Source organism: Cnephaeus nilssonii (genome assembly GCF_951640355.1).
Source record: "Cnephaeus nilssonii genome assembly, chromosome: 7".
In the NCBI taxonomy this organism is placed as follows: domain Eukaryota; kingdom Metazoa; phylum Chordata; class Mammalia; order Chiroptera; family Vespertilionidae; genus Cnephaeus; species Cnephaeus nilssonii.
Window position 1 is genome coordinate 86,969,514 of NC_137078.1, and position 57,414 is coordinate 87,026,927.

A 57,414-nucleotide genomic window follows, 5' to 3' on the forward strand; every position below is an offset into this window, starting at 1 on the left:
AGGATTCCTTCTCCCATGACTCCTGGCCATGGTGCGGCTGGTCAGGACTAATGGGGGGAGAAATAGGCTAGGGACCTCCCAGCTTTCCCAAACACCTCCTCCCCCGCTGGCTCTAAAGACCTCTCCAGCCCTGAGAAGCCTGGGCCCCAGTTTTCTCCAGAGCTGCTGTCAGAGAAAAGGAGCCTCCTGGAGACGGCCATTTGCAGGCTTGGAGCACCTGAGCCAAGACCTGTTGCTTTAGCCTCATCTTTAGGAAACCACCTTGGTCCCAGGTGGCAGTGGGAGAGGGTGTTCATCAATGTTTGTTGCATTATCAGTGTAAGGAATCTGTGAGAAGCCAAGTGACTCCTGGTGATCATCACCAAGGGCAGCCTCTTTCCAGGAAAGTCTTTCCTGATGGGACTGGCCCAACCAGAAGGCTTCCTTTGAGCCTATTCTCTAAGTGACCTCCCCTAACCCCTCTTCTGCCAACCAGGAGGCTGGCTGGGGGCGGGGACACTGCTCCAGGCTACGCCCAGGTGCCCAGGGAAGCAGCCCCACACTGCCCTCTGGTGGCGCCACCCAGAGACCTGGGAGAGGGCTTCACTTGGCTAGGGCCAGTCAAGAGAGGGAAGGGGCTTATCCAGGGGAGGGACAGGTCCCAGACTAGAACTCTGAACTGGTTCCCCAGCCTCAGGCATTAACCTGGAGAAAGGCTCCGGTTCCCTCATTTCCCTTTGTTGAGATCGCAGATTCACTAGTAGCCATCAATGTCCTCAGTGCACAGCTCCAGTCCCCAGGGCTGGAGGCCATCAAGAAAGTGTTCAGGAAGTCATGGGGGTGGGGGCAGGGAAGGGGGTCAATTTCCTGACCAGGGGCTATAGTTATTTATGAAGGCCCAAAAGTAGCCCTCCAAACAACACAAATTGCCCAGCCCCCAGAGGTTCCCCTGGGATGGTGACTGTCAGCGAAGGCTGCCTAGAGGAGGACTGGGAGACACAGAATCTTAAAAGCGGAGACCCTCGGATTAAGTGCTGCTTCTTGAGCCCCTGGACTGAGTAGATGTCAATGTTTGTTGGTTGAGAAAAAAAATGGAGCTTCCTAGAGGCCCTGGGCTGAGGGGTGGTGGGCAGAGCACTAAACCAAGAGCTGGGGTTCAAGCCACTGAGCACCATGTGACGCAGCCAAGGTCCTTGGTGGTTGGCAGTGGGACATCTGGAAGTGGAGGGAGGAGACAGAGCTGCCTGTGACTCCAGCACCATCACTATTTCCTACCATCTCTAATTCCCTCCCCCACCTCCACCTCCGAATCAGGACAAAGCTGATTACTAATAAATCCCAGGGAAAGGCAAAATTGGGATGGCAGAGAGCACTTTACACCATTAGCTAAAAGCTTCTCTGGACCAAGTGCTCTTCTGCGCAACCCACAAAACAAACAGTTCTGGCCACACACACACACACACACACACCCCGGTGCTGTGACCAAAGCTCCTCACTGTGCCACACCCAGAAAGTCCTTGTCCTTTCTTCACCTCCAGACCCCAAACACCAGAGTAGCTTCAGAAGCTTCTCCTCTCTGGGGAGGCCAGAGGATGTCAGGGCCACGTACTGTACCTCCTGGTCCCCAAGCTCTCCTCAGTCTCTGGGACCTCCTCCTGGACTTTCCTTCCCCAGCTAAAAATGGGTTCAGGAAGGCCTGGCTATTAGCTAAGAAACCAGCCCAAAAGTTTGGCACCTGGGGAAAGAAAAGGCTGATGGGGGTGGGGGGTCAGGTGAGAGCCCCTGGGGCTCTGCCTGTCAGAGCAATACACTGGTACCCTCAGGACTCTAGGATTCAACCAGATTCCCTTGACTCGGACATTCTCATCCTACCCCCATCCACCCATTCCCAAGTCCTGACATGAGGAGGGACAGCTGTATCCAGACAGAGACTGAGGAAACCGGGCCAAAGCGGGGGCAGGGTTGTCCCAGGTCACACAGCAGACAAGCTGGACATCAGTTCTCTCTAGCCCCTGCCCCGGGGCAGGGAGCAACACTAAGAGAAAGCCGGGATCTAGTTCTGTCCCTTTGCGGGCATGTGACCTTGCCACTCTGCAAAATGAGGACTTTAAATTAACTCCTGACTCCACCAGCAAAAGCCCTGCCGGCTTCTAGGTGTGACTGCAGAGAATAAACCATTCTTCCATGACTTATGGGGGAGAAGCCAGACCTCGGCCCTGTGGGAACCTCACTACAGCCCTTCCTGGAGGTGAAGGCTGCAGTCAACTCAGCTGGTGAGCAGCAAAGCAGCAGCGAGGCCATTCACAGCTGAGTGGGGGCTGGGCAAGGGGAGCCTGAAGGGCGTGTGGACAGGAAGAGAAGCAGAGCTCATTTCAGGTCTGGCCCTTTAAGGACCCTCTTTCTAGAAGTCAATGACATACCTGCCCCCTTGGGCCTGTTAAAAGATGTTACCTGAGCCCTAACCGGTTTGGCTCAGTGGATAGAGCGTCCGCCTGCGGACTCAAGGGTCCCAGGTTCGATTCTGGTGAAGGGCATGTACCTTGGTTGCGGGCACATCCCAAGTAGGGGGTGTGCAGGAGGCAGCTGATCGATGTTTCTCTCTCATCTTTCTAGCTCTCTATCCCTCTCCCTTCCTCTCTATAAAAAAAAATAATAATAATAATAATAATAATAAAAAGATGTTACCTGACTCCATCCCTGGCAGAGCCATTTTAGAGCCAGGTTGGGGGGAGGGGTCTCTGGGAGAACAGGTGAGGCTTTAGACAGTTTCCAAACACTGGTTATCTAAGGCTGTACTCAGAGCTAAGCTGCATGAGGGCGTGAGAAAAAAACCTCTCCTAGAAGGGGAAGGGCTGAAGCATTATGGGACAAAACCCCTCAGTCGGGATTCCATCTCACAATGGAAAACAGGGGCCTAGGCGAGAACTCAGTGGAACACTGCTGTACCAGCCCCCACCCCATCTTGGGACTTCATTATTCTGTCCGCCCAGAGGTATGGAGCTAGGAGGTGTCAGAACACAGCAGCCTCAAGGGCAAGACTCTTCTTACAGCCCCAAGGGACGCCGGAAAGTCAACGCAGGTGCAGGGGAGGGGGAGGGAGTGCTGCGTCAGCGCACCAGGCCCCCATTGGTAAGTTTGCGGGCACACCTTCCTGGGGTCTGAGCACCCTCCGTTTGCCCATCTCTATAATGGGGACTTAGTGCTACCGCCTCACTTCCCAGGCCTGGGAGAGGCCGCAACCGAAAGGGGACAACTTTATTAGGGACCCAGCGGGCTCCAGAAGCCCCAAGGAAGGGCGATCCGGTTCCCCGCACCACCCACCCCCGCCCCCTGGAAGCACCGGCCGCTAGGACCGCACCTCAGCCTCTTACTGGTCCCCCGGCCGCCCGACTGTCTCTTCCTGTGACCGACCAGTCCATCCATCCGCGTCAGTGACGCGTCCGCAGTCCTCCGTCCGCGCCTCGGCAACGGCCTGTCGGGTGGCCAGGGGTCGCGGCGCCGAGGTCAGCGCTGGGGGGAGGCGGGGCCGCGGGGCGGGCTTCGGCGGAAGGGCGAGTCCGGCTCCGGGCCGCGGCCCCGCCGCAGGCGCCCGGTGCCCCAGGGCACGCAGCTGCCCAGACCCAGCGCCGAGGCGAGCAGCGCGGGCGGGCGGCCCCGGCGGCCGCGGCGCGGGCCCTTCTTGAGACGCGACCCGTGCGCCGCCAGGTAGAGCTCGGACTGCGCCACGCCACCGCCCAGGCGGCTCAGGCTCTCGGCCCGGTGCGCCAGGCGCAGCTCGGCCGCCAGGAAGACGCGGTGCAGCTGAAGCACGCGGCTCTCCAGCTCCGACACCAGGCGCCGGCGGCCCTCCACCTCCAGCAGTCGCCGCCGCGCTTCGGCCAGCTCCAGGGCGCGCCCCCCGGACCCCGCCGCCCCCGGGCCGCCGCCCGCGCCCCCTGCCGGCCCGGTGGCCCCCGCACCCCCGTTAGCGCCCTGTCGCCAGCGCTGCAGCTCCTGCCCCTCGGCCGAGCCCACCGACGCCGGGGTCGCCTCTGGCTGCGACGAGGCCTGAGTCGGTGTCGAGGTCAAGGTCGGAGTTGGGGGCGGGGGCTGAGGGGATGGCAGGGGCTCCCGGGGCGGCGGCGGCGGCGACCCCGGTTCCGCTGCCCCTTCCTGGGCCCCCGGGCCGCAGGCGCTAATGCGGCAGCCCGGCATCCCCCGCCCCCCGGCGGTCTGCAGCAGTCGGTCCTCGGGTTTGGCCGGCTGCCCCCGCGCGAGGAAGGATGGACGTCAAGAACGCAAGCGATGTGGCCGCAGCCCCCGCGCCAGCACCTCGCCAGCCGCCAGCGCCTCTTATAGAATTCGGGCGGAGCGATAGGCAGCACAGCCAATCCGGGGCTGGCATGCTCTGACCCCGTCTCTGCCCCGCCCATCCACGACATTGCCCACACCCTTTAGGTCCTCTGTCCCTCTCGGCTTTGCTAGGGCATCCGCTCTCCATCCACCTCTCCCAAATTTTCTCCCATCTTCTCTGTTTTGGCCCCGAGTCATATGCTCTGGTAGCTAGTGCTTAGGAATCATGGACTCATCTCCACCGGGGGGAGGGTTTTGCCTGTGACAGTGAGAACTCAGGAGGCTTAACTCTGCACAGTGCTCCTTCCCGAACCGCACCCCTTGGTCCAATCGGTTCTGCCTGGTCTTCTGCGCCACAAGGCCCACCAGGACCCCCTTCTCCGATCTCCCTGGGGCAGTGGAGAGGTTAGCACAGAGGGGGGACTGGAGTCCTGGGAGAGGTCCGATGGGGTTTGTTCCCCACCAGGCAGGCCCTTCGCGCCAGCAAAACAACGCTGCGTCCGCCTCGGCTTTGTAAACCTTGATGGACCCCACAGTGTGCAAAATTCTCCCCATGCACCTGCTCCTGTTTGCTCCTCCCAGGAGATGTCTCACGCCTTTACGCAGAGGGGAAACAGACCCAGAAAGTGCATGGTGCCTTCCCCAAGATCACATTGCAGGTCTGTCGCTGAATCTGGACCGCTGGATGGGAGCAGCTCAGCCATTTATGCCCTCTGGGGGCTAGGATACCTGGGTTCCTCCTGCCGTTGGGGAGGAACATTGTCATCCTGGCAAAATATAAAACGGAGCCCTGCCCATTTCCCCACAACAGAAATGACCCTGCCTTACCCTCTCTAACCACTGGCCCAGACGCCAGGGCCCTGCCTCCGTTTCCATCTCTTTAAAGGTGCCATCAGAGATGGGAGGTCCCTGTAATGGGTGGGGCGGAGGCTGGAGGGCTAGAAAGTAGTTCATACGGATTGGGAACTGCAGCTAACCCTGGGCTCCAGGGGACCCGCCAAAAGGGTGATTACTGCCCAGGCTGAAGAGGAGGCAGATGGGGGAGCTGCACCGGCTTGATGTGGAAGAGGAGATCAGGGAGCCTCCGCCTCCATGCTTTCAGGCGCCTTAAATTGAGTGATTAGGACTAGTGGGCGTGACAGCTGGGCTCCTGAGAGGCAGCTCAGAGAGGAGAGAGAGATCCATGAGGGGACCAGGCTCTGTGAAGGAAGAAAGACTTAGGAGGAGGAGCGAGGGAGACTCAGTGGAGGGCAAGTAGAGGGAACCAGTGAGGGCAAGAAGAGGGGTTCAGTGACTGATGGCTCGGGGAGGGGGAGGAGTTTAGTGGGTGCATTGGTTCTAGAGGAGGCTCACAAAGGGGGAAGGAGATAGGGCCTCAGGGGTTCAATGGGGATAATGGAGGCTCAGAAGTTACCAGGTTGTCCCCAGTAAGAAGGAATGTCCTTAATGGTGTCATCCCTTTGAATGGTCTCCTTTGTGTCATCAAACCTTGTGTCCTTCTCTGTGCAGCACACACACATCATCATCATCATCATCATCACTCTGGGGAGATTGACAGGTGTTTTGTCTGAAGCAGGCAGATCACTGCTCCCAACTTCTTCGAGATGAATAAGGGGAACAAAACTAGGAATTACCCCCACTGAAGCATAGTAATTCCTCCTTTAGAAAACTGCTGTTTGAAACTGCTGTTTGAACTACTCTGTTATTCTCAGACAGTCTCTTATTCTGTAGGTCCACTCTGTTATTTTTAGATAGTCCCTTATTCTGTAAAAAAAAAAAAACTGTTTTAGTTTGAATTATAGAAAAAGATAAAAACTATCTGACCTCGCAAGCTAGCCGTCTAACATAATAGGCAAATACTGATAATAATTCCCATATACTCATGCCAAGTGTTTGTTCATTATGTATCCAAGGTTACAAACTGTCTGCAAAAATAACTTACATAGAGCCTTTGTAAAATCTGCAGACAAAGGGCTCAAAAAGGTATAAACAGAGAACTTCCTCTATGTGTTAGTTCAGAATTTGACAGAGGTAGTCTGCTCTGAACCCGCACGCAATAAACGACTCCTAATTAATTGGCTTGTTAAGGCGTCTTGTCTAGCTCGATGATTTACGATATACCACCACCAGCAGCCAGATCCAGAGAACCAGCCAGTTAAAATCCCACACAGGGCCCATCTGGGTGACCTTGGGAAAGTCCTTTCCCTAAGTAGGAAGAAATACTCAACCTATTTTTATTTAATGGATGAATGTTCTCTATCTCCCCATAGCATACATAAGAAAGGAGCATAGACCGGCTGGCATGGCTCAGTGGTTGAGTGTTGACCTATGAATCAAGAGGTCACAGTTTGATTCCAGTCAGGGCACATGCCCAGGTTGCAGGCTCAATCCCCAGTGTGCGCCTTCAGGAGGCAGCTGATCAATGATTCTCTCTCATCATTGATGTTTCTGTATCTCTCTCCCTCTTCCTTTCTCTCTCAAATCAATATAAATATATTTTTGTAAAAAGAAAGAAAGGAGCATGAGCAACCTTTTCTTTCTGATGAGAAGCCAAAGCCCAGTGAAGTAAAGAGACTTGCTCAGGGTCACACAGCAGGTAAGTGGTCAAGCAAGAATTCAAACACAGATCTGACCCAACCCGAAGTCACAGCTCATCTCCCTGCTATTCTCTGATATGTCCTCTCTTCCTATCCTCTATGGCACTTTCCACAAGTTATATATGTATTTGTTTATTATTTACTTATTTAATAGTCTCTCACCCTATTTGCTTATCATTAGACTCTGTTGAAGTTAAGTAGGATGTTTGGCCCCAGAAAGCATCCAATAAACATTTGTTTGAATTGAAAAACAATACAAGGGTAGTTAAAGCTTGTTGAGAATAGAAAAGTCCCCTTCGTCATGCATTCATTTATTCATTCATTTGACAAATTTGATCATTACCTTCTCTGTTTGACTGGCTGCTGGAGTTTACAGCAATGATCAGATGGGGCCCTGCCCTCAGGGAGCAAACAGTCTAGGGGGCATACAGACATGTGATGGCAGTTCAGTGAGGTATCTACTAGGATGGGAAAACACAGAGGTTCTGGGAACACAGAGCAGACATTAGGTCCAGTTGGGTGGGGAGGGAATCAGGGAGAGTTCTCTGCAGGTGATATTTAAACTCAGACCTGAAGGATGAATCAAAGCCAGTGATGCAAAGACAGTTGGGAGTGGAGGGGGTGGGGGGGTGGAAAAGGAGACGGATTCACGAGGAGAATACTGCTTGCACGGGACAAGAGATGAGAGCTTTGGCATTTGCTCGCTTTGTTCCTGGCTTCCTTAATTGCCCTGGGCTCTGCGCTCTCAGAAGTGGACAGAGGCCACAGCCAACCACCTCGTAGTGCACAGCCAGCCTGGCAAACACAAACTGGGAATTAGGAAGTACATTTTTAGACCGTACTAATCATTGTTTTATTCTGATCCTTTTAAAATGTTTTCATTGCTTTTAGAGAGAGGGAAAGGGAAATGGAGAGAGAGAAAAACATCGATGAGAGAGAGTAACATTGATTGGCTGCCTTCGGTATCTCTCCCCTCCCCCGCCCCCCCCCCCCGCCCCCCTCGCCCCCAGCCGCATTGAGGATCAAGCCCAAAATCCAGGCATGTGCCCTGACTGAGAATCCAACCAGTGACCCTTTGGTGCATGGGATGATGCTCAACCAACTGAGGCAGACTGGTCAGGGCTGTTTTCATTTTGTTTTATCTTTATAAGTTACACAGTCCTCTTGTAGAAAAGATGGGAAATAGAAAAATATTAAAAATTTAAAAATAGAGAAGAAAGGAATCTGGAATTAGAGAGACTTAAGTTTGAACTGAAGTTCAGTCCTAGCTGTGCAATCCTGAGAAAGGCATGTTTTCTCTGTAATCTTCAGGGTCTGAGGAATGGAACTGCTAACACCTATGGTCTAGACAAAAGCATTGATAGATGCAAGAATTTGTCCAAAATGTCAGAAGCTAGACATATCTGTCCTTGGTCTGAGCAAGAGACCATGAGAGAGAAGGGGCAGCACTAGCTAGTTTGGCTCAGTAGATAGAGCATCAGCCTGCGGACCAAAGGGTCCCGGGTTCGATTCCAGTCAAGGGCATGTACCTTGGTTGCAGGCTCCTCCCTGGCCCAGATCCTGGTCAGGGCTTCTGCAAGAGGCAACCAATCGATGTGTTTCTCTCACAAGGATGTTTCTCTCTGTCTCTCCCTCTCTCTTCCATTCTCTCTAAAAGTCAATGGAAAAATATCCTCGGGTGAGAATTAACAAAAACAAAATAAATAAACAAATAAATAAATAAATAAATAAATAAATAAATATGATTAAGTGTTTAAAGAGAGAGAGAGAGAGACAGAGAGAGAAGGGGCAGCTGAGGAGGACTTGAATCCAGAGTCCTGTCCATTATAGCCACACCTCTCCCAGGGCAGCAGCCAGCAGAGACAGAGCCTTATGGTGGGAGAGTGTGGCTGTGGCCCAAATCAGGGTCCCCTCCATCAGCTGAGCGTGGGGTGGGGCAGGAGGTCAAGGCCTAAGAAGTCTACTTCCATCCCAGCCCAGAAGATTCAAGGCCTCTGCTAAGAGATCCAACCTCTCCCTTTCAGTCTCTTCCCTGCAACCTGACCTGGCACCCTCCAGGATGTGATATCAGTTTAATAATTTAGCAGATGCAGATAAAGATAGCAACTCTGAAAATAAACCAGCTGGGCTCAGCCGCCATCTCCTCTTTCCCCAGCAGACTTCCTGCCCTCCCCCCAAGGTTTCTGGTTGCCCCCATACCTGTCAGTGCCCCTGCCCACTAATGGACACCTGACTTGACACCTCCTCCTTTGCCTCCTCCTCGCCTCTCCTTTCTCTCAGTTCTCATATTAAGAGCTTTTATTTTAATTAGAGCTTAAAAGAATCTGGTGCTGGAAGTCAGAAGCTTAGATTTAATTCATTATGTGCACTGAGCAGGTATGCCCCTTCTCTCTGAGTCTCTGTTCCCACATTTGTAAAATGAGGCCTCTGGATTCCCAAGTGTAGCAGGAACAAAACGTTTGGGCCGTGGCAATTACCTGGACAGGGGACTAGATGTCGTTCCCATGAAGACACAGCTGCAACGTCAGTGCCATCTCAGCCCGCAGCACTACAATTCATCTGCTGCTCCATCCAGAGAGCTCACAGGTTCTCTTTGTTTTTAACTTCTCTTGTGATGAAAATTTTGCCCTGGTTATTATTCCAAAAATAAAAGGCTGTACGTGACTGGTGTTCACAATGGATGTAGCAGGTCTCATGTGTTTTTGGTGCTTCATCATGTTTCCCTCTGGGAAGTTGGGAAGAGCAATATGCCTTCCCCCTTGATGGGACTTTGCTCAAATCACCCCACCTTTTCAGGTCTCAGCTTTCCCATCTCTAAAGTGGCCAAGTGTTCTGCCAAGTAAGCAGAACGAGGTAAGTAGGACTCCACCATCTTTAGATTGTGAGCTCCAAAAGGGATGAGATCACTTCTGTTTTCATGAATTCATTCAACAAGATAATTAGCACTTACTCTGAACCAGCCACTATGGAAGGTGCTAGGGGCACAGAAAATAAACAAAGCCTAGTCCCGCTCTAACAAGTTAGGCTCAGTGGATAGAGTGTTGGCCTGAATGATCCCGGGTTCAATTCTGGTCAAGGGCACATGCCTAGGTTTTGGGCTTGATCCCCAGTAGGGGGCGTGCAGGAGGCAGCCAATCAGTAGTTTTCTCTTATCATTGATGTTTCTATCTCTCTCTTCTCTCCCTTCCTCTCTGAAATCAATAAAAATATATTTTAAAAAACAGAGTCCTTGTTCCCTCAAAGCTTACATTTCAAAAATCAAAATAATTAAATCCCAAGGCATGTGCCATGAAGAAATAATAAAATGCCTGCTAATATTTACTTAGTGCCAGGTTCTGATCCCATAAGGTGCTATTATTAACATACTCCACTTTATATATTAGGAAACTGAAGGACAGAGTGATCAGGTAAATGTGGCCAAAGTCACATGGTCAAGGAGTGGCCAAGCCCCATAGGATTCAACATGCAGGCAGTCTGTCTCCAGAGCCTGTTTCAACCACATAGCCATAGGGCTTTGGTAGAAATTATGAACAAGGAATACACTGGTGACACAATGGAAAGTGCAGTTACATGGTGATATTAAGCTGAGACCTGAAAGATGAGTAGGAGACAGTTCTGTGGAATAGGGGAAAGAGCTTTCCCAGCAGAAAAAAACAGTATGTGCAAAGGTCCTCAGACCGAGAGATTGGTGTGTTCAGTGTCTGGTAAGCTAACAGGAAAATGGCAAGAGCTGAGGTCAGAGGAGCAGGCTGGAGGCCAGGGTGAAGGTTTTGGAATTTACTATAAGAGCAGGGGAAGCCTTTGAAAGGTTTAAGTGGGGTTCAACATGATCTGATTTTTTAAAAGATTGTGCTGTTGAAAAAACACACACAACTTTATGCTGTTTGCTGTGTTGATAATGAACTTAAAGGGAATAATGGAGACCAGTTAGGAGATTACAGCAGTAATCCAGCAGACATAGGACAGTGCCAGGCCAGGAGTAATTTATTCTCCTGCTGATTCTCAGAGGCAGTGGTCTTGCCTCAGAGAGTCCTACCCCGAATGGCTGGGGAAGCTGGGATGGGGCAGGAAGAAGAGGTCAAAATAAAATAGCTATCTAATTAGCACTTACCATGAGCCGGCCCCTGTTGTAATCACCACATGAAACTTACTACATTCACTTTATAGACCAGGTACATACAAGTTCTGTAACTTGGCCAAAGTCACCCAGCTAGTAAGTGGCAAGTTTGGGGCGCATATTTAGTCTTTCTGACTGCAGAGTTCACACTCTGAACCACTCACTGTACATCCTACTTCACATTAAGGGGTATGATGAGAAATGCTGAGGTTCAGAGAGGTTAACCTCACACTGCCGCTGAACAGGGAGGGGTGTATCTAGGACTTCAACTCTGTCTGATCTTGTGACCCTGAAGTTCTGGCATTTATGCTGCTGGGTGCTGCCCTCTAGTGTCCCCTATGGGAGAAGCGCACCAAAGGCAAGCAGCAGATACCCACGGCTCCTGCCGCCCAAAGCTGTAGGTCTCACAGATACTAAATGTCATTCTAAATGTCTCCATATATACAGTCATGCTATTTCTTGACTATCTTACAAATCCTGCAATTCATCAGATCTAATACCATCTTCGTACTTTTTCACCTCAAATTTGCCCTCCTCAGTCATTTCTTCTTTATTTATTTTTAGATTTTCTTTGGGCTTATGAAATAGCTCTGTATCTTTTCTTTTTAATTTGATTTCAGAGAGAGGGAGAGAGAAATAGAAACATCAATGATGAGAAAGAATCACTGATAGGCTGCCTCCTGCATGCCTCCTACTGAGGATCTAGCAACCTGGGCATGTGCCCTTGACTGGAATTGAACCTGGGACCCTTCAGTCTGCAGGCCGATGCTCTAGCCACTGAGCCAAACTGGCTAGGGCTGTATCTTTTAAAAATATATTTTTATTGATTTCAGAAAGGAAGGGAGAGGGAGAGAGAGAGAGAGAAAGATCAATGATAAGAGAGAATCATCAATAGGCTGCCTCCTGCACTCCCCACACTGGGGATCGAGCCTGCAACCCTGGCATATGCCTTGACAGGGAATTGAACTGTGACTCCTGGTTCATAGGTTGATACTCAACCACTGAGCCATGCCAGCCAGGCCTCCTCAGTCATTTCCATTCATCCAGTAGCACAAGCCAGAACCCTAGCCATCCTTGACACCTCCATCTCCCCACCATCGTCTGTCACCAGCTCAGGAGTCTGCATGGTAGAAGACCAGAAAAGTAAACAATGAACACAGCAGAGTAACAGTGGTGGAAGCAGAGGATCAAGACAATGTCCCCCAATCATGGCACGAGGCAAAATTGAGCTTGGGTGGCTCCAGTTAGAAAGGCAGGTCTTTCTGCTTAGAAAGAAGCCCAAATGCAGCTTTATGGCTGGGAGGAGGGTTCTGTGCTGGGAGCCAGAAGGGCTGGGTTCCCACCCAGCTCCACTACTCAGTCATAGTAGGGCCTTCGGACTTGATGAGCCTTCGTTTCCACATCTGTAAAATGAATATGACAATGCCAATCTAGGGCTATTGAAAAGATCAAATTAAAAAGTGTCTGCTTTGCTCTGGCCCTGTGGCTCAATTGATTGGAGTGTCATCCCATACGTCAAAATGTTGTGGCTTAGATTCCCATTCATGGCACGTACTTAGGTTGCAGGTTCGACCCCTGGTGGGGGCGCATATGGAAGGCAAAGAAGGCAACTGATTGATGTTTCTCTCTGACATCAATACTTCTTTGTCTCTCTCTCTTTCTCTCTCTCTCCCCCCCCCCTCCACCTCCCTCTTTTCCATTCTCTCTTAAAAATCAATGGGAAAAATATCCTCCATTGAGGATTAACAAAACGAAAGAAGTCCTTGAATCTACCATCCAACCCAAGAACCAGAACATCACTAAAAATTAAATCTGCTAATGGGCTCTTTGCCATCTCTGACCCCTCCCCCAACTGACCCCAGGTAATCACTACTCTGAATTTTGTATTCCTCGTTCTCTTGCTTTTTAAAAAATATATGTATTTTTTTATTTCAGAGAGAAGGGGAGAAGGAGAGAGAGATAGAAATATCAATCATGAGAGTGAATCATTGATGGGCTGCCTCCTGCAGACCCCATACTGGAGATCAAGGCTGCAACCAGGCATGTGCCCTGACTGGGACCTCTTGGTTCATAGGTTGATGTTCAACCACTGAGCCACGCCAGCAAGGCTCATTCTCTTGCTTAAAAAAAAAAAAAAAAATGTTTTTATTGATTTTTAAATTTTTATTTTGTTCTTTTTTGTTTTCTTTTTTAAAAAATTGATTTTTTTTATAGAGAGCAGAAGGGAGGGAGGCAGGGAGGAAGAGAAAAAGGAAGAGGGAGAGGGAGAGAGAGAAACATTGATGTGAGAGAAACATCAATTGGCTGCAGAAAGAGAGAGAGAGAGAAACATCAATGTGAGAGAAACATCAATTGGCTGCCTCCCATACACAGCCTGACCAGGGATCAAACCCAAAACCTGGGCATGTGCCCTGACTGGGAATCAAACTGGCAACCTTTCGGTGCATGAGACAACACTCAACCAACTGAGCCACTCTGGTGGCCAGGGCTCTCTTGTTTTTCTTTAATAGTTATTTTTTCATACATAAGTTATGCTTAACCTTATGAATTTGCCATTTTTTTAGGTCAAAACATGTCAAAAACAGTAATTTCATACGATTCAACCCACAATTATATCCAAACATAACAGTTCTAGTTGTATTTGAACTTTATAAAAAGGATACCATTCTGTATGCACTCTTTTGGGATTTGCATTTTTTCACTCAATATTATATCACCATGATCCAGCCAGCCATATTGCTGTTTTTCATTTTTAAATCTTTTTTTAAAATATATTTTTTTATTGATTTCAGAGAGGTAGAGAGAGAAACGTCAATGAGAGAGAATCATTGACTGGCTGTCTCCTGCACGTCCCCCACTGGGGGTCAAGCCTGCAACTCAGGAATGTGCCCTGACCAGGAATCAACCCTGATCTCCTGGCTCATAGGTCCACCCTCAACCACTGAGCCACGCGGGGCTGGGCTGAGCGCCGGGCTGGGCTGAGCTTGTAAGGCCCGGCAAGCGCTGCTGGGGCTCAGAGATGCTAGGACCGCCTCCCACAGCAGAGGAGAACGGGCCCCAGCGTCTGTCCACTCTGCCCCTAGGCCTCACTTACCGGACTGGGCGGAGCACAGCTCTCAGAGTCCGCCGGCTCAGCGCCCAAGCCGGGCCTTGGTGCCAGCCTAGCGCCCAGGGCGGGGCCTTGGCCCAGGTGAGCGGCGGCGGCAGCGGCGGCGCTTCGCGGAGGCAGGAAGTGTGTCCCCAGCGGCGGCCCGTGCAGCGCTCCCGCGAGACGCTTACCTGCACCCCAGGTGAGCGGCGGGTGGGGGGGTGGAAGGGGGCGGGGGAAGGGGCCGAGCCGGAGGCGCTCACCTGGCGGGACAGGTAAGCCCCGCGCGGGCCCGAGGGGGCGCGAACCGGGGAGGCACCACTGTGTAGGGACCTCGGAGGCTGCGCGCGGGCGGGGGAGGGTCCCGGGCCGGGTTCTCGGGGACCACCCTCCCACTTCCGGGGTGCGCGGGCCGGGCCGGGGAGCGGCCTGAGCAGAACCCTGGGCCGGGACGGCTGAGTGGGGTCCGGGGGGCCGTACTCGCCCTCAGGGCTGCGCCGGCTTGGGGCGGGGGCGTGCACACCCTGAGGAAGTGTCAGGGCGGAGGGAGGCTGGGTTCACCGGGGCGGAGGCCTCTGCAGCTGGAGGGGTGGTGCTCGCCCCCAGGGCGCTGCTGATGTAGGGGCTGCGATAGTTCGAGGGGCAGCCTCGGGGTCTGGTTCTCTCTCGCCCGGGACCAGGTGCCCGCGGATGCGGGAGTCGCAGGCTGAGCCTTTGGAGCGGGAGACCGAAGGTGCAGGGACGCCGGGCGCGAGAACCGACGGCTGTTTCCTGAGTAGGATTGGGTGTCCCTCCCGGCCCGGAGTGCAAGACTTAGCTGCGCATGGGTGGGGGCAGAGGCCGGTGCAGCCGGGCCTGTCCTGGGACCTTGGGAGGAGAGAGGAGGGAGGAGGGAGGGAATCAGACCCCGGAGTGTGTATGTTCCCAGGGACTACGGAGGTGGGGAAGCGCATCAGTAAGTCTGGGGAGGATGGGTCTGGGAGCCTCTGGCCCTGAGGAAATCTCTGCAGTGCCCTGGGGCTCCCAGTGACCCAGTCCCTCCCAGCTGCTAAAGCCCCTGCACGCAGTATCTCATTTAAACCTCACCTGGTGCTTGAAGATACTCATCTCGCCCGGTAAAGATGAGGAAACTGCTGGCCAGGGTAGCTCGGTTGGTTAGAGTGTCCTCCGGATATGCCAAGGTTGCTGGGTTCCATCCCCGTCAACCAATAAATGCACAAATTAAGTGCAACAACATCGATATTTCTCAAATCGATTTTCCACTCTACCCCTTCCTCTCTCTAAAATCAATCAATAAAAAATAATAAAAAGATGAGGAAACAGCCTAGAGTCTTGGGCTAGACCTCAATAGAAGCAGGGGCTCTCCCCTCACAAAACCAAATGACCAAGTGTTGTTAGGATTTTGGAGGTGGGGGCAGCAGCATTGAGGGGAAGATAGAGCCTAGATGAAATGGGCTGAATTTGACTTCAGGAGGGTTCAGGGCCTAGAGGGGAGGGGAAACTGAGGCTAGGCATTTTCCTTACCTCAGATTTTGCTCCCCTTCCCTCCATCCCACTCCCATTCGAGATGTGTGGCACAGAGCAAAGTACATGGGCTCTGGAGTCTGGCGGACCACAGTACAAATCCAGCTCTATCTCTTTCCAGCTAGGTGTCTCTGGACAAGTCACCTCAGCTCTCGGCTTCAGACTCCTCTTCTGTAAAGTGAGATATAATATTTACAGGGCAATTGTGAGTGTTAAATAAGGCTCATTTGTGATGCAATCCTCTCGGGCTGGAGCCTGTTTCTGGCCCATTCCATGCTGTTTCTCCAGCATTTAGCACAGCACTGGGCACATAGTAAGTGCTCAGTAAAAATTTGTTGGATGAATTTAACGATTAGTGGCAAATCCTAAAGCCTCAGAGGTGGAAGAGATAGTGATCCAGACTGTCATCAGTAACCCCTTATTCTTATAAGCCCCAGGTACCCCAGAGTTCAATGTGGTTGAAACAGTGTTCATACATTCACCCTTCTCCTCATCCAAGGTCTGAGCCTGAGTCAGGCTCCCTCTGCGGACCCTCCTCAGGCACAGGCTTGTCTATGGAGCTGGCAGCTGGCCACTTTGCCCCCTTTCTCCCAAGTAATAGACGGGATGCGGTGGTGGATAAGAGTATGGATCAGGCAGGTTGGGTACAAATAAATGTGTGGCTTTGAACAACTTATTTAGCCTCTCTGTGCCTCAGTATAGTAATAACAACAACAATAATAATATCTAAAAGTAGGGTTATGATAATTAATTGGTTTAATATATTTAAACACTTAGAACAATGTAAGCCATCAATAATAAATCACTAGAATGCAAACTCCTGAGGTAGGAAATTTTATCTGTTTTATCACTGTGTCCATAGAATTTAAAACAGTGTCTGACACACAGTAGGACCTTAGTTAAGATTTGTTAATTGAGTGAATAGATAAATCTATTCCCACCCCCACATTGTTCAAGCCAAGGCAAAGGGTGTGTTTTTTTTTTGGGGGGGAGTTCAAATATTTTTATTTTATTTTATTTTTTAATATATTTTATTGATTTTTTACAGAGAGGAAGGGAGAGGGATAGAGAGCTAGAAACATCAATGAGAGAGAAACCGATCAGCTGCCTCTTGCACACACCCTACTGGGTATGTGCCCGCAACCAAGGTGCATGCCCTTGACCAGAATCAAACCTGGGACCTTTCAATCCACAGGCTGACTCTCTATCCACTGAACCAAACCGGTTTCGGCAAGGCAAAGGTTTTAACCATTTGCCTTGCTTCTCTGGGCTGTGAGGGACTATTACAATTTCAGTTTGTACATTTTGGAGAGGGGATTTCACACACACACCCATCCAGACACTGCCACCTCCACTCTGATCAGTCTAGAGCCCAAGTCCTTCTGATTTCCACCCAGTGATCCTTGTTCTACCCTGAGGTCACACAGAATGCACTTACTGTACCCAAACCTGTTTCAAACATTGAGGCAGAAAGGAATTAGACATGGTCCCTGTCCCTCAGGGTCTTATAGGCTTATCTTCAAACAATGGGTTCAAGGCCAACTCAGCTGACAGCCCAGCAGAAGGCTGTGGGGAGAGAGACTTGGGTTCTGGAGAGTTCTTGGAGAAGGAGTGCTGAGTGGGGACAGCAGAGTAGTTTGAAGAGATGTAGGAATAGTTAAAGAATTCCTGTATCCTCATCCCCAGTCACCATGGCTAACAATCCCTCCCTTCCTTTCTTTCTCCGTTTTTAGGGGAAACCTTTTGAGATGATCCAGACATCATGCTCCTTTATCCCTAAATTCTTCAGTATATATTTCCTAAGAATAAGAACATTATCTTATATAACTATAGATTATATAGATTCAGGGAATTTATTTAACACTGACATATCTTTTAACATTGACACAATACTATTAAATAATATACAGCCAACATTTAAATTTCACCAGTTATCCACATTATCCAATTTCCAATTTTTCCTCTTGATCCAGGATCCAGTCCAGGATCACACATTGCGCTTAATTGTCATGTCCTTCAACTTGGGCTTGTCTGATGTTTCCTCATGATTATTTTTAGGTTATGCATTTTGGGCAGGAATACTTCAAAACTGATTCTGTATCCTTAGTGTGTAGTATCAAGAAGCACATGATGTCAGTACATCCCATTATTGGTGATATTAACTTTGATCATTTGATTAAAGTGATGTTTGCCAAGTTTCTCCAGATTTGTGGGTTTTTAAGTTCTCACTGGCTACAGTAAGTAGAAAGGAATGGAGGTGGCCAGGATGGGGGTCTTGAAAGTATATGGGTGAGAGATGATGGTAGTTTTGTTTAGGGAGATGGTATTGATTTGCCCGAAGCACATTGTCTATTAGAGCCAGAACTAGGACTAGAATACAGGTATCCAGATACCTAGTTATTCTCCCACATCACCAGTTATAGAATCCCCAGTGCCATTAAATCAAGGTTAAAAAGATAAGGGATCAATATTTTAGAAAATCCAGGCTAAGGGAAATTACTGTCCTGCAAATCCCTACATGTGATCAAGGACCCTCCCAAATATATCAGTATATAATGTTTCCCCAACTCCCTACAGCATAGTTATTTACTCCCATAATGCCTCATCTAAACTACATATCCCCCCCCCCCCCCCCCCCGCCGAAACCGGTTTGGCTCAGTGGATAGAGCGTCAGCCTGCGGACTCAAGGGTCCCAGGTTCGATTCCGGTCAAGGGCATGTACCTTGGTTGCGGGCACATCCCCAGTAGGGGGTGTGCAAGAGGCAGCTGATCCATGTTTCTCTCTCATCGATGTTTCTAACTTTCTATCCCTCTCTCTTCCTCTCTGTAAAAAATCAATTAAAAAAAAAAAAGAAAAATAAATAAATAAATAAATAAACTACATATCCCCCCCCCCCCAAAAAAACACAACAACACAGCCACACAATAATAAACTACATGTTACAAAACCATGTGTAAATTACAAGAACAGGGTCTAAAGTTCATTCATCTTTGGTTCTACAGTGCCTAAAAGGGCCAGGCTCAGTATTTATGAAATGAGTGAATCAGCTCTGAGCTTGCTAGCAACCAAGTCATAAAGGGAAAGACGTATTTTGTGGCTCGGCTTCCTTGTCTAATCAAAGGAAGCAAAACTGCTTGGTGTTAAATGTTTCTAGAAAAACAAATCTGAGCCAGACTAAAATATTGATGGGGTACTTGTTATATTCCCATCTCTGATTTGAAGGAAGAGAGTAAGAGAGAGAAGATGGTAATGATCAGGTTCTGTAGCAAATGAAGAGGCATTTGTTGAGCAGCCTCAGAGGCTGTGCTTGGTGGGCTTACCAACAGTGGGAATAAACTGGGGAGACCATTCCCCAGACAGCAAGATTCCCAGGAGATTTTTCTTTTTATCTGGTAAAATACCCATAACATAAAATTTATCATTTTTAAAAATTTGTGTGTGTGTGTTTTGTTTATTTGTTTTCTTTTTTGTTTGTTTATTCTTTTCTCTCTTTTTTTGTTCTGCATTTTAACATTAAAAAAAATCTTTATCGCCGAAACCGGTTTGGCTCAGTGGATAGAGCGTCGGCCTGCGGACTCAAGGGTCCCGGGTTCGATTCCGGTCAAGGGCATGTACCTTGGTTGCGGGCACATCCCTAGTAGGGGGTGTGCAAGAGGCAGCTGATCGATGTTTCTCTCTCATCGATGTTTCTAGCTCTCTATCCCTCTCTCTTCCTCTCTGTAAAAAAACTTTATCATATACTAGAAGCCCAGTGCACGAAATTGGTGCACTGCAGGTGGAGGGTTCCTCAGCCTGGCCTGTGCCCTCTTGTAGTCCAGGAGCCCTCGGGGGATGTCTGACTGCCGGCTTAGGCCTGCTTCCCAGGGGGAGCAGGCCCAAGCCGGCAGTCGGACATCCCTCTCGCAGTCTGGGACCCCTCGCTCCTTACTGCCCACCTGCTCGCTGCTCCTTAGCACTGCCGTGGAGGTGGGAGAGGCTCCCACCACCGTCGCTGCGCTCACCAGCCAGGAGCCCGGCTTCTGGCTGAGTGGCGCTCCCCCTGTGGGAGTGCACTGACCATAAGGGGGCAGCTCCTGCATTGAGTGTCTGCACCCTGGTGGTCAGTGCACATCATAGTGACCAGTCGTTCTGGTCGTTCTGCCGTAACGGTTGCTTAGGCTTTTATTATATAGATTCCTGTGGCATTAAACACAGTCATAATGTTGTGTATCCATCACCACCATCCATCTCCAGAACTTTTTCATCTTCCCAAACTGAAACTCTACCCATTAAACACTAACTCCCCATTTCCCATGCCTCCAGTCCCTGGCAGCCATCATTCTCCTTTCTGCCTCTATGAATGTTACTATTCTAGATATTTTATATTTGTTCTGTTATGTCAGGTTTATTTCACTTAGCACAATGTCTCGAGGTTCATCTGTATTGTAGCATGTATCAAAATTTCATTCCTTTTCAGAGCTGAACAATATTTCATTGTGTGTGTACATCACGTTTTATTTCATTCATTCATCCATCAAGGGACCTTTGGGTTGTTTCCATCTTTTGCTTGTGAACAATGCTGCTGTGAACATTTGTGTATGCATATATGTTTAAGTCCCTGTTTTCAGTCCTTTTGTATATACCCAGAAGTGGAATTGCTGGATCATATCATAATTCTATGTTTACATTTTTTGGAGAACAACAGACTGTTTTCCACAGCAGCTGCGCCATTCTGCATTCCCACCAGCAATGCACAATATTTATTAACTAGAGACCCGGTGCACAAAATTTGTGCAGGGTGTGTGTGGGGGGCGTGTCCCTCAGCCCAGCCTGAACCCTCTCCAATCTGGGACCCCTTGAGGGATGTCCGACTGCCCGTTTAAATGGGCAGTCGGACATCCCTCTCACAATCCAGGACTGCTGGCTCCCAAGTGCTCACCTGCCTGCCTTCCTGATTGCCCCTAACCGCTTCTGCCTGCCAGCCTGGTCAACCCCTAACCACTCCCCTGCCAGCCTGTTTGCCCCAACTGCCCTCCCCTGCAGGCCTGGTACCCCCCCCCCCAACTGCTCTCCCCTGCAGGCCTGGGTCCCCCCCAACTGCCCTTCCCTGCAGGCCCGGTCACCCCCAACTTCACTCCTCTGCCGGCCTGGTCACCCCTAACTGCCCTCCCATGCAGGCCTGATCGCCCACAACTGCCCTCCATTGCAGACCTGGTCCCTCCCAACTGCCTTCCCCTGCTGGCCATCTTGTGATGGCTATCTTGTGTCCACATGGGGGCAGCCATCTTGTGTGTTGGAGTGATGGTCAATTTGCATATTATTCTTTTATTAGATAGGATAGAGGCCTGTTGCACAGGTGGGGGCCAGCTGGTTTGCCCTGAAGAGTGTCCCAGATCAGGGTGGGGGTTCCCTTGGGGCGTGGGGTGGCCTGGGCGAGGGGCCTGTGGTGGTTTGCAGGCCGACCACACCTCCTGGTGACCCAAGGGGAGGCCCTGGTATCTGGATTTATTTATCTTCTATAATTGAAACTTTGTAGCCTTAAGCGGAGACCAGGGCTGCAGGAGCTTGGCTTCCTTCATTGCGGGGGGAAACCCAAGCCTCCTGCTTGCTCCATGGCTGCAACCATCTTGGTTGAGTTAATTTGCATACTTGCTCCTGATTGGTTGGTGGGCGTGGCTTTGTGGGTGTAGTGGAGGTACGGTCAATTTGCATATTACTCTTTTCTTATATAGGATTGAGTGAATGAATTAATCCAATTTCTCTACATTCTCTCCAATGCTTGTCACTTTCTGTTTTGTTGTTTTGGTGTGTGTGTGTGTGTGTGTGTTTTCCCCCCAGTAATAGTCATTCTAATGGATGTGAAGTCCTAGAGATTTGGACATGTAGGTTAGACCATAGAGAGAACTTCCTCCTTGGGCCAACCTGGGTCTGTCCACATCACAGGCCTCTCAGAAACCAGAAATCTAAAACTCCTTATCTCTGATCCTGACTCCTTCCTGGTCTCTCCCCACAGGTGTCTGGCTACAGTAAACCATGTAATGAGCCATGCCCCGCCCTGGACACCCCCGCCCATCATCTGGGCCCCCACGCTTGGGACCCTGGGAGCGGCCAACAGAACTAAGTTTGGAGACCTATGATGAGCCATCTCAGCCCCCACCAAGCCGCCGCACTCGGAGGCCAGACCCCAAGGATCCTGGTCACCATGGGCCTGAGAGCCTTACCTTCATCTCCGGCTCTGCTGAGCCTGCTGCTGAGCCCCCAGCCTGCTGCCCGCTCTGGCGACCTTGGGTGTGGGACTGGTGCCTGGCTGCCTTCTGCTTCCGCCGCTGCCGGGATTGCCTCCAGCGCTGTGGAGCCTGTGTGCGGGGCTGCAGCCCCTGTTTGTCCCCCGGGGACTCCCCTGATGGGGCTGCCGAAGCCAACTGGGCCAAGGAGCACAATGGAGTGCCCCCCAGTCCCGACCGTGCACCACCCAGCCGGCGGGATGGCCAGCGGCTCAAGTCAACCATGGGTAGCAGCTTCAGTTACCCTGACGTCAAGCTCAAAGGCATCCCTGTATACCCCTATCGCAGTAACACTGCCCCAGCCCCTGATGCGGACTCCTGCTGCAAGGAGCCACTGACTGAGCCCCCACCCATGCGGCACAGCCTGCCGAGCACCTTTGCCAGCAGCCCCCGAGGCTCTGAGGAGTACTACTCCTTCCACGAGTCAGACCTGGACCTACCTGAGATAGGCAGTGGCTCCCTGTCGAGCCGAGAGATCGATGTGCTTATCTTCAAGAAGCTGACAGAGTTGTTCAGCGTACACCAGATTGACGAGCTGGCCAAGTGCACGTCAGACACTGTGTTCCTGGAGAAGACCAGTAAGATCTCAGACCTTATCAACAGCATCACCCAGGATTACCACCTGGATGAGCAGGATGCTGAGGGTCGCCTGGTACGCGGCATCATTCGCATCAGTACCCGAAAGAGCCGTACCCGCCCGCAGACCACAGAGGGGCGCTCAACCCGGGCTGCTGCCCCTGCTGCCATGGCCCCTGACAGTGGCCATGAGACCATGGTGGGCTCTGGGCTCAGCCAGGATGGTATGTGGGACCCCACAGGGCTGAAGGGCAGAATGGAGGAGACTCTGGCCAAGGGAGGGCAGCGCTGGGGCCTTTGGCCGCTATGGGTCCACCCCTCAACCAATCCCTGCTCCTCCTCCTCCTCCTCTTCTTTTTCTCAACTTGTCTGCATCCCCTAACAGGCTCCTTCTATCTCTTGCTACCAACTGTCAGAGTAGCTTCCAGGTCTGGCCTGGTTAACAGGACTCAGGAACCCATATGAATTTGGACCTCTGACCTGTCCTGGCCTAACCAATATACCCACTACCCACCACTGTGTGTACCCATGAGCACATGCAGACACACACATTCTCTGTCTTTGTTTTAAACATTGTTTCTTTAGCCTGGCTAGAGTAGCTCAGTGGTTGAGTGTCAACTTATGAACCAGGAGGACATGGTTCGATTCCCGGTCAAGGCACATGCCCAGGTTACGGGCTCAATACCCATTGTGGGGCGTGCAGGAGGCAGCCGATCAATGATTCTCTCTCATCATTGATGTTTCTATCATCATTGATGTTGTGATGTTGTGATAAAGATGTCTACCTTGTATCTCCTCTCCCTTCCTCTCTGAAATCAACTTTTTAAAATTATACATACAAACAGGGTGAATGGGCCCATTGTGCTGGGTGCAAAAGTGGGAACTGGAGTTGAAAAGTTGTGGTAATGACCACTGCCCCCCTCATGTTCCCTTTCTAGAACTCACAGTGCAGATCTCCCAGGAGACGACTGCAGATGCCATCGCCAGGAAGCTGAGGCCTTTTGGAGCCCCAGGTTTGGTCCTGACCTGATGAGTGTTGAGGAGAGGGGAGTGACCTAGGAGCCCCCATGCCCCTCTTCCAGCTTCCTCCTGGGGTGGGTGAGGATGGGATCAGAAAGGGACGAGAAGCTTCAGAAGGCACAGATGCCATCCCAATCCTACAAGCTAGCTTAAAGGGTTCAGTTGGGAGAGATTCAGGGGCCTGCCCCTGAAGCAACAGGAGGATGGTTCCCAGAACAGGCAAGCTGGAAGTGATGGGACCCCAGCCTCTAAGCTCCAGGCACTGGGGAAGAAAGTGGGGAGCAGGAGGCCATGCAGCCTGGTGCTGAAGTCGGTGTGATTTCTACTGCTGTCTTCTTGGCCTTCACAAGCTCTTGGGAGCGGGGTGGTTACCCTGTTGCAGAGAGGAAGGCTGGGGCTCAAAGTTTAAGGAACTGAGTGGGTCGCCCAGACAGGATCAGACTAACCCAGGCTTAAGTCCCATTCTGCCCCTTTTCAGGGGGTTTCTCCCTGCCCCTGGGATCTGGATGAGCTTCTTCCCCTCTCAGCCCGTTTCCTCCTCTCTTCACCCTCAGGATACCCAGCCAGCCACGACTCATCCTTCCAGGGCACCGACACAGACTCCTCAGGGGCACCCCTGCTCCAGGTGTACTGCTAACCCCTGCTGGGCCCAGTGGCCACAACCCCTTCTGAGAGAAGCACAGCCTGCAGAATGAAGAGGGGGACCAGGACTCCCTGTGGGAGAGGCAGAGCCCACTCTGGCTCCTCCAACCTTGGCTGACTGGTTCTTGGACCACATGCATTTCACTGGGCCATAGTGCCCACATTCCCCTGGACCCCCAGCTGGCCTGACCTGTCCCTTTCTTCAGGCAGCCTGGGCCATGGAAAGCAGACTTAGGAGTTACCTTCTGGGATTGAATCCCTGCTCTACCCCTGAAACCTGCCATCCTAACCAATCATGCAGACTTCCCCCTCCCTGTGTGGGGCGAGAGGATGACAGCTAAAAGCAGTTTATCTTAATGGATTGGGTTAGGGGGCAAGAGGGCCTCTGTTGAATTCTGTGGGCAGTGCCTACTCCATGTTTCATTCTGTTGAGCAGTTTGTTTCTTCGTTGATGTTCTACATACTAGTATGACCATAGTTACAAGTACAAAGGAAATAAAGATGTCTACCTTATTATCTTGGCTGTGATACTGTCCTTTCAGTCCCATTTGCCTGACTGCTTGCCCACAGCAGGAAACAAAATAGAGCATCTAGCCTGGCTTAGTGTTGTGGGGTCAAAGCCAGAAGGCTGAAATGGGAGTGAGAACACCTACCTCTCAGATTCACCGAGTTCCAGGAGATAGAGCCAGCCGTGTCTGTACCTTGAGGAAAGTCTCACATGGTTTGTCAATGTGAGGTTCTAGGCTGCCTGTCTGGACTACCCCTGCTGCCTAGGCTCACTGCCTGCAGACTGGCCTGCTTCTGGCCATCCCGTTTCCCCAAGTCCCCAACCAGCCACAGACCTGCTGCTCCCTCCACCTCTCCTTGGTGTTAAGAGAGCACTGTGGTTCAGCTACCTTCTTGACCTTCCCAACAATACTGGAGTGGGATCCTTTCAGAGAGGTCAAGAAATTTAATGGGTCACAGAGCTAGTAACTGGCTCTGGACCTGGATTTCTGCCCTTAAACTGGCAAACTGACCTGCTTGGGGCAGAAGCAGGGTCCTGGACACCAGCTGGGTACAGAAGGGTCCTACTTAGCTACTCGCACAGAATCTTTCAAGTGAGGCCAGAGCAGGTCCACCAGGCCAGTTGACTGATAAACTGTGTGTCCAGGACCTCTGCCCCCACCTCACCTAGTCCCCATAGCCCTTTTTACTGCCCTCATGGGCATCCACTGGAAAGTGACAACTAGACAAACTGTACTTGTCTATCCAATTTCCTATGGGACAGAATGGTCCCTTGGGGTTATCATCACTGGGCCCAGTACGTGATAAAACTGGCCTCTTAAGTTGTTTCATCCAGATCAAGGCTTCTCCAAGATTGAAAATGACCACAGGGCACTGGAGCCCAGGGATATCACAGGACATAGGATTCAACACTCCTTCCACCCTACCCTTCACTCTAGAGCACAATTTTCCAAACACAGCCTTGGGAACCACTACTGGCATTCTCAAAAAAAGAAGCTGGGGTGGGGGGCCTAGCTGGTTTGGCTCAGTGGATAGAGCGTTGGCCTATGGACTGAAGGGTACCAGGTTCGATTCCGGTCAAGGGCACATGCATAGGTTGCAAGCTCAATCCCCAGTAGGGGGTGTGCAGGAGGCAGCTGATCAATGATTCTCTCATCATTGATGTTTCTCTCCCCATTCCTCTCTGAAATCAATTTTTAAAAAGGAGGAGGGGATTGTCACGTTTGGGAAACAAAACTAGGTACTGCACAGCCTCTTGAAGTCTTCAACAAGCTATTCTGAAATGTCAAAAGGATATAGTTGTTCCAGAAATTCAGGGGTCCCCTTCACACACAGAGCAAAGCACTCTGGGCGAGTCAACCTAGACATTCCTGCTGTAACCATAACCTCTGTGGCTACTACCCTCAGTGACCTCCATTCTCTGGCCAAGGTGGGGTAGGGTGAACTCCGGGGACTGAATTTAGGCAGAGGCGAGCACCTCTCCAGTCCTGGCACTGCCTTGGCAGGTGACTGAGGAGTCCCGAAACCTGTAGAGGTCTGGGTCAGAGGAACAAACAGGGCCCCACTGGACTTTGCTCTGCCCTCCAGGTCAGGTGTCTATACCACACTTAGAGCAGACTTGAGCCCAGGGCTGTCCCCCAGCCTTTGTGGCTCTCGGCCCCTGGGAGACAACAGTGTGTAGCTTCAGAAACTATTGATCCAGGGCTGGAGAACCCACTGCAGCTGGAAGTTGTCTTAAGGATGAAAATGAAATCAAGTCCCTGGTCTTAAACTCTGCTGAGTCATGGGCCCCTATGAAAATCAGACATATGTTCTGGTCCTGTAGCCAGAAAAACTCACCTTTGCTCAGAATTATACACACACTAAAAGTCTTGTTTTATTCTTCCAAGTAATGAGAAACTGAGCCCCAGAGAGGGGCAAGGACTTGCCCTAGGTCACATGGCAGAATCAGCTAGAAGACAAGCCCCCAGCTCCCTGCAGCAGCCATAGGGGGCCTGACCCCCAGTAAAGACTGCAGCAAGCATGTCCAACTCAAAGGCTAACAAGGACCAAATAAACGAGGCATGTGGCCCCAGGGGCCAAGAGTTTGACATGCTTGGACTAGAGGGAAGAGAACACGGGTGGAATTGGGTAAACAGTTTTAATGTGTAACAGTGTGTCAATTAGTGAAGACGAGACCCCCAAAGGCCCCAGCCCTTCTCCCATGGTGCCCTGGGACCTCTGTGCCTGGACCAGTCCCATGCCTGTCCCAGCTCTGAGGCCCTCAAGTCCCAGGAAAGGGTGGAAAAGAAAGGTTGATGGCTGAAGGCTCAGCTCCAAGAGTTCAGGGAGGCAAACAAGCTAGTTGAATTTGGCCTTAGAAAAATCCATCTCTGGATGTTGATCCATGAACCTGGGAAGGGAAATAGGAAGATAGTGAAACAGACTGTCCCTCTCCCCTAAAGTTAGTCCCTTACTCCTAGCCTCCCACTTGAGGTCTAATCTCTTTAGAACCCTTAGCAACCTGGAGCCAGGCCAGGCAGGGTCTCTGAGGCTCATCTGAGCCCGAGGCTGGAAGCTGAGGTGCCAATATTGGCACTTTTCACCTGTAGATGGCAATGACCACCTATTACCTTCCTTCTTTCCTATCTTCAGGTGGCCTTGGCCTCAAAATTACCTCAGCAAGTGATTAGGATTGGCAAGCCAAGGCTATAAAGCCATAAACTTGGCAGCTCATTCTGGAAGGGGCAGGGCAGCTCCTGTGTCCTACTCAGTGACCCACTTGCAGTTGTCACCCAGATCCAAGCCCCCCAAACTCCCATTTTTAAAGTGCTCACTTTTTCAGAATTTCCTGTTTCTTCTGCTCATCTGAGGTGGGCAGCCCCATGGACTTCTGTCTCTGGTCATACATCATCTTTTCCACCATGCTGCGCGTCTCACTGTCCAGGTCTGACAGCTGGGGGCAGGCAGCAGCAGGGACAGGTGAAGCTCTTGGGCCACCTGGGCCTCTCACCTCCCAGTTGAAGCTCCCCCAACCAACCAGGGCTCACCTTGGAGTTCTCAGGGTTGATCTTTTTGGTATTGATCTCAGGATCACTGGACACCAATCGGCTCCACCACTCCATCTTGTTAATCTGTGAGGAGAACCACCGGTCACTCATTCTATAGCCTAGGAACCACCCACCCACCAACTCTCTCCCACCCACATCCTACACTTAGGACCCAAAGCAAGGCTATGCTGGGACCTGAGGTATAGAGGAGCAAGACCGCTCCCTTCCACAGCGGCTGGCGTGGTTGGGAAGACTGACCCGAATACAGTCACCAATCAGAACAAGCAAAATAAAGCACAGAGGAAGATACCATCCAGGGTGAAGGGAGAGAAGCTACAGAGAGACACCTAGCAGGGACAAGCAGTTTACCAGACTAAAAATTCAGGGAAGGGACATTCCAGTTGAGAGGAAAAGCAAGTGCAAGGGCATGGAGGGGTGACTGAGAGGCAGCCACGGCCAGTCAGGTAGGCTGGGACAGGCCTTATGGGGAGTTCTCCTCGATGTTTGGCACTTTACAGAGACCATCTTTATTTACTGGTGTGTCTGTGTCCCATCTCTCTTTTTGAGGGAAGGGGAGAACATAGGTGTCCTGAGGGCATTTTCTGTTTTGTTCATTGTTTTCTCTCCAGTACATAGAACAGTGCCTGGCACATAGTAGGTGTTCAAATGTTTGTTAAATTGAATATATTCATGACCCTAATGAAAGGTGAGGATTTGGTTAACAAAGACTATTTTGATCCTGACTCCACCCTTTCCTAGATGTAAGAGCCTGGGCAAATATATGAGCTATCCTTTTCCTGACTACAATGGGATAGATCTGCCTGCCGGCATGGCTTAGTGGTTGAGTGTCGACCTATAAACCAGGAGGTCGTGGTTCGATTCCCAGTTAGAGCACATGCCCAGGTTGTGGGCTCACTCCCCAGTATGGAGCATGCAGGAGGCAGCCGAACAATGATTCTCTCTCATCATTCATGTTTCTATCTCTCTCTCCCTTCCTCTCCGAAATCAATAAAAAAGTATATTTTTAAAAATGGGACAGCCCTATTTGGCTCAGTGGATAGAGCGTGGGTCTTCGGACTAAAGGGTCCTGGGTTCCATTCCGGTCAAGGACAAGTACCTTGGTTGCAACTCCTCCCCGGCCCAGGCTAGTGCAAGAGGCAACCAATCAATGTGTTTCTCTCACATCGATGTTTCTCTCTATCTTTCCTCTCTCTTCTACTCTCCCTAAAAATCAATGGAAAAATATCCTCAGGTGAGGATTAACAAAAAAAATATATTAAACATTTTTTTTTCTAAAAAAGGAACAGACATACTGTAAGTATGATGGGATTAAATAAGAAATGTCTTATCCAAAGAGGACATACAGATGGCCAATAGACATATGGAAAAAAGAAAGAAAGAAAAGAAAGAAATGTCCACCAGGTCCCTAGCATGGACCCGACTGAATGAGCAGAAACCCTTCCCTTTCTTCATTAAGATGCAGGCCAGAAGGCTGGGCCTCTTCGCACCTTCTCCAGATGCACCGTCACCACCTTGCCGTCCTCAATGAGCCAGGAACTCTCCTCCACCTTCACCTCGTTGTAGAGCTCCCCGTCAATGATTGCAGGCTGCCCCTTGAGCCCCACCCGGAGATGCTTCCGCTGGATGTCCACCACTACATCCTTCCCTTTCAGCCGGAAGTTCACGCGGAAGGGCACTGCCAGCTGCATGGGACAGAGACAGTCAGGAGGGGCCCCAGGCTGGCTCCCTCACCTCTGCCCTGGCCCTGCCACTCACGTCCAGCTCCGACAGGGTCTGGGTCCAGCGATAATTGGACAGGTCTGCCCCATTGCCGAGATTGGGCTTCAGTTTCCCTTTGTCCTTCTCGTCCTCCTCCTCGTCTTCCTCAGCCTCCTGCTCATAGTCGGAGTGCTCAGCTACTTACTTGACAGACACAGACTGAAACTCTCTGGGCCAGGCCCAGGACTGGCACTGGACATACAACCACAAAATGAAACAGACCTGTCCCTGCCTACTCCATGGCGCACTGGGAGCATAGGTGAAACGTAGTTCTGATCTCTGAGAGGAGCTCAGACTGTTATAAGCATGTAATAAAGGACACAGCTGGGGGGCCGTGACAGTCAGAGATAAACCTATAGGACCCAGCTGGGGTGTCAAGCCAAAGGACTTAGAAAAACAAAAGGTCACGAAGTGACCATGAGCAGGGTTGTCCTAAAATAAAACCAGACACCCCCAGCTGGTGTGGCTCAGTGGTTGTGCGTTGACCTATGAACCAGGAGGTCACAGTTCCATGCCTGGTGAGGGCACATGCCTGGGTTGCAGGCTCCATCCCCAGTGGGGGCATGGCGTGCAGGAGGCAGCCGATCAATGATTCTTATCATTGATGTTTCTATCTCTCTCCCTTCCTCTCTGAAATCAATAAAAACATCCTTAAAACATTTTTTTTTTAAAAAATAAAACCAGGATGCCTAATGATCAACATCCTTTTTCTGTGTCTGTAGGGTTAAGACCCCTAGTCTCACATCAGAACCTCTGAAAAGCCAAATGAATGCCCCAAAAATCGTTTGTGAATCTGGACTTGAGTAAGTGGGAGAAGCTCTGAGGGGCTTGTTCCACAGATGTGTCAGAGTGACCCACCACAAAGGCCCAGGCTGGACCCCCAGACCCCAGGCCACCTGATGGCACCTGCACAGGCACTGACTGCCCTCTCTTGCTTTGGGGCTTTCTTGCCAAGGCTTAAGGCCAATGGATTTTTGGTGTTTTTAATACAAACCCTTTGGTCCAATATCTCTGAGTGAGATCTTGAAGTATGGGGAGGAACACAAAGCTGAGGGAAGGAGGGCAGGGGAGGGCATCCTGGAGACAGGGTAAGGCTGTGGAGTCCCTGGAAGTTCCCTACCCCTGGCTAGTCCCAAGCACCCCCAGTCCATCTCACCTGCTTCTCTGGTGAGCCAAGGCTGCCATTCTTGAGCTGGGCCTCATGATTCTCTGCATCCTTTTTCTATGGCAAAGGGAAAGCAGTTGGCAAGAGGGTCCCCTCTTCTAGTGCCAATAGTTGAGGGGACAGGGGAGGGAAGCCCACTCTTACCTGGTCAATCTCCAGCTGCAGCCTCTCTGCCTCCTCATCAGTCAGCTCCTTGATCTGAGGCCCAGAGCTCTCTGACTTGGCCTCCTTGGCCAGCCTGGCTGCCCGCTCCGCCTTCTCCCGCCGCTCCGTCTCCTGCCGAGCTCTCTTTTCCCGCCGGGCCTTCTGTGCCAGCTGGTTGTGGTGGTTGAAGGTCTGTGTGATGAGCTGGGGACGGAAGTGAAAGCAATGAGCCATCAAGATAGGGGTAGTATCCCAAAAGCACAGTCCCGTCTCTATCTGCTGGGTGCCTAAGCAAGGCACTGCACTTAGAACCCCAGTTTCCTCATCTAGAAAATGGGAAAATACACACATATCTGATCGAGTTGTAACAACAATATCTGCAAATACCTGGCTCGGTAGACAGTGGCTACTTTAAAAAACCAAAACAGTTTTGGCCTGGCTGGTGTGGCTCAATTGGCTGGGCATTGTCCTGTGCACCAAAAGATCACAGGTTCGATTCCTGATCAGGGCACATACCCAGGTTGTGGGTTCAATCACTGGTAGGGGTGCATATGGAAGGCAACCGATTGATGTTTCTCTCTCTCTCCCTCTCTCCCCGCAAAGTCAATAAAAAATGTATTTTTAAAAAACAACATTCGCCGAAACCGGTTTGCTCAGTGGATAGAGCGTCGGTCTGTGGACTCAAGGGTTCCAGGTTCGATTCCGGTCAAGGGCATGTACCTTGGTTGCGGGCACATCCCCAGTAGGGGGTGTGCAAGAGGCAGCTGATCGATGTTTCTCTCTCATCGATGTTTCTAACTCTCTATCCCTCTCTCTTCCTCTCTGTAAAAAAATCAATAAAAAATATTTTAAAAAAAACAACATTCTAACAACTAAGAGTATGGACATTAAAGTTGAACAACCTGGGTTCTAATCCTGGCTTTGTCACACAGTAGCTATTGTATTTTTAGCAAATTACTTAACCTCTAAAAGCTTCAAAACCTTCATCGGTAAGGATGAATCCCACCTCACAGGGTTGTTGTGCAGACAAAATGATCAGTGCTCTGAAAGTCCTTCAATAGATAGTGAAGCTATAAGAAGTCCAGACTCAACTCCTCTAAGAAGCCTTTCCTGAGCTCAGGCCCACTGACCCACTTGCTCTGACTGATCTCTCTTCCTCCTGCGTATGTCTCCAGGACTGCAGCCCCAGCTGTGCAGCACTCAGCACCACACCCAGGACTGCCACATTAGCAGAAGGCAGAGAGAGCTTTCTTTCTTTTCTTTCTTTCATTTATATTTTTATTGACTTGAGAGAGAAAGGGAGAGGGAGAAACATCAGTGATGAGAATCATTAGCTGCCTCTTGCATGACCCCTACTGGGCATCAAGCCGCAACCTGGCATGTGCCCCTGATGGGAATTGAACCTGGGACCCTTCAGTCTGAAGGCCAGTGCTCTATCCACTGAGCCAAACCAGCTAAGGCGAGAGAGCTTTCTTGAGGGAAAAGGAGCCTCTTCCTCTCCTCAGCCTGCAAGCTATCCATTTCAAATCCTTTCTCTCCCACTTTCCTTCCTAGGATGTTTCCAACCCATAGCCTGCTAGCTGGCCTCCCTGCTGCCCAAGAGCTACCCCAATACTACTGCCACCTGTCACTGCCTGTCAGTGTGGCCTTGGACAAGCGAACAACTTTGACATTTTCTAAGCCTGTTTCCTCACCTGTCATGAGGATCAAATATGACCAACATTCATCTAGAGCCTGGCACAGTCCTTGCCACATCACACAGCTTGCCTGGAGGAGGCTAACCCAATGTCAGCTTTGGGGGCCTGGGAGAAGTACTTTCTCTGCAATAAAAATACAATGGGAGCGATGGCTCCACCTCCGTTATACTAGTAGCCCTCAAAGTATGGTTTCCTCAACCTGCAGCATCAGTATCATCCAGAATTTGTTAGAAAAACTAAATCTTAGCGCGCCCCCCACCCTAAAAAAAAAAAATAATAATAATAATAATAAATCTTTGTCCCCACTCCAGACTTACTGAATCAGAAATATTAGAGGTTGGCCCAGCAGCCTATATTTTTAATCAGCCTTCCTGGCTAATTCTCATAAACACTGGAGAGTCACATCTAGATTTGAGTTCCTGGTCTACTACTTTTACCTGTGTGACCCTGTGGAGCAGCTTTCTCTGTGCTTCTATTTTAGTCTAAAATTGTTTTTTTAAGCTCTGGCCAGGTAGCTCAGCTGGTCACAGCATCGTCCCAATATGCCAAGGTTGTGGGTGATATCTCTGGTCAGCACACATGTAAGAATCAACCAACAAATACATAAATAAGTGGAACAACATACTCTCTCTCTCCCTTCCTCCCTCTCTAAAAATCAATAAATAAAAATTAAAAATAAATTAAATAAAAGTCATCTTGCACAGCTGTTCTTTGCCTAGAATGTCCTTGTTCCTACTCCCAGGTCACCTGGCAAACTCCTACTCATCCTCCAGGACCAGGTTAAGTGTCTCCTGAGTTTCACCTCTTTATCTTCGGCAGGCCCAGAAGAGTGTGGCAGTTCCTATAGCAGAATAGAACTACTATATGATCCAGCAGTCTCACTTCTGGGAATATACCCAGAACTCTATGTTGACCCACACACCTGGAGGCCTCACAGGCCACCCACTACATGATCAGTGGTCAATAAACCATCTTTCAAGAATTCCTGGGCCCGAGATGGAAGGATGAAGGAAGCTGAGAGGGCCTTGAGGTACTCCAGGTCACCAAAGTTACCCACAGGCTCCTGACCGAAGGTTCTGCCAAATGCCCTGTGACTTCTCATTCATTTAATGCCAATTCCTCCAGCTACCCCCAAATTCCCAACCCCATGCCATACTATAGTAGCTCTGTACTCTACAAAGTTAAAAGGGCACTGGACCCCCCCAAACCAACTGGGTTAATAAAATGGGATGTGCGAGAGAGAGAAATGAGCCACCTGAAGGCCATTTAATATAATCAGTCATGAGACAATTACACCAGCAGAGGCTGTTCCACCACAGGGCCTTGGTCCCAAGTCCCTAATCAGGGAGACCTTGAACTCAAGCCATTTGCTAACCAGTAGCCAAGGGTAGGCGGGAACAGGGTCCTCCCCTCTCCCAGCCCCAGTGAATCATGTTACATCCCATCCGTCCTATTCCTTCCTAGCTGTGAGGTTAGGTGAGGGCAGAGCTGAACCACAGGGCAGAGTTAAGACCAATCACAGCAGCCTCTGAAGCTACCACCCGGTCTCCTCCCACCATCTTTACCCAGCCCCAGCCCCAAGCAGAGACCCTAGGGGTATGTAGCCTACAGAGGTGCCAACTGACAGGCTGTCACAGTCAAGCTCTTTCACTGGAAGCATCCTTGGGACCCACAGCCCAGGAAAGTGGAGAAGGGGTGAGAAAAGCTGAGCTAGCTCTAGAAGACAGGCCCAGACTGCTCAGTGGAATATCGAACACAGGTTTTTCCTGGCCTAGGCTGGTAAAGAGTGGTTCCCACCAGTCTAACCAGAGAAGACACAGAATCCAATGGCTGAGATTCTGAACCTGTGTGTGGGAGAGGAGGGAGGTGGGGGACACGTCTGAAGATGACACACTTCTATTCTAGAACTTCATATAAATGGAATCTTACAATATGTGTTTCTTTTGTATGCTCATCTTCCTTTAAAAGGCTGAATAATATTCCATTATACGCATATATGATGTTTTGTTTATCCATTCATCTATCAATGGACAATTGGGTTGCTTCCACCTGGTGGCTATTATGAACAGTTCTGCTATCAACAAAACTTTCTCCAAAACCTTGCTTTCAATTCTTCTGGGTATATTCCCAGAAGTGAGACTGCTGGATCATATAGTAGTTCTATTCTAATTTTTCGAGGAACTGCCACACAGTTTTCCACAGCCGCACCATTTTACACTCCCACCTATAGCGCACAGGCTTCCATTTCTCCACATCCTCACCAACACTTGTTGGTTTGTGTTTTTTTTGACGGAAGACATCCAAATGGGTATGAGGTGGTATCTTTTGGTTTGATTTGCATTTCTCTGATAATAAGGAAAGTTGAGCATCTTTTATAAAAGTTTTTATAAAGAGCTACAACAATTCACTTTTACCAGCAATGTCCAAAGAGCAGCCTTTCCCCACATCCTTACAAGCAATTATTTAGAAAAATTTTGATAGGAAGAAAAGAGCATCTGTTTCTTTAACTTACATTTCCTTGACTACTTGTGAATTTGAGCATCTGTTCAAATGCTCTTTAGATTTGCTCTTCTTGTAATTGCCCATTTTTTGTTTATTCTTTTCTTGGCAATTTACAAGAGTTCCTGCACATTAAATCAGCTATTAAATTTTACCTGTCCTCTGCATTGCATTTTCCCAAATCTATTGTTTTTCAGTTGACTTTATATGTCAACATCTCTTTTGCCATACAAAAGTTTTCAATCTTTGAAGAGACAAACGGATACCTTTTCTTTCATAGCTTCTAGGTTTCTATTTGTAAGGCTTCCCCACACAAGATTATACATAGTTTCCCAGATTTCCTTACAAGACTCTGCTTGATCTGCACTTTATTATTACATAGGAGTTAAACAGATGGAAAATTTTGGTTTTTTACAAATAGCCACTTGTAGCGGCATGACTCATTAAATCATCCTTTGCCTACAGAAATGAATTGCCATATTAGATACATATTAAACCCTTATATATGCTAGACTTTTTCTAGGTTCTCTTTTCTGCTTCACTGGTGTAGACCTCTTTCTGTGCCCATACCATAATGATTTGATCATTATGGCTCTACTCAAATCTACAATCTCTTCTCCATAATTCCTCGCCCCCAAAGCTACAAAAACTAAAAGTGTTTCTGTACTTTTTCTAAGTTTGTGGCATGAAAGTATTTATAGTCTCTTATCTCCCACTTGGTATGAATATTGATAGACATTTCTCTGCAGAAATGTAAATGTGCCCTGGCTGGTATGGCTCAGTTGGTTGAGTGTCATCCCATGCACCAAGAGGTCACAGGTTCAATTCCTGGTCAGGGCACATTCCCTGGTTTCAGGCTCAATTCCCAGAAGGGGGCATATAGGAGGCAGCTAACTGATGTTACTCTCTCCCTCTCCCTTCCTCTCTCTCTAAAATCAATAAAAACTTAAAAAAAATTTTTTTTTAATGTGCTTGATTATAGGATGCTGCTCCTGACCTCTGGATTGGGGTATTGTATGAAATATAGAGTATATATTATTGCCTCGTAAAGTCAAAGAATTCTAAATCCCCAAAGCATCTGGCCCCAGGAGGTTCAGAAAAGAGGCTCTGAACTGGTATTTTCATATGCCAGGCACTTCATCAACATTACCTTCTTTTAAAAAACAAAACATGTTTTTATTAATTTTTAGAGAGAGAGGGAGAAGAAACATCGATGAGAGATAAACATTGATTGGTTGCCTCCTGCACACCCCCCACTGGGGATCAAGCCAGCAACCCGAGCATGTGCCCTGACCAGGTACTGCACCTTTGCCCTCTCAGTGCATGGAACAACACCATACTGGCCAGGGCTACATTTCCTTTTTATCCTCATGACAGCCCCATAAGAAGATTATCCCTGCTTGTAAGAAATTGAGGCTCAGAGAGATAGTAATTCAGATGCCACACAGTTGTCAAGTGGGAAGTGAAAAGACCAGGATTCAAACTCACATCTGCTTGACTCCAGAGCCTTTGCTCTTTCACCACTATACCTGGAGATGTACCTGGCAGATCTACGCCATAGTGTGGTCAACACAAAGGAGTTACTGTGTTGCAACTGGAGACCAGGTGGAAAGGCTGGACAGGTTTATGCCTGCCTAAGAGTCGGACCAACCTCCTGGGAAAGAGCTGAACCTACAGTAATTAAGAGCCAAGGAGCATAACAAGATGTAAGAAGTGACCTGCAGACAGCCGGTAGCTATCATCACCAAAATACTCTGAGGCTTCTTAATATTAATCTCCTTCCCTTCTACCAGGTACATCTTACTCATCCTTCATGCCTCGCACATTACTTCCTCATTAAGTCTTCATAAGCCAGTGGTCGGCAAACTCATTAGTCAACAGAGCCAAATATCAACAGTACGATTGAATTTTCTTTTGAGAGCCAAATTTTTTAAACTTAAATTATATAGGTAGGTATTGTTATTAACTTAATTAGGGTACTCCTAAGCTGGCCTTTGCTAAAAACTCAAGGGGCCAAAGAGCCGCATGTGGCTCAAAAGCCGCAGTTTGCCGACCGCTGTCCTAAGCCCACAGCCTAGGTTAATACTCATTTTAAGCTCCCAGGGCTTCTGCCCTAACACCTACTTCTTCATTTTCCTTTCCTATTTTTATTTTTGTGGGGGGTGCTATACTGTGAGATCCATGAAAACAAAGGCCATGTCTGTATTTGCCTCTGTAATCCTGAAGGATTTGGCATAGTATCTAACACAGGCAAAGTATTAAATGTTCAATAAATATTCATTGAAAAAAAATTTAATAAATATTTATTGAACAAATGAATAACTGCTGGTATTATAAGGTAGTTTGGCCCACAGAAAAAATGGGAGGTGCTAGTGCTAATACACAAGAATATTTGAGATAGTCCTGACTGGTTTGGCTCAGTGGATGGAGCGTCGGCCTATGGACTGAAGGGTCCCAGGTTTGATTCTGGTCAGGGGCATTACCTTGGTTGCGGGCACATCCCCGGTGGGGTGTGTACAAGAGGCAGCTGATCGATGTTTCTAACTCTCTATCCCTCGCCCTTCCTCTCTGTAAACAATCAATAAAATATATTTTTTTAAAAATTTAAAAAAAGAATATTTGAGATAGAACAGGTCCTATAGATCAGAGTCCACCTTTCTTCCATTTTAGAGATATGAAAAACTGACAAGACCAGAAAAATGGTGAGAAATCAACCAAGCCACACAAGTAGGCCAAGAACCTGGGACTCCTAGCCCAGGTCTGCAAGATACATTATAGTGCATTCTAGATCCTGAGAGCCCTGACGCTACAGAAAAGGGTTTGCAAAATGTCTCCTTCTTGTTACTACGTCTCCTAAGTTTAAGTGAAAACAAGTACTATGGTTATAAAAATCATAGTTAAGTTAGGTGGCACCATGATTTACCAATCTTCAAAAATGTAATTCCAGTGTGGGCTCTTTCTGGAGCATGTCCACCTGCCCCCCTCTGCATCCCCCAGGCATGTTCCTCTACCTTTCTTTTTTTTTAAAAATCCAACTGGAAAAAAAAAATCCTCACCTGAGAATATGTCTCTATTGACTTTCTAGAGAGGAAGGGAAAGGGAGAGAGAAACATCAATTGGTTGCCTCCTGCACATGCAGCAACTGGGGTTCAAACCTGCAACTAGGTATGTGCCTTGATCAAGAATCAAAACTAGCCGAAAGTGGTTTGGCTCAGTGGATAGAGCGTCGGCCTGCGGACTGAAGGGTCCCGGGTTCGATTCCGGTCAAGGGCATGTACATTGGTTGCAGGCACATCCCCGGTGGGGGGTGTGCAGGAGGCAGCTGGTCGATGTTTCTCTCTCATCGATGTTTCTAGCTCTCTATCCCTCTCCCTTCCTCTCTGTGAAAAATCAATAAAATATATTTAAAAAAAGAAAAGAATCAAAACTAGCCCTAGCTGGTATGGCTCAGTGGATAGAGCGTCGGCCTGCGAACTGAAAGGTCCCAGGTTCGATTCTGGTCAAGGGCACGTGCCCAGGTTATGGGCTCGATCCCCAGTGGGGGACTTGCAGGAAGCAGCCAATCCATGATTCTCTCTCATCATTGATGTTTCTATCTCTCTCTCCCTCTTCCTTCATCTCTGCAATCAATAAAAATATATTTAAAAAAAGAAAAGAACCTGCAACATTCCGGTGCATGGGACGATGCTCCAATCTACTGAGCCATACCAGCCAGAGCTGCCTTTCTTTTTCCTAAACTCCAAGGGCCCTTCTTTTGCCTCTGTAACTATTTCCTGAGCCCACGTAGCCTGGTTGGCTCACTTCTTCCACAGCTCACTTCCTCTACCTCTGTGACTTTCTAAATGAACTTTGGCTTGTAAAAAATAAATAAATGTAACTACAACCTAAGGAATCAGAAGTTCAAGGTCTTCGAACCTGTACCACAAAATACAATTACCAAATCCTTGAACTTTGGGTCACAATCCCTAGGAAGACTGGAATTGGTTGGCTTTGAGTTTTCCTATATTTCTGTCTTCTAAGCTCAGTTTCTAACATTTGCCCACTCTCACCGCCCAGCAAGGTAATTAGATAAAACCTACACAGTGGAAAAGGAATCAGGAAGCATGGTGTCAGGGGCAGAAGGCAGTTTACAACTGCCTTGGCTCTCCTGCAACTGCACTCAAGACTTTGGATAAAGTGCCAAATACCCCAGAGCCAATTTCCTCATTTGTCAAGTGAGGATAGTAACACCTACCCCTTTGGAACTGCTAAAGGATCATGAGAAATAGGGGAGATTAAGCATCTGGCAGGAAGAAGGGCTTCAATAAATGAAGCTTGCTTAGCTTCCCTGACTCTTCGCTCTTGGCATTTTACTTCTGCTGAAGTTATTATGCTGAAGAAAGGCCAGGTGAGCTTTTCTTCTGAATAAACAGAACTACCAAAGGAACAGCAGCTCCCAATACTCACCTTCTCTGCCATCCCCTCTTCTCCTCCAACGAAAAAGTCTGTTTTGCGTCGAAGAAAGCTGAAGAAGGTGTTCACAAGCTGAAAAGACAGAAGAAGACTGGAGCTATGGAGATGTCCTACTGGGAGCCCAGCAACTGCACAGAAGTCAACTTCCTTAGTCTACGAGGGAACTTAGAGCTTGACTATTTCATCCCTGAGCCTCTCAACTGAGAAATCCTCTCAAACAGGCCTAACATTAGTCACTTCTGCCAGAAAGCCTAATTTAACCTTACCTATATCACCTGAAAGGCAGATTTCTCATTTCTCCTGTATATGTGTGCGCATGTTTCACATTCCTTGTTGCCCTAGAGGCAGCCTAAGGATAGGGAAGACTCCTCCTGCATACAGGGCTTAGAAAGCTTGGAGACTTGACTATGGGTGGTGAACACACAATACAATATACAGATGATGTATGATAGAACTGTACACTTGAAACCTATATAATTTTATTAACCGGTCACCCTGATAATTTCAATAAGATGTAAAAATAAAAAATATAATTAAAAAAAAAAAGAAAAAATATCAAGAAGACAGACAATAAACAGGAATCAGACAAGGAAGCAAGATAATTTCAGATGGGTATAAGTTTTAAGCAAGAAATAAAGTGGTCTTGCCCTAGCCAGTTTGGCACAGTGGATAGAGTGTCAACCTGTGGACTGAAAGGTCTTGGGTTTGATTCTGGTCAAGGGCACATGCCCAGGTTGCAGGCTTGATCCCCAGTGTGGGGCGTGCAGAAGGCAGCCAATCAATGATTCTCTCTCATTGATTTTCCTCTCTCTCCCTCTCTGATATCAATTTAAAAAAAAATTTTTTTTTTAAAGAAAGAAACTGGTCTTGTTATAGAGCAGTAATCCTTAAGATGTGGTCCAGAGATCTCAGGATCCAGAGAGACATTAATTTGTCTTTTTCATCTCATTTCCTCACAAGTGTATATACAGTGGAGTTTTCCAGAGGCTACATGCCATGTGATACTGCAAGACTGAATGAAGAAGCAGACAGGAGAATCCAGCAAAATCTGTTTTCGATTAAACCAAACATTAAAGAGATTTAGCCCCCAAAAAGTAAAATAATGCTTCTCACTAAATTTGTTTTAGAAAGTTATTTTCCATAAAGAATGTTATTAATATTAGCATGCAATGAGTTTATTGGTGTTGTTTTTTTCCAATGAATTCATAAACAAGTTTTAAAAAAAAAGCCTGGGGCTAGCTTTCCTCTCCCAAGAGTAAAAAGCCCAAGTACAGTGGCAACAGCTGAGTTATTAGGGCAGAGCCAGAAGGAGGGGAGCAAATGAAGCCACTTCAAAGAAGGTTAAGACCAACTAACTCTGGCTGGGGCACCAGTGTAGCAAGTGAGTAAGAGCATGGGTTTGAGTAGCAGATTGGCATATATTAGGTCTGTGACCTTGGGGAAGTTTCTTAACTCTGTGAAACAGAAATAGCAGCAGGACCTATTTCTAGGTACCTTGCAAGGATCAAATGAGATGTTGGAGGTGAGGGCCTTACAGTGCCTGGCCTGGAGCAAGAGCCCTGTTGCTTCAATAACTCACAAACAGGCACCACAAACCATGGCTTATTCTGTCTACATCCCCAATGCCTGGCACCAAATCTGGCTCAGAGTACATGCTTAGTAAAACGTTTGCTGAGTGAAAAATCTAGTGGTGACCTAGGGTAAGCACATATAAGCCCTTTTATTTGCCCAAATGAATGATTCCAAATCTGATGCTACAACTTATTTTAATGGTTTCAACTCCTGCTTCTAGACACTTTAAATTCATTCAAAACTGAATTCATACCCAAATTCAGTTTTGTGTCAACAACTTAGGGGGGGAGGAGGGAGAGAACCTTTTCATACTTGCAAATTGGTAACTCTCTTCCCACCTCAGAGGGCTTAGGAGTCTTTGGTCACCATAGGCACCTGGGTAAAAGATGGGAATGGAAAGCTCAGTGAAAACTTGCCCCAGTGAGGGAGAATTAGCAAAGAACTGTAGAAAGCACACAGGCCTAAGGAGTCTGGTCCCTTTAGGTCAGGAACCTGTTGGATAATCTTGAGCAAGTTCTCTTGGTCTCTTTACAGAACGAGAGTTTTGGACTGATTTTAATGGGCTTTTCTATCGCTAACTTTCCATGTTTCTGGTCCAAAATATCCAACTCCAGAAGCAATACTAGTTGGTCCATAGTGTTCATACACTAAACAAAATAACTATGTGTTATTTCGTGTGGTCACTAGGTATGAATTATGCTTTTGAAAAGCTCTTGTAAGCTCCATCAGGCCAAGGAGAGGTTTTTGCTCGGGTCTGAATCCCCGGGTCCCAATCCAATGAGTGTCTGACACACATCAATCATTCAACAAATTTCACTTCAAGACACTACTCTCCTACAAAGATTCAGAAAATAGGGATTCACAACTCTTTTACGAACACAAAGAAACTAAGGCTTGGAGACATGTAAGGGTCCCAAGTGGGAGTGGTGGAAATCAATTGTGAATCCAGGCCTTTAATTCCCCATTCAAGGCCTAAAAAAAATACGTGTAAACATCACCCCGCCCCCCTAACCCTACCCCACACACACTCCTCGGCTCGCTCCAAGTCAGTAGCTGCAAATCTCAATGTCTGGGATGGTTGCTGGGATGTTCTTTGCAGGCAGCCAGCCATCAGAGAGGAAACGTGGCCCTAAGAATGTGTGAGACTTAGGGGAGGGGAATCTCACGGCTCTGGGGGTTTTCCAGGGACGCCGGAGTTGCTAAGATAGGAACTACTGAGCAGTGCCCGGGCCCCGAACTGATAGGAAGGGGACAACACATTAGGCGGGGAGACCAGACCGGAAGCCGGGGCGCGGGGAGGCTGTGGGGAGGGGGAGCCCTGAAGCCCGGAAGGCCCAAGCGTGGATCTCGGCCCCTGAAGGAGAAGGGCTGAGGGAGCCTGACTAGGGCCGCCGGGGTGGGCGGGCTCCGATAAAGCAGGCCCGGCCGATGCCGCGCGGGCCGTTACCTCCTGCACGCCGCCCTCATGCTGCTGCGCCATGGCCAGCAACATGCCGTCGAACCGCTCTTCCTCCTGCTCTCCGCCCATCGTGTCGGCCGCTAGCCACGCTCCGAGATACGAGCTCCGCACTGGCGTCCCGCGTCCTCCCAGCTCCTACGTTTCGCGTCCGGCCCAACGACTCCAGTCCTCCGCCTTCCGCAGCGGAGCCGGAAACACGCACGCGTCCCGCCGCTCCGGCCCGCCGGCTCGCCCTCTCTTCCCGCCTTCCTCTCGGCTAGCGACCATTGAGCGCGCGGCCAACAGCCCGCTTCGCCGACCATTGGCCAACTTACTGAGCCAATCAACGAGAGCGTCCAGGAAGCGGTGGGCGGGACCGAGGGCCCGGGAGTTTGGAGTGAGTTGCTATGGTCACCAGACGCTTTGGAGCCTTCCAGAAATCGATGCGCTAAAAGGGGGTGAGGGGAGTGTTGGGAGTTAAAAAAGGACAAACTTTGCTCGCTCGCCTTGAGAGTGACCTCCCAGTTTGTAGAAGGGTTGAGCTGAAAGTGTCAGTCATCTCTTCCAGTCCTCCCAGAAAGGAGAAGGGACCTGCCCGAACAGCCTACCTGCCTCCGTCATTACAAACTCCACCATAGACGTACACGAGGTTCAGAAGCACTGGCCCCGAGCTTAAAAGGACTCTGTGCTTGGTTTGATGCTCTTCTGTCGCAGTCCTGAAATTCTTAATACTTTTTAAACAAGAAACCTCACATTTTCATTTTGCACTAGGCCTTGCAAATTGTGTAATGAGTGTTGTATTCAACCTTCACTCCTGTTAATGTGGGAAACAGGTCCCAAACATCTAAGCCCAATTTTTCCACTTTGCAGTGAATTTCATCATCCTAGTCTTTTAGGGACTTTACCCTTATTATTATCCTTTCTTTAACTTCTGTCTCACAAATTTGTTTCTTCTGGATCATTCCCTTTAACTTTCAAACATGCTTTAATGTCACTTACTTTTTTACTATTACGTGACCCACTTTCTCTTTCTACCACCTCAATTCACAGAAAAACTTGGAAAAATTGCTATACTTGTTTCTCTACTTCCTTACTTTCCATCTCACCTTAGTTTAATAAGTCTTTTCTTAAAAGCCACTGAACAATGTTATAATGATCTCCATCCATGCCAAGTCAATGGACCATTATTATCTTTCTCAGCTTCTCAGCTGCATTTGACACAGTTGACCCCTTCCTTCTTGCTTAAGAAAACACCCAAGGATATTTTTCCATTGATTTTTAGGGAGAGTGGAAGAGAAAGGGAAAGACAGAGAGAAACATCGATGTGAGAGAGAAACACATCAATAGGTTGCCTCTTGCACGTGATGCGGAGCCTGCAACCAAGGTATGTGCCCTTGACCAGAATCGAACCCGGGACCCTTTGGTCCGCAGGCCGACCTCTATCCACTAAACCAACCTGATTAGGGCTCATGTTTTTTATTATATATGTATAGGTATAGAACTAAATAGAAATGTGTGTGTGCATGCACATTCACCTACGTTCCTTAGCCCTGGGAGGGCCTGGGAGCAGTGACATGTAATAGCAATGAGCAGATCTTGGTTTCTAAATATGACTCTAGTGCCCAGATCATGGTTTTTAAATACTATTCTCCACTGAAAGATTAAACTAGAGCTTCTTGGCATAGTGGTTGACTTCAGTGGGCTGGAAAAATGACATCTTGTTATACCAGAAAATAAAGGGTGTTCAGAGAATGACGGGGAATGTCAAAAAGATATAGACTCCAGCTTGAATGGGACTCCCATTGGCCAAACCTGTGACAACCTGGCATCAAAATAAATAAGGATAATAACAGTTTACAAGCCACTGAATGAAATAGGAGACCATGAGTTCATACTTAAATACATACACACACATGCATACATACATTCAAAGTATGAGGAGGAATAGCTGCATTATTTCAAAATGCCTCCTCACAAAACACTGATTCATGACAAAGAGGAAAGAGAAACTATAGTGAAGTTTGGCAGACATCCTTCAATCAGTGACCAAAGTGGCACAAATGGAAATGTGTGCTCCCTGATAGGATGTATCAAGAACACAGGCCCTAGCTGGTTTGGCTCAGTGGATAGAGCGTTGGCCCTCAAACTGAAGGGTCCCGGGTTCTTTTCCAGTCAAGGGGATGTACCTGGGTTTCAAACTTGATCCCCAGCCTGGTCAGGGTGTGTGCAGGAGGCAACTAATCTATGTGTCTCTCTCACATCAATGTTTCTCTCTGTGTGTCTCTCCCACTCCCTTCCACTCTCTGTAAAAACCAATGGAAAAATATATTTGGGTGAGAATTAGCAACAACAACAAAAAGAACACAGCATTGCTTCTGTGATATTCCTACTAAAGACACATCACTTGAATCTAATCATAAGGAAGCCTCGAACAAACCCAAATTGAGAGCCTTGCTACCAAATAACTACAACTCTTTCAAAGCATCAAGGTCTGAAAGGCAAGGGAAGACTGAGGGAAAGTTTCCTGACTGACAGACTAGGAGACATGATAAAAAATGCACTGTGAGCCCTAGCCGGTTTGGCTCAGTGGATATAGCGTCAGCCTGTGGACTGAAGAGTCCCAGGTTCGATTCCGGTCAAGGGTACATGCCCGGGTTATGGGCACAATCGCCAGTAGGGGGTGTGCAAGAGGCAGCCAATTAATTATTCTTATCATTGATATTTCTACCTCTCCCTTCCTCTCTGAAATCAATAAAAATATATTTTAAAAAGAAAGAAAAGAAAAGGAAGGAAGGAAGGAAGGAAGGAAGGAAGGAAGGAAGGAAGGAAGGAAGGAAGGAAGGAGGAAGGAAGGAAGGAAGGAAGGAAGGAAGGAAGGAAGGAAGAAAGAAAGAAAGAAAGAAAGAAAGAAAGAAAGAAAGAAAGAAAGAAAGAAAGAAAGGAAGGCACTGTGAAATTCTGGACTGAGCCCTTTCACTGTAACTTATTTCATGGGAACATTTGATGAAACTGAAGTAGGGTCTGATATTAGATGTTCAATTACACACTCAAGTATTTGAAAGTTCTGAGGCATCAGGTTTAGTAATTTACTCTCAAATGGTTCAAGGTTTTTTAAAAAAGTTCCCTGTACTGTACTTGCAACCTTTCTGTGTTTGTAATAGTCTCAAAATAAATAGTATTGACATGTGAAGAAGTGAGCAAAAAGCATACAGCTAAAACACATTGGCAAATATTGTCAGGCAACTGGTCAGTAGAAGTATTTTGTTATTCTCCTAGGTTTGAGATGTTTCTGTTTTCAGTCAGTTTATTTTACTTTGTAATTGGTAGTAACTTATTTTCTCATTTTAAATATCCACTTTTATACCTGCTTTTCTATTATTAAAGAGGGTGCTCCAAATTGCATAGGCTTCAGGTCCCATAAAAGCAATACCCACTATAGGGGTATTGCCTTTCTTGCCACCCTTTTAAGGATGAGGAAACTGAAGCACAGAAATCTCAAATGACTTGCCCAAGGCCACTCAGCTAAGTGATGGAGCAGGATTTAGACCCAGCCAGTCTGACTCCAGAGTCTCCTTTGAGGGATGCTGAGAGGATTCAGTGAGAGAAAAAAAAAGACATGACAGGAACTTTATAAATGTAAGGATTAAGATTATTAACAATCAAATGAAAAATGCATGCCTGTTTATCTGCTGAGGCCTGGTTCCTTAGGCAGAGGCAATGGGGAGCAAAGTCCTAATGTATGCCAGAAGCTGCTTGGAATATGACATCCTGGACCTCACTTTGTCCACGCAGCAGCCCTGCAGGCAGGCGTTCCTGTTCCAGATGAAGCTCCGGAGGCCCACAGAGACTTGGGGATCAGCTCAAGATAACACAACTGGGATCCAGGAACAGAAGTCAGGGACGGTGATAGCTGCCCAGGCTGGGCTTGGCAAGGTCCACAGACATGACACAGCCAAGGACCTTCCCGCCATTCTCACACTCCATGTCCCACCATCTGAGACAGTTGCCAGGGACAGTCGCCATGTGGCTAGTGGCAGAACAACATTTCTGCCTAGATCATAGGTGGGCAACATTTCCAGACAAGGCAGTATCAAGTGGGGGCCCAGGTAGCCACCAACTCTGAGAAACTGGGGCCACACAGCTCTGGCTGCACAATTGGGCCAATGGGTCCAGAAGAACAAACAAGGACTTTGAAATCAGACAGATCTGGGCTCTCCCTCTTCTTAGTGGCATGACCTTGGGCAATTCACTTCACCTCTTTGAGTCTCAAAAAAGTAAAAATCTTACTCATAGGGAAGACCTGAATATTTGAGTAGAAAGTTCCTGGCACATAGTAGGTATTCAATAAACAGCAGCCATATTTTATTACCCTTCTGCAAGGGCTTCTCAGCAAATACAGCCTCTCAGGAGCTCTAGAAATCCAGGCTGGGGAAAGAGAGTTCTTAAGGATCTTATTTCTGCAGGGCCTCCAGAACTGGAGTCAGAGGAAGGGGCCTCCTCAACTGCACAGCGGACAAAGTCCTCGCAGCCCCCCAGGGTCCTGGCTCCCTTCCCTATAGCCTGTTCCTTACCGAAAACAGGAGCTGAGCCCCAAGGTTAGGCAAACAAGCTAGTGATAAGGCACTTCCAGGTTGGGCCTGTGTTCAAGGCTTGTCTAGCTCTGGAGCTGACATCTCAGCTTAGCAAGGGTCCTGCAGGCACCAGTAGGGACACCTGCCATGGCCACCTGCTGAATGTGCACCTGAGGCCTTGGTGCCCTGGTACAGCTTGGGTTAATGACCCTGTTTATCCACTTGAGTCATCCGATAAGGGACAGCCGGGGCAGCGAACGGGCGGCCCCATGCCCTGCACCATCCACTTCATTGACTAAAGTGATATCAGGGCCACGTGAAGCTTCCAAGTCCCCTCCCCCAGCACTTCCCCACCAGTCCTGCCAGGGTCAGTGTGTGGTTGTTTCTTTCTTTTTTTTTTTTTTTCAATGAACATGACTTTCTAGAGTCAAGGTTGTTGAACCATTCCCCCCTCCTACCATTGGGGATATAAATAGCACCCACAGCGCAGATCAGAGGGCTCAGAGGGCGGGAGAGCTGGAAGGAAGGAGGAACAGATTCTCAACCATGAACTCCAGTCAGCCGGGGACCTGTCCATGCCAGCATGCTGCAGGGCGCCCAGCCATTCTGTATGCACTTTTGAGCCCCAGCCTCAGGGCCAGGCCTTCTGTGCCCCCAGCCCGTAGGCATTGCCTCTGCAAGCAGCACCGGCCTGTCCAGCTGTGTGCTCCTCATCGCACCTGCCGGGAGGCCTTGGACGTTCTGGCCAAGACAGTGGTCTTCCTCAGGAACCTGCCATCCTTCTGCCAGCTGCCCTTCCAGGATCAGCAGCAGCTGTTGCGGGACTGCTGGAGCTCTCTCTTCCTGATCGGGTTGGCCCAAGACACTGTGACCTTCGAGGTGGCAGAGGCCCCTGTTCCCAGCATACTCAAGAAGATCTTGCTGGAGGAGCCCAGCAGCAGTGCAGGCAGTGGCCAGCAGCCGGATCTGCCTCGGCCCTCACTGGCTGCGGTGCAGTGGCTTCAGTGCTGCCTGGAGTCCTTCTGGAGCCTGGAGCTGAGCCCTAAAGAGTATGCCTACCTGAAAGGGACCATCCTCTTCAACCCTGGTGAGTTCCTGGACACTCCAGGATGAGGGCCAAGGCTGGAGGGGGACAGGGCCCAGCCAGGGAAGACACCTTCTAAGGGTTTGACATTCATTATCTCTTTGTGTCCTTATTACAACAGTCATCTCATGAAAGGGGCTCAGAGAGGCTAAGTGACTTGCTGAAGGTCACAGCCAGGTAGGGGCAGAAATCAGGTCTGTTTACACCAGAGACTGGCCCTTGCCATTCTGCCCCCCAAAAATTTGCCCTAACCCACAAGGAGGGTAGGTATAGGAGAGGGGGAGGGGCAGACACAGCTGTGCCTTAATCACAGGTAATCTCTGGGTTCAGAAAGATCATATAGAATAGAGGAATGAAAGTGAGTGGATGTGGGGGAGGAGAGGTAGGAGCCTTTATAAAATTCAGCTAGGAGAGCAATGGATAGAGGTAGTGTTCTTTGTAATCTGGAGAGCATCTAGATGATAAGTCCTCACCACGAGGCCCTTAAGAAATGTGTAAATTATAATAATTATAATAATAGTAGGGAAATACCCATACTACACTTACCATATGTTAGACCCAATTCTATGGTTTTACATATACAGCTCATAACGAACCTAAGAGACAGGTATTTATATCCAATTTATTTTATTTTTAAAATATATTTTTATTGATTTCAGAGAGGTAGGGAGAAGGGGAGAGAGATAGAAACATCAATGATGATGTGCTGAAACCGGTTTGGCTCAGTGGATAGAGCATCAGTCTTCGGACTGAAAGGTCCCAGGTTCGATTCCGGTCAAGGGCATGTACATTGTTTGCGGGCACATCCCCTTCCCCGGTAGGGGGTGTGCAGGAGGCAGCTGGTCGATGTTTCTCTCTCATCGATGTTTCTAGCTCTCTATCCCTCTCCCTTCCTCTCTGTGAAAAATCAATAAAATATATTAAAAAAAAAAATAAAAAGAAGCCGAAACCGGTTTGGCTCAATGGATAGAGCGTCGGCCTGTGGACTCAAGGGTCCCAGGTTCGATTCCGGTCAAGGGCATGTACCTTGGTTGCGGGCACATCCCCAGTAGGGGGTGTGCAAGAGGCAGCTGATGGATGTTTCTCTCTCATCGATGTTTCTAACTCTCTATCCCTCTCTCTTCCTCTCTGTAAAAAATCAATAAAATATATTTTTAAAAAAACACCTCTTCTTAAAAAAAAAAGAAAAGAAAAAGAAAAAGAAACATTAATGATGAGAGAAAATCATTGATCAGCTGCCTCCTGCACACCCCCTACAGGGGATCTAGCCCACAACCCTGGCATGTGCCCTTGACTGGAATCAAACCCGGGACCCTTCAGTCTGCAGGCTGATGCTCTATCCACTGAGCCAAAACGGCTAGGCTATACCTATCTTACAGATGAGGAAACCAAGGCACAGAGATGACATAATTTGCCCGAGGTCACACAGCTAATAAGTGATAGCCTGGGATTCAAACTCAGGCAGCCTGGCTCTTCACCATTACTCTATACTGCCTCTCCATAAATGGATGGATGAATAAAATGATAAGTAAATAGAGGAAGTAGTAAGGGGCCTCAAAGGCTGAGCTGTGGCCTCAAGTCTGGGGCCAGTCTCACCCTGTCGTGGCAGGGAGTGGGGAGCTCATCACCCCTCTTTACCCTCTGCCTACAGACATGCCAGGCCTCCATGCCTCCTCCCACATCTGGCATCTGCAGCAAGAGGCTCATCGAGCACTATGTGAGGTCCTGGAGCCCTGGTGTCCAGCAGGCCAAAGCCGTTTGGCCCGTGTCCTCCTCATGGCCTCCACCCTCAAGTCCATTCCACCCAGCTTGCTTGGGGATCTCTTCTTCCGCCCTATCATTGGAGATGTTGACATCGCTGGACTACTCGAAGACATGCTTTTGCTGAGCCGACCTGCTCCAGCCCAAGCAGAGATCAGCTGTAGCCTGGGCAGAAGCTGGCTGCAATGATTTGGCCAGGTTATCCCCAGGAGTGACCCAATGCTCCCAGAGGAGGCAAGCCTGTACAGACCCTGGCCCAGCTAGATGGACTGTATGAATCCTCACTCAGCCACACCTCATCTTGGCCTTCTTCGGTTTGGACATAGTGCTCCAGCTGTCTGGCTGGCCCTTGGTAGTCCCCAGATTCTCTGGGAAAAGATTCCTATCCTCTCCTGGAATGGCAATGGAAGCTGAGACTGTCCGTTGGGCCAGACATTCTACTGACTTTGTACAGAACTGACTTAAGTTATTTGTTTTTGTAATAAAAGGTTTTACATCCATGGAGCCTGACACTGTGGAAGGGACCTTTGTGCGTGTGGAAGAGACCTTCTCGTCTCAGCCCCCAGCTCCCAGCCCCTATCAGAGGGAGCCCCAGAGGAAGGAACCATGAGGGATGCAGGAGCCAGGCCTCAGAGAACTGGGATATTAATTTTAGAGTGGAATATTTCATTTCTGGGGATATTTATTTTGCATGGGTCTGAATCCAGAGAATAGGATCAGTTCAGGACCCCGTCACCTTCTTGTCTTTATCTTTGGGGGGAAGGGGTTTCTCTTTGTCCACAAACCCCTCACTGATCCTTCCCCTCCCTCAGCTCCTGCCCCCTAAAGGCTCCCTCTCACCTCAGGGAGAGTCAGATCATAGCCAATAAAGAAAACTGAAACAGACAAGGTCACTGGAATTTCTGTAGTTTGGCATCATTCACTTGCCCCATGCCTGCAGACAACAGAAGAGGATGATCCATTGTTCTCCCAATGGGAGAGGTCAAGGACACCCTGGGCTGGCCTGGCAGCTGCTCAAAGGTCAAGGCAAGCAGAGATTTAGCTGCCACATTAGCTGTTAAAGTCTGAAACATTTTCATGACAGTTGGTTCACAGCTACTGCTCAAGCTCCCCCAGCTCCCTTGCACTGCCCCTGTATCCCTCCCAGTCCTTCTCCTGGAATCCATTCCCATTGTCCAGCGACTAGAGAGACAATGGTTGGCATAGCATGGCCTCCAGAACTGCTCCATTTCAGGGCACGGCTTATATCTGTACTGACTGGTCAATCTCTGTTCCTCACTGTTTGCTAAATATTTTGAATAGCATCCAGGACAGGGTGACTGACCTGCAGGGTGGACAGGAGGGAATGATAACAACACACATGCCTATAGGACCCCCTTTCAGACCTCCTCCTTTCTCTGGCAGTAAGGCCTATCTCGACCAGGTCCCACCCCCTTCACCAACACAGTTTGAATTCTTCTCACGGGGGACAAGTTAATTATTGCTCAATGAGAGGTCATTCACTCAGGGACAAGTCTAGGAGCCAAGCAGCTGAATTGGTCCTGTATGCGTTATGGACACCCAGTGGCAGCAGCAAGGCCCCCTGTCCCTTACCTATCAACCACTCATCACTCAGAAACCCAGAATGAGACAGAAACACACAACTCAGACACACAAAACTCAGACCTACAGCTCTCTCACACACACACCCATACACTACTCAGACACACCTACACAGATCCATAAAATAGACACTCCATTTACCCACACACAGCAAGGAAATACAGACACACTTACTCAATGACATACAACAGACCCAACCAAACACATTCACACTACAGAGAAATGCACCCAGGCCAGATGATCACGCATACACCCCTGTACCCAAGGGTGGGACACACAACATAGAGACACCCTCACACCAGGACATGTTCTCCATCGTTTTTGTGTCATAGTAGAAGGAAAAGTGACCCCCAAAATAGGCAGACCTGCATCTGCACATCTACCAGGTCTGCTCAGAGGCTGCAAATCCAGGCCAAACGGCTCTGCCTGGCATTTGGGGCCTCCACTACTCAATCAACCCCTTTCCCTATGGTGACCCCAATATCCACTCTCCTCTCAACCAGATCATGCCTATTCAACAGTTCCTCCTAGCCAGGACCTAATCAAATCCCCAAATGGAAGCATCCTTTAGAGCCCAGAACGAGTCCTGCATCTCCCTTAACCCCTTATCCCCCTCCAGACACCACAGACCCAGACCTCAGGCCCTCAAGCACTCCGCCCTGCCCTGCCCTGCCCTTCCCAGCATTTTGGCACACACCACCTCCTCTCACCTTGCAGATGCAGGAGGCCATTCTTTCCAGAGCAGATGCCTTGTCTCCCCACAGGAGGTTCAGGGATTTGGGGCCATTTTATTGTTTGTGTCTCTTCACTAACTGATCCCATGGATTTACTGTTGCACCTCTTGGAACCCTCAGGCTGAGTCTTCTGGCCTTTTCCCCTCCTCCAACCTTGAAAAGCCATTAATTAGAAGGCATTCCTCTCCACTTCCCACCCCTGCCTTTCCCCCTCAACTTATGTTTCCATCACCCAAATAACTTCCCTTATTAACCCTATCTTGCCCCTTTTCAAATTTCTTCCCTACTCCTCCCTGTGATTTGGGAGCTACACTTAAGTCTGTTTCTCATCTGTATCTCAAGTCACTTCTGACACCCTTCCCAAGCTACCTGGAAGAAACACAAAGACAAATATAGCAAAACTAAAGAGAGAATTGTAGGACAAGGCAAGAAGGAAAAGAATGCTTCCTCTGTGAAACCGCAGGCTTTCCAAAGGTGGGGGACTGTTTCTCCGCTATCAGCATCTTAGGAGTGGGACCTGTGTCTCATCAACCAGGGAGAGTAAGAAAGAAACAGGCTCAGACAGGGTTTAAAACTTACTCAAGCCCGGCTGATATGTCTCTGTGGTTGAACATTGACCCATGAACTAGGAGGTCAGGTTCAACTCCCAGTTAGAGCACACGCCTGGTTGCAGGCTTGATCCCCAGTGGGGGGAATGCAGGAGGCAGCCAATCAATGATTCTCTCTCATCATTGATGTTTCTATCTCTCTCCCCATCTCCCTTCCTCTCTCTGAAATCAACAAAAACATCTTTTAAAAATTAAATTTTAAAAATGTACTCAAGGTGTGGGTAGATCACTGTGCTGGGATTTGAACACAGGCCTATGGGACTCTGGAGATCATGCTTTGCCACCAGCACAGGCTGGAGTGAGTCATGGTCAGGGTCAGGCTGTCTGGAGCCAGCTCAGCCACTGTTCAGTGACCATCTACCTTTCAGCCTTGATCTCTGTCCTCAGGTCCAGACAGAGATGAGTCACTAGGAAGCAGGGTCAGCCTCAGGTACTATTTTATTATTATTATCACTACCTTCATTAGCCAAATCATTCACTGCTTATTAAGCAGTTAGCCAGTGACGTGAGCTGTGCCCTGCACTGACACACCCTGGCCTTGGGACAGTCACAGATCCTAGAATCGATGATGCCACAAAAAGCCAACACGCATTCACCATCCATCCATCATTCCATCATTCAACATTTCTCTTGACATCCACTGTGCCAGACCCTGTGCTAGATGCCAAGTGACACAGAATAAATAAGATACAGTCCCTGATTTCATTGAACATCCTGTCTATGGCAAAGAGAGACACATAAATAGTACTTGTAACACAGAATGATCTGAAGTGTAATAGAAGGAATACAATGGGCAGCAGGAGATAAGAAGAGGAAATGATTAAATCTGCCTGGGGGGTGGGGAATCTGCCTGGAGGTGGGAAAATGCTTCAGCCCAGTGGTGACTGCTCTGACCTAAAGAGAATGAATAGGAGTTTGCCAGGCAAATCAAGGGAAGAACATTCCAGACAGAGGGGATGGTAGGTGCAAGGGCATAGATGTATCAGAGAGCAAAGGTGCTTAGCTAACTACAAGTAGTCTGGGGCCACTGGGGCCCAGGGCAGCAAGAGATGGTAGACAGAGACCATGTCACAGAACAACGGAGCAGAGAAAGGCAACCCCAGGGAGGAGGAGAGACACAGAAGAGGAGAGGGAGGAGGAGAGACACAGAGAGAGAAACATCAATGTGAGAGAGACACATCAATTGGTTGCCTCCAGCATGCGCCCCCACCAGGGCCAGGGATTGAGCCTGCAACTGAGGTAGGGGCCCTTGACCGGAATCAAACCCAGGACCCTTCAGTCCATGGCCAACGCTCTATCCACTGAGACAAACCGGCTAGGTATGCTATTTTGTGTCTTTAAAGGTCAGGGATGATGAATTGGAAAATAAATACCAGCACCTAGACTCCTTCCCCTCCCCAGGGCAGAATGAGAGTGAAAATATAGTCTTGGTTACTTTGGGTTTGCATTTGCTGTTTTTGTTTTTAATATATTTTCATTGATTTCAGAGAGGAAGGGAGAGGGAGAGAGATAGAAACATCAATGATGAGAGAGAATCATTCATTGATAGGCTGCCTCCTGCAGGCCCCCTACTGGGGATGGAGCCTGCAACTTGGGCATATGCCTTGACAGAATGGAACTGGTGACCTTTTGGCTCCTGGGTGGAAGCTCAACTGCTGAGCCACACTAGGCTGGGCTGGATTTAAGTTTTGATGAGAAATCTGGCCTGTGTGTTCTCCCACGGAAATGGCCTAGAGAGAGTTCCCAGTCAACACCCAATGGCACATCCCCATGCTAGTGCCAGGAATATTCATTCCATCAATGATGATTTCCTGAGAGTCTTCTACATACCTTACCTAGCATCATGCAAGGTCCTGGTAATTTAGTCACACAAATGACAATTGTGTGTAATAATAAGTGCATAACTTCTCAAGTCATCTAACAGGTTTTCCAAAGCACACCATCTTTATTTTGGTCTACGTTATTTCCTGTAAAGCATTTATTTTTTCAATTTTCATATTTCCAAACTATAGTTTTAACTAAACCCTTTTTGTATAATATACAGAAAAATACACAAATCAAACCTGTATAGTTTGATGAATTATCACAAAATGAATACATCCCTGTAACAACCACTCAGCTCTAGAAATAGAAGAGCATTAACAACATCCCAGAAAACTTCCCCATCACTACCCTCCCCCTCCCTGCAAAGGACGTCTCTATCATTGATTTCATAAATGAGATTGCTTGTCTTAAACTTTATATAAATGAAATCATACAGAATGTACTCTTTGGAGTTTGTCATTTTTCACTCAATATTATGTCTGAGATTCATTCTTCTGCTGTGTGGCAGTAATCCATTCATGTTCATTGTACAATATACCATTACACTACAATTAATTTACCCACATACTGCTGATGAACATTTGGTTCATCAAATAATATTGCTAGGATTATGCTTGTACATGTCTTTTGGTGCACAGATGTTTGCAGACCTGTTGCTATATAACAAGAACTGGAATTCTAAGTCATAGAAAGTGTGCTCAACTTTTGTAGATCTTGCCAATTTTCCAAAATGGTTGTACCAATCTATACTTCCATAAGTGAATTTTAGAATCTAGATGTAATGTTTTTCCCATTCACAATTACCCAGATGTTCATTAGAACTGTTTTTATTTTTTAAATTTTTATTGTTGAAAGTATTCCATATGTCCCCTTTTCTCCCCATTGAACTCTGCTAGCCCACCCCTGCCCGTTTTTATTTCTCAAATAGATATAAACTTGTGATCACCACAAAGTAACCACTTGCTTTATGTTTTTGAAATATGAGTTATTTTCCCTTTTAAGATATTTTATTAAAATTGAATAAAACAAAATAATATTTATAAAATATATGTAAAGAATAAGAGTACAATGAACCTTCATCATTGTTCCATAGGTCATTATTACCATCAACTTTGAAGTCCCCAAAAGTAATGAGTACCATGAATTTTGGGTTAATAATGTCTTTACTTTTCTTTATGATTTTAAAGCTTACTTATGTATCCCTAAAAAACATTCTTAGTTTGTATTTTTGAATCTTTATATAAATAGAATCTTTATATAGAATCATTATCTTTATATAAATAGAATAACTGTTTTCTGACTTGCTTATTTCCACTCAACATTATATACCTGAAATTATTAGTACTAAATGTCAATATCTTTTTTCTTATAAACAATGAAGCTATGGCCCTAGCCGATTTGGCTCAGTGGATGGAGTGTTGGCCTGTGGACTGAAAGGTCCCAGGTTCGATTCCGGTCAAGGGCATGTACCTTGGTTTCGGGCACATCCCCAGTAGGGGGTGTGCAGGAAGCAGCTGATCAATGCTTCTCTCTCATCAATGTTTCTCTCTACCTCTCTCCCTTCCTCTCTGTAAAAAAATCAATAAAATATATTTAAAAAAACAATGAAGCTTTGAATATTCATGTATACTGTCAAATAAAAACAAATCTGGACTTAATAAGGAGAGACTTTATTTGAAATGATTATGGAAAGGGAGGAAACGAACTTTTGCAATAGAAAAAGGGAAGCTTTTTCAATGGGGGAACACTCTGATCATAAGATCTACACATGTTTCAAGGGTTAGCCAAAAAAGTTATTCTTTCATAGGGAGGAGTAAACAAGGCTAGAAAGAAATGGGTGTGAGGATGTGGTATGACCATGAGTGGCATGATGGGTCAGTAGATCAGAGAATGTTTACCCTGAAGCCAGACTATTCTCTGGAGGGGCTGTTAAGGAGGGGTTGTTTGATGGCTCAAGCTGAGGGGGACCTGGGAGGTCACAAAGTTCAGGGACCTGGGGGAAGGAGAGAAGCTTAACCATAGTTTAGTTAACAAGACTGTTATTATTATTATTTATACTAGAAGCCCGGTGCACGAAATTCGTGCACGGCGGGGGGTTGTCCCTCAGCCCAGCCTGTACCCTCTCCAATCTGGGACTCCTGGAGGGATGTCCGACTGCCATCCCTCTCACAATCCAGGACTGCTGGCTCCCAACTGCTTGCCTGCCTGCCTTCCTGATTGCCCCTAACCGCTTCTGCCTGCCAGCCTGATCACCCCCTAACCACTCCGCTGCCAGCCTGGTTGATGCTTAACTGCTCCCCTGCCAGCCTGTTTGCCCCCAACTTCCCTCCTCTGCCAGCCTGGTCACCCCTAACTGCCCTCTCCTGCAGGGTTGATCACCTCCAACTGCCCTCCCTTGCAAGCCTGGTCCCTCTCAACTGCCCTCCCTTGCAGGCCGGGTGCCTCCCAACTGCCCTCTCCTGCTGGCCATCTTGTAGTGGCTATCTTGTGTCCACATGAGGGCAGGATCTTTGACCACATGGGGGCAGCTATATTGTGTGTTGCAGTGATGATCAATCTGTATATTACTCTTTTATCAGATAGGATAGAGGCCTGGTGCACGGGTGGGGGCCAGCTGGTTTGCCCTGAAGGGTGTCACAGATAAGGGTGGGGGTTCCCTTGGGGTGTGGGGCGGCCTGAGCGAGGGGCCTGTGGTGGTTTGCAGGCCGGCCACGCCTCCTGGCAACCCAAGGGGAGGCCCTGGTATCTGGAATTTATTTTCCTTCTACAATTGAAACTTTGTAGCCTGGGACGGCAGCCATTTCTGGGG

At 48.4% G+C, this 57,414-nt stretch overlaps 4 protein-coding genes across 5 annotated transcripts in view; 2 read left to right on the forward strand and 2 right to left on the reverse strand.

The window, feature by feature from the left end:
* TRNP1 (TMF1 regulated nuclear protein 1) overlaps positions 1 to 4,394 on the reverse strand; it is a 5,852-nt gene extending 1,458 nt beyond the window's left edge. Inside the window, exon 1 of the mRNA XM_079777806.1 lies at positions 3,338 to 4,394. Coding sequence (XP_079633932.1) covers positions 3,484 to 4,173 — 690 coding nt within the window. The 5' untranslated portion in view covers positions 4,174 to 4,394 and the 3' untranslated portion in view covers positions 3,338 to 3,483. The remainder of the gene's footprint in view (positions 1 to 3,337) is intronic.
* A 9,730-nt stretch (positions 4,395 to 14,124) lies between these two features.
* Positions 14,125 to 24,888, forward strand: KDF1 (keratinocyte differentiation factor 1). Of its 2 annotated transcripts, none has more exons than XM_079777805.1 (4): positions 14,125 to 14,315; positions 21,631 to 22,701; positions 23,416 to 23,490; positions 24,052 to 24,888. In XM_079777805.1, the coding sequence occupies exons 2-4, from the start codon at positions 21,663 to 21,665 to the stop codon at positions 24,132 to 24,134; spliced, it is 1,197 nt and encodes a 398-aa protein (XP_079633931.1). In that variant the 5' UTR covers positions 14,125 to 14,315; positions 21,631 to 21,662; the 3' UTR covers positions 24,135 to 24,888. The 2 variants fall into 2 exon arrangements, with proteins under 2 accessions (XP_079633931.1, XP_079633930.1); XM_079777804.1 differs by lacking the exon at positions 14,125 to 14,315 and adding an exon at positions 14,354 to 14,388.
* Positions 24,889 to 26,497: 1,609 nt separating this feature from the next.
* On the reverse strand, positions 26,498 to 42,620 carry NUDC (nuclear distribution C, dynein complex regulator). The gene is made up of 9 exons (XM_079777424.1): positions 42,431 to 42,620; positions 39,406 to 39,483; positions 30,764 to 30,967; positions 30,611 to 30,676; positions 29,452 to 29,568; positions 29,184 to 29,378; positions 27,676 to 27,759; positions 27,463 to 27,581; positions 26,498 to 27,038 (listed from the first exon to the last, which is right to left on the reverse strand). Exons 1-9 carry the CDS (start codon positions 42,509 to 42,511, stop codon positions 26,987 to 26,989), a joined length of 996 nt encoding a protein of 331 aa, XP_079633550.1. The 5' UTR covers positions 42,512 to 42,620; the 3' UTR covers positions 26,498 to 26,986.
* Positions 42,621 to 47,538: 4,918 nt separating this feature from the next.
* Positions 47,539 to 50,026, forward strand: NR0B2 (nuclear receptor subfamily 0 group B member 2; the record flags this gene model as incomplete). Its single annotated transcript, XM_079776101.1, has 2 exons — positions 47,539 to 48,079; positions 49,728 to 50,026. 2 exons carry the CDS (start codon positions 47,539 to 47,541, stop codon positions 50,024 to 50,026), a joined length of 840 nt encoding a protein of 279 aa, XP_079632227.1.
* Positions 50,027 to 57,414: the final 7,388 nt, after the last annotated feature.

Coding starts and splice junctions, on each gene's coding strand:
- KDF1 (XM_079777805.1), top strand. CDS start 21,663: ATGCCCCGCCCTGGACACCCCCGCCCATCATCTGGGCCCCCACGCTTG. Junction 22,702..23,415: donor CTCTGGGCTCAGCCAGGATG/GTATGTGGGACC, acceptor TTCCCTTTCTAG/AACTCACAGTGCAGATCTCC. Junction 23,491..24,051: donor GAGGCCTTTTGGAGCCCCAG/GTTTGGTCCTGA, acceptor CTTCACCCTCAG/GATACCCAGCCAGCCACGAC.
- NUDC (XM_079777424.1), bottom strand. CDS start 42,511: ATGGGCGGAGAGCAGGAGGAAGAGCGGTTCGACGGCATGTTGCTGGCC. Junction 27,582..27,675: donor TCAACCCTGAGAACTCCAAG/GTGAGCCCTGGT, acceptor GCCTGCCCCCAG/CTGTCAGACCTGGACAGTGA. Junction 27,039..27,462: donor AAACAGGAAATTCTGAAAAA/GTGAGCACTTTA, acceptor TTCCCTTCCCAG/GTTCATGGATCAACATCCAG.